Raw genomic sequence first — 72,089 nt, 5'->3', positions numbered from 1 at the left:
TTGCGGTATCTAGCCGAGGGTATTTTCGGTACAACTTATTCTCCCCTTCCCTCTTCTATTTACGAAGAGTGCAAGGGCAAAACGTCTGTGAATAAACTTCCGTATCAGGTCTAACGTCTCTGATTTTCTCATTGTGTTCATTTCGCGACATATGTAATATGCTGCTCGATTCTGCTTCTCACGTACACACTCGTAATTTCAGTTGTAAAGGTCTTCTTGAATCTGTTGAGCATCTCTAGTACTCTCACATTTATTAAATGTTCCTGTGAGAAAACGCTGCACGCTTCGATGGATCTTTTCCATGTGGTCTACTTCCCAACCTGGTAAACATTGCTGGTCAGCAATATTCAAGAATCCGTCGTACAAGTGATTTGTAAACCTCTCCCTTCATGGATGAATGATATTTCCGTAATATTCTCCAAAGATTCTCAGCCTGGCATCTGCTTTTCCTATAACCAGTGAGGGAGCACGCAGTAGCAGCTCCAGGACGTGCAAACTGACAACGTCCGCATTAGCAGTGTGCCGACTCCACCCCGTCCCATACCGCATCTAATGACGCCACTGGCAAAGGACGCTGGGGTCTTTGGACGGAGTTACTGTTTCCAATTATTTTTCATCATGGGTATAATAGAACAGTAATGAATCTCTTTTCTACACTCCTGGAAATGGAAAAAAGAACACATTGACACCGGTGTGTCAGACCCACCATACTTGCTCCGGACACTGCGAGAGGGCTGTACAAGCAATGATCACACGCACGGCACAGCGGACACACCAGGAACCGCGGTGTTGGCCGTCGAATGGCGCTAGCTGCGCAGCATTTGTGCACCGCCGCCGTCAGTGTCAGCCAGTTTGCCGTGGCATACGGAGCTCCATCGCAGTCTTTAACACTGGTAGCATGCCGCGACAGCGTGGACGTGAACCGTATGTGCAGTTGACGGACTTTGTGCGAGGGCGTATAGTGGGCATGCGGGAGGCCGGGTGGACGTACCGCCGAATTGCTCAACACGTGGGGCGTGAGGTCTCCACAGTACATCGATGTTGTCGCCAGTGGTCGGCGGAAGGTGCACGTGCCCGTCGACCTGGGACCGGACCGCAGCGACGCACGGATGCACGCCAAGACCGTAGGATCCTACGCAGTGCCGTAGGGGACCGCACCGCCACTTCCCAGCAAATTAGGGACACTTTTGCTCCTGGGGTATCGGCGAGGACCATTCCCAACCGTCTCCATGAAGCTGGGCTACGGTCCCGCACACCGTTAGCCCGTCTTCCGCTCACGCCCCAACATCGTGCAGCCCACCTCCAGTGGTGTCGCGACAGGCGTGAATGGAGGGACGAATGGAGACGTGTCGTCTTCAGCGATGAGAGTCGCTTCTGCCTTGGTGCCAATGATGGTCGTATGCGTGTTTGGCGCCGTGCAGGTGAGCGCCACAATCAGGACTGCATACGACCGAGGCACACAGGGCCAACACCCGGCATCATGGTGTGGGGAGCGACTCCTACACTGGGCGTACACCACTGGTGATCGTCGAGGGGACACTGAATAGTGCACGGTACATCCTAACCGTCATCGAACCAGCGTTCTACCATTCCTAGACCGGCAAGGGAACTTGCTGTTCCAACAGGACAATGCACGTCCGCATGTATCCCGTGCCACCCAACGTGCTCTAGAAGGTGTAAGTCAACTACCCTGGCCAGCAAGATCTCCGGATCTGTCCCCCATTGAGCATGTTTGGGACTGGATGAAGCGTCGTCTCACGCGGTCTGCACGTCCAGCACGAACGCTGGTCCAACTGAGGCGCCAGGTGGAAATGGCATGGCAAGCCGTTCCACAGGACTACATCCAGCATCTCTACGATCGTCACCATGGGAGAATAGCAGCCTGCATTGCTGCGAAAGGTGGATATACACTGTACTAGTGCCGACATTGTGCATGCTCTGTTGCCTGTGTCTATGTGCCTGTGGTTCTGTCAGTGTGATCATGTGATGTATCTGACCCCAGGAACGTGTCAATAAAGTTTCCCCTTCCTGGGACAATGAATTCACGGTGTTCTTATTTCAATTTCCAGGAGTGTACTTATAAGCAATACGTCACTTTTTTTGTATCCAGGATTAACTGGCTGTGCCTGTACTAATCGTTTGATTGCCAAAGGTGTACCTGTTTTTCGCTTCAGTCCTCAGACGTTACAAACTTACTATAGATTGCAACATCGCGCTGTAAACAGCCTCACAGAGCTTCAGAAGTCATCCACTAAATCATTTATGTATATTGTAAACAGTAACAATTAATGAATTAAAATCTGTACCCGCACTAGGATTCGAACCTTGTCTGTTGCTTCCGAGGCAGATGGAATAACCGCTGCACCACTGTGGCACTGCAGCTACCACAGCTGCATGGATTACTCTAGCATGTCTCCCTCCCCGATACAAATTCCAGTTCATGCCTTACTCCATCACTATTCCCCTCCTAAAGTCGCATCAGTTTTCCGGAGTCTCTGCAATATTGGAATAGCACCTTAGCACTGAGCGAAATGGAGCTTTCCTGCCTGTACCTCACCCAGTTGTAGATGATATGTTAATCATATACAGTTGATGTAACCACAATTCACCCATTGCTGGAGAGCATCTGTGATATTGATGCAAGTTTAGAAGAGAATAGCAATGGGCTGAGGCCTGAATTGGAATTTGTTTCACGGAGGGAGCATACTAGGGTAATCTGTCCCACCGTGGCAGCCACAGTGGCAATGTTGCCCAGCAGTTAGCATATCTGCCTAGTAAGCAAGAGAACTAGGTTCGAATCCCGAAACTAGTGTAAATTTGAATTTATTGCTTCAGCCTACATCATTATCGTAATTATCTTTATGTAATTGTTCCAGTTTAAATCGCTCCATATGTGTACTCTCAGATGTTTAATGGCTGTGACTGATTCTAGTAACTGTTCACCATCTGTTTAATCAAATACACTCCTGGAAATGGAAAAAAGAACACATTGACACCGGTGTGTCAGACCCACCATACTTGCTCCGAACACTGCGAGAGGGCTGTACAAGCAATGATCACACGCACGGCACAGCGGACACACCAGGAACCGCGGTGTTGGCCGTCGAATGGCGCTAGCTGCGCAGCATTTGTGCACCGCCGCCGTCAGTGTCAGCCAGTTTGCCGTGGCATACGGAGCTCCATCGCAGTCTTTAACACTGGTAGCATGCCGCGACAGCGTGGACGTGAACCGTATGTGCAGTTGACGGACTTTGTGCGAGGGCGTATAGTGGGCATGCGGGAGGCCGGGTGGACGTACCGCCGAATTGCTCAACACGTGGGGCGTGAGGTCTCCACAGTACATCGATGTTGTCGCCAGTGGTCGGCGGAAGGTGCACGTGCCCGTCGACCTGGGACCGGACCGCAGCGACGCACGGATGCACGCCAAGACAGTAGGATCCTACGCAGTGCCGTAGGGGACCGCACCGCCACTTCCCAGCAAATTAGGGACACTGTTGCTCCTGGGGTATCGGCGAGGACCATTCGCAACCGTCTCCATGAAGCTGGGCTACGGTCCCGCACACCGTTAGGCCGTATTCCGCTCACGCCCCAACACCGTGCAGCCCGCCTCCAGTGGCGTCGCGACAGGCGTGAATGGAGGGACGAATGGAGACGTGTCGTCTTCAGCGATGAGAGTCGCTTCTGCCTTGGTGCCAATGATGGTCGTATGCGTGTTTGGCGCCGTGCAGGTGAGCGCCACAATCAGGACTGCATACGACCGAGGCACACAGGGCCAACACCCGGCATCATGGTGTGGGGAGCGATCTCCTACACTGGCCGTACACCACTGGTGATCGTCGAGGGGACACTGAATAGTGCACGGTACATCCAAACCGTCATCGAACCCATCGTTCTACCATTCCTAGACCGGCAAGGGAACTTGCTGTTCCAACAGGACAATGCACGTCCGCATGTATCCCGTGCCACCCAACGTGCTCTAGAAGGTGTAAGTCAACTACCCTGGCCAGCAAGATCTCCGAATCTGTCCCCCATTGAGCATGTTTGGGACTGGATGAAGCGTCGTCTCACGCGGTCTGCACGTCCGGCACGAACGCTGGTCCAACTGAGGCGCCAGGTGGAAATGGCATGGCAAGCCGTTCCACAGGACTACATCCAGCATCTCTACGATCGTCTCCATGGGAGAATAGCAGCCTGCATTGCTGCGAAAGGTGGATATACACTGTACTAGTGCCGACATTGTGCATGCTCTGTTGCCTGTGTCTATGTGCCTGTGGTTCTGTCAGTGTGATCATGTGATGTATCTGATCCCAGGAATGTGTCAATAAAGTTTCCTCTTCCTGGGACAATGAATTCACGGTGTTCTTATTTCAATTTCCAGGAGTGTATGTTATACTTCTTTACGTTGAGTGTAAAATGGCAATCCTTGTAATGAATGTCAATCCTATTCTCGTCTTTGTTGAATTTCGCTAAATATTGTTATCGCTGTGACTTCTTTGTATACGACAGCACCCTCCAACATTACCGACTGGATTATTTACAAATATTGAGCGGTAATGGTCCTATATCAGTTCTTTTGTGTACACCTGTCGTTACTTTTAAATATGAAGATTTCTCTCCGTTAGGAGAACTCACTGTGTTCTAATTGATCGCAACTCCACAACCCAGTAACAAAGCTGGTGTGCTACTCCGTATGCGAGTGTTTTGTTCATTGGGTATTGAATGGCTTTTGGAAATCTGTGCTTGGGTCTTGTGGACGAAATGAGCACGCTTGAGTTTCACACGATCATTGTTTGCGCAACACATATTGATTCAAATATAGACTTCCGGTCTGGAAAACAGTCGTTATCGCGATGTTGCTGTAAAAGGGTGTACTTCAGTTCAGAAGGACTGTGCCTTAAGATCCAATCCTGCTGCCCTTATAAATCTTTACGAATTCGTCTCCAAATCATTAGAGGCCACAGCCTGATTACCTGCTGTGTCTCCCGGTGATCATCGCTATCATCAGCGAGTCGACATTCACTACTGCATAAGGCCCTGCACTAGACTTTTCCATCCATTTCCGCCTTCAGCAGTACATATCCATTTTGCTCATACTTTTTCTGATGTCGTTACCTATTACGTAGATGTTTTGGTCTTTCGTTTATCTTTTGGGATCCAGCATCTGAGAGCAAAATGAGGACGCCTTTAATTTACCGGCATCAATGTAGTCGGCTAGCTGTTTTCATCTACCTCAACCATCCATATTGGTGAATTCAGATAACTCCAGTTTATACCAGGTTGGCTATATGCATTGGAGCAGGATGTTGCTAATGATTACGGGCATTCAGTGACAAATCATTTCCCTGAACATGTTGCCATTGGGCACTGTGGTTGTTTGTCCACTGCTTACCATGGTTAGCTTGGTAACCAGAATTAAAACTATGATCTTGTCATTTCCTTTTATGAGTTCTGATGGTGGCACTGGCATTTTGTGATGTCAGTGCCTCGCCAGATGTTCATGCTTGTGGAACAACATAGTTAAAACAATATTAATTCGTTCAGTTGTGATTGTTAGTCTTGTTACCCAATGGCGCTGACTGGCTCACCAGACTGTATTCACTTTCCAGTATATTAGGACATATAGAATATAGTATAGACAAAGTCCTATAGGTTTGTCTCGGGTGAATGAATCACTTTCTCCCTAATTTCTATAGGCTAACTTTGTCTTAAGAATTCGAAGTACATCTATGTGTGATATGGGCTCATCCCAATATTGTGTCTTGTTAAGGTCTTTCTCTAAGTACCTCCGTAAACTACCTCAGTGTGTATGGAAGGGTTCGGAGTTAAAAACTTCCTACCTGATGCTTCCTTGTATCCCTGCCGACCAACACTTCGAGAGAAACACTCCTTCGAACTGCTCTTGTTACGCAGATTTTGGCAGTTTTGTCGCCCATAAGGCGGCACCACTCTGGAAAAATCCTGGAAGGCACAGTATCTTTTGCAGATCAGATCATTTTCTCGGCAATGCACCCCTAAACCAATGTGTAAACACAATGGGATTAATTCCTTTCTGTTCCTGGCGAAAAGACTTGAAACTGCGTTTGCTTGATTAAACCCTCTTACAGAAAACTGAAGGCAGATCAGGTGCCGCACCCACAACGCATCGTATGTTTTTGGGTGGCTGGTTCTTTAAGATCTGACTAGGCTGTCGTTGCCTACCAAACTGAGGTATGTTGTCGTGCATGTCATCTGATGCACGTCCGACTGACTTGGTGTCTTGAGCTACATCTGTAGCTTTGGGCAATTCTTTCCGCAGATCATTTGCCTTAGCTGCGACTGCATTATGTAAATCAACCAAATCTTTGCCTATAGTTGATTTATAGTTACCTAATTCAGTTTTTATTCGTTTATTTGAACAGTTATGTTCAGCTGACGCTTAAGTACTAATCTGTTTCAGAGCAACTTTAAACTCATAATCTAATTTTTCGTGAATTAGAATATCGTTAACACATGTCCGAGTCGGAAGTTCAGAAGCAGGTTACAGACTCTGTAGTTCAAATTGTACCGTTATTTTTGTTCGGTTTTGGGCAGCCAGTTCATGAACTCTCGTTGATAGCTGCTGAACATTTTCACTTAGCGTAGATTGTGGTGAACGTGTGTATCCTGTCTCGTCAGGAAATCTCTGTACCATTTCAGGTAGGCTCTCTTGTGCGGGCTTATGTTCCATAGTCTGAGATTTCGGGACATCCTGCTTATTTCATAGTTCTTTAGCAATAGCTTCCTTCTCATTGCCTAGTTTTTGAGCAAGTTTATTGGCAATATCTTCCTGTTTTCATGACATTTCCGTCTGTCCATTCGAAAACTTGCTTTCATATTTGAGGACGGTATGCATTGTGAGAGCCAGCACTTACACTTTTATAAATAGGTCCGTTAATGCGCCCACGTGTCGACTCGTTTGCCGTTCATTTTCATCGCCAGCAACGCGTGATTCTACTGCACTTACTGGTTGCTCAATATTTTCACTCGTTGGATCGACAAATTCGTCACCATTGGGATCCAAGCCAACATCACTATGTTCATCAGATTCCATAAATATTTGTTTCATGATCTTAACCGTATTACGGAGTGGTTGGAAGTTTCTCAAAAATCTCACTAAGTATTCACAGAAAAATTACAAAAACTCTGGTCGCAGTTATTGTAAAACGATGTTCATGCACTGAACATGGCAATATTCGTAACTAAACAACAATCTCGCGACAACTATCCATATTACAAGCATTCCGCCATTTTGTACATGATGGAGTTCGTTATTGTTGTTCTCACTAATCAGAAAATAATTGCACATGGTGGACTTTGAATCAGCCCAGCAAAGCGAAGTAGTGACACAAAAATAGACGAAGTGCAAACAACGATATCTGACCTTTATTTCTGCGCTACACTGATCCGACAGGAACTCTTTCTTTCGTAGTTGGATGTTTTGCTTAATTATATAATTTCACGTACCTCTTGGAATAATTGTATGGAACAAAAAACATAAAATATAGTAGTTACAATAGTAACGTTGTAATATACATTTTATATCTACACTTGATTAATCAAGGAATTAGAAATGTCTTGTCACGTACTGAGCCAGAAAGTACCATCGTCTCTTTAAAGCTGTATAATTAATTTTATTTAATATTGCCTAGTAATTCAAGCAGCAGAGAATTAATAGAGGGTTCAGCCATTTTCGAATATTCTGAAGTTATTGCAATCTGGCATTAGCATTTAAAGTGTTTATCAAAATCAGACGTAACTTTTTTAACTTTTCTAAAGTCATGGCCATTACGATAAGAAAGTGGAATCATTATTCCTGATCGCTATCCCATTTAGATGGCGCTTCTGATAATGAGTAAAAAAATACGGAAATTAACTATCCAGACCACAAGTACAGTCTGAATTAATATAAAGGATGGACAACGTTACCAAAAGGTGCAGGTTCGATTTTAATAATAAAGTGGTTCCCGAGAGAGCGACTGTCACTCAATCACAGAGTCATCAGATAAATCAACGAACGAATCTTATTAATACCTCAATAAACTACAAATCATTTATTATATCAAATGACTTCATGAAAGGATGCAACTTCCACAACTGAGGAAAGACCATTGAATTATTATTCAAATTACGAACAATGGTACAATAGTAATTATAGTATGACGTTCATAAGCGCTAACGAAATTTATATGCTTAATGTCAGAGCTCTCGATATGAACAGTCTGTGTAAAATCAGCATCACGCCTATTTAAAAGTGATTTGATTACAAAGAGCAAGCTACAATGAAGCTTCAGTCGTAATGTTGTCTCGGATCAGATAAACCTCATTTACCAGTCGCTTAAGTTGTAAGCTGTGCTAAATGATCAGATACATAATCAATTCGGATACTATAAAGTGCATGCCTCACTGCCGTAAGCCAGTTGCCCTGCCGCAGTGCTAACACCGGTTACCGCCAGATGACCGGGGTTAAGCGCTGTTGGGCTCGGCTAGCACGTGGATGGGTCAGGAATCGTTAGCGCTAGGATTTCACCCGGAACAAGTCCCGCCCACTCACCTCCGGTCTTCCCGGTCTGTGTTCGACGCCTGGGCATCGTTTCAGTTGACCCACGTGGTTTACCGCGTTCGGCTGCACTCGCTCGGAGTGAATGTCAAATTAATATCTTGCCAGGTCTTAAATTTCGCCAGATAGTTAAAAGACACGTTACAAAAAACGTGCACAGTTGGCCTCAGCTGTGCCAGGTACTTCCACAGCAAACATAAGAGAAAACAATTTAGCACTGAATTCTTTAAATACGAGAACTCAGTATTTAGATGAATAGCCTATGAAGAAACATACTTCTGTGTGAGAAAAAGCACCCAAAGCTGAGACAGGATAAACCTACCGTCAAATAATAATTTTCTCGGAGAAATACGAACCACGGTATACTTGACACTCGAGTTTCAGAACTCAGACAGTATACGCGAAACAGGCATCAGTGTTCACTATAATTCCAGGGGGCATCAAAATTACTTTGTTCCTGCTAGATCGATCCACGCTGTTTTCGCGTGTTATTCACTGAATAGTTTTGCTGAAAAGTTTTAGGGGTGGAAGAAGAGCTAGCACAGCATGAAGGACGTTTTACAGCCGTGAAACACTGCAGCATTTATTTCCTCCATAACTGTTCTGTGACAAACATACAAATAATCATTATTATTTTTTAAAAATGGTTTGAATGGAATTTACAAAATTAATGAATCTTTTGGTTAAAAATAGACAGGACAAAGAATAACGACAGATTATTTCCCTGAGACGTTTGCAACACCATATAGTACATTGATCACACAGAAACAGCCACAATTCTTTATAACCTCGTTTATAATGCGCAGGTATGGCATTGGAAGAATTTACAAGTTAAAATTCACCCATTACCCATGCAAATACTAACAAAATATGTCATATAAGGAAATATCGCACTGCCTTCATTAGGCATTTCTACTTTATGGCATTCTTATATTCTTTAATTTTCGTGAGTTACTATGAGGGCCTAAATAAACAAAACGACTTTCACTTATTTCTATATAACGTTGATTTTAGACAACAGAGTTAGTCGACTGCATCCGTGGCTTTACTATCTACATAACAGATTCAAGACCATTGTTTTCGCATTGTATGTTTGCTCTGCTGTTACCCTCAAATAAACGTATTATTAATAAGTGAATTAGTTAATGAAAATTTGTCCTTCTTGCCCTTAAATAACATCACGTTATTTTTTTGTTTTCTATTGCTGGCGATACTATCAATTCTCTATAAATATTTTTATTTCTTTAATAATGCAAAATCATGTTATATTACCGTTCAGAACGACTTAAATTTCTTATCATTACTGAATTTCATCACAGTGTAACGTGTGTTGGACTGTGACGATAACAACTTTGTTGTAGCTTCCAGTTTGCGGAACTGGGAACTGGCGGCTGTTTAGGGGAGGGCCTTACACTATGGGGTGGCGAGGAGAGGAGGGGGGGGGGGGAGGTGAATGGGCGGGACTTGTTCCGAGTGAAATCCTAGCGCTAAGGGCACGTGGGTGGGTCAACGTCCAGACCTGCCGAGCGCTGTTGGCAAGCTTGGTGCACTCAGCCCTTATGAGGCCAATTGAGGATCTACTTGGTTGAGAAGTAGCGGCTCTCGTCACGAAAGCTGACAACACCTTGGAGGGTGGTATGCTGACCACACGCCCCTCCACATCTGAACACACTGGCCCATATCGGGTGAAGATGACGCGGCAGTCCGCCGGTACCATTGGGCCTTCCAAGATGCCTTCATTTTAGATACGTAGCAAGTTTAGTTTTGAAACTCAATCTATTGTAGTTTACTAAAAGCTCTCCAGAATAATTTCACTCTTCTTTACGTTTCTTCTGGTGCCCAACCAGTTATTGGTTTCATCCGACCAAAATAGCAAAGAACCGTAACTGATTGTAAGACTTTATGACACTATTTTCGTCTTTTTATAGGTGATTTTCAGATCTACTTCCAAACTGGCTGAGGGACAAGCACAGTAATTTGTTCATCTCTGTGGGTACTTCGCTGGACTGTTAAATCCGCTTCTCACGTGTGTTAAACAAACCAACAAATAGGAGAGAATGTTACATGCGGAAGCCAATGTTGTACGGTGTGAGCTGCGCTGTAAATAACACTCGGCGTGGACGCGAAAGCGGCGTTCCGGCTGAGTACTTCCGCCGGAAGGCGGCGGCCGCGCCAGCATTTCGAGTTGAGCGTGCTGCAGACTGCTGGTGAGGTGCGAGAACGCACGCCGCATCGCAACGAAACGCGGATACAGGTGTGAAGCACACGCACACCTCGAGCTTGGAAAGCGGCCGTCGCGAATTCCCGTTTCCGACTCAGTCCTTGAAATACGCTTCCATTCAAACTGAGGAGAACAAATAAAAAAAGATAGTTTTTTGGGAGTTTAAACTTATATGTTCTCTGTTTACATTCCTTTTTTGATGTTTTCTTGGTGCCACTGAGTTTCTGATTCAAGCTCAATCGATTCCGTGTAAAGAACGGAGAAATTCTGAAAATTACTGAAAACAGTAACAACTTTAAAATACTTACGTGTAACGATCTATGGCAACCAAAGTTGGATTGAGTACATAAAAAAAACAAATAGTAGAAAAAGCAGATGCAGGGAATACGTATTGCATCGATGAAAGAAGTACTCTATAAATCACGTGATCAGACTATTGACCGAGCGGGGTGGCGCAGTGGTTAGACACTGGACTCACATTCGGGAGGACGACGGTTCAATCCCGCGTCCGGCCATCCTGATTTAGGTTTTCCGTGATTTCCCTAAATCACTCCAGGCAAATGCCGGGATGGTTCCTCTGAAAGGGCACGGCCGACGTCCTTCCCAATCCTTCCCTAATCCGATGAGACCGATGACCACGCTGTCTGGTCTCCTTCCCCAAACCAACCAACCAACCAGACTATTGAGTGTTGTTTATTTTATTTATATATTTATCCTGATCTGATTTTGGACCATTATTCCCTCTCCTACATCGGACGAGAGTTTCAGAAGTACAGTACCATAATTATATAAGAATTAACAATTTTAATATTACAAACGGAAAGTTAATACTGGCAGTACTTGTTCTGCTGATGCCGTTAGTAGTGATAACAGTAATAACAATAATAATAATAACAATAATAACAATAATAACAATAAAGATAGTGACAGATATACAGGTTGTTAATTTTAACTGAAAACATTGAAATGAAAACTACACATCGGATCAAAAGAAGCTATAATTCGAATTTGTTTGTTTCAGAGGGGACATCCAGTGACAACCTACTCGACCCTCACACCACCCCATGCGTAGGTGGCTAGGGGAAACTGGAATCTTCAGCGGGAATCCCCGTTTTTTATTGCAGTTAACAGATACATATTGTATTTTGTCCGAAGCATTCTCTTCGTTTCGCCACACATGGCGCTGTAATCGGAGGAATAGAAATGGGAAGACAATCGTTATTTACGATATGCTACTTAATGGTCCTTGAATATCCAATGGCGCCTTCCATTACAACCAGTGGCGTACGTCGGCCCCACATAATGCCACCCCAAAACAGCAGGGAACCTCCACCTTGCTGCACTCGCTGTACAGTGTGTCTAAGGTGTTCAGCCTGACCGGGTTGCCTTCAGACACGTCTCCTACGATTGTCTGGCTGAAGGCATATGCGACATTCATCGGTGAAGAGAACGTGATGCCAATCCTGAGCGGCCCATTTGGCATGTTGTTGGGATCATCTGCACCATGCTGCGTGGTGTCGTGGTTTGCAAAGATGACCTCGCCATAGACATTGGGAGTGAAGCTGCGCATCATGCAGCCTATTGCGCACAGTTTGCTTCGCAGGAAGCATTATACAACATGGTGGCGTTGCTGTCAGGAATCCTCTTAGCCATAATACGGGTCATCCACTGCAGTAGTAGCCCATGTGCGGCCTGAGCGAGGAATGTCATCGACAGTTCCTGTCTCTCTGTATCTCCTCCATGTCCGAACAACATCGATTTGGTTCACTCCGAGATGACTGGACACTTCCCTTGTTGAGAGGCCTTCCTGGAACAAAGTAACAATGCGGCCGAGATCAAACCGCGGTATTGACCGTCTAGCCATGCTTGAACTACAGACAACAGGAGCTGAGTACCTTCTTGCTGGTGGAATGACTGGAACTGATCGGCTGTCGGACTCCCTCCGTCTAATAGGCGCTACTCATGCATGGTTGTTTATATCTTTGGCCGGGTTTAGTGACATCTCTGAACAGTCAAAGGGACTGTGTCTGTGATGCAATATCCACAGTAAACGTCCATCTTCAGGAGTTCTGGGAACCTGGGTGATGCAAAACTTTTTTGATGTATATAAAAGTCATCACAGAGATCCTAAAATCAAATTACGTTGCAGAATTACATAGTCAACTCTCTGACGTAGGTTCATGTCTGCTCGCGGAGCATCCCTTGGCAAAATCAACGTCCAGAATAGGTCTAGCGCACAGCATCCATCAGGGTCTGAAGATAAAATAAATCAAAAACTTTCCTCGTCACGTGCTCCTGAAAAAGAGAGCACTTAGGCTAGGATCGTCAAATCAGAGCTCGTGGCATGTTGTTAACTAATGACATGAGAGGAGTCCACCATTGCAATTTCTCCTCCTAAGAGAATATACGAAATAACGACCAAGCGTCTTTACAACGTAGAAGGCGATGTTACTGGTGAATAACCAGCGAAGCGCCAGTGTCGTGACGTCCTGCTGCCCACACAATTTCAAATGTATCCGATACGTCACCCACGCAAACCTGAGGAGTGTGTCCTAAGGCCGCAGGCGCCAGCGGTGCCCACCCAGGGCACAAGAGGTGTTGTCAAACCCATACTCGTTTTACTAATAATCAGAATCGCTCATTCAGTGCCTCTACAAGGAATGCGTATAATTACTAACAGAAAACGGGATATCAGAGATTCTGACTGCTAGTCTTTTCCAGTTATGACGGACGTTCAGTAAGTAATGCAATAAATTTTTTCTGAAAGCAGTTGGTTTTGTAAGAATGAAGAGTCTCGCGGCGGTAACATTGAATAAAAGGTTCTCGGGTTTCCTAGCGCGTCAACTAATTAAAATTATACGAACTTTCGGCCAAGCGCCCATTGCCAAGTGGTAGGGTTGCTGGTATACCCATTATACATGTTATAGTGGAAGTTTCAGGAAAAGTATACCACCACTGGTGACAGTGCACCTTCATTGGCCCATTTACTGAAGGTGGGTTACTGATCCCAGTTTCGTCAAACAATACATATTGACTAGGGATAGTGCACTATCACTAGTAAATGTATACCTTCACTCTCAAGAGGTAAGGAATGTGAACCATGGCTGTAATAACAAAACAGCCACACTTCGAAAGTTGCATTTATCACTTGTAGTTTCAAAGTGTCAGGAAGTCGTTTCTGAAAGTATTTGGAATAGGATTGGGGAGAAGAGAAGTTTGTGGCACAACTTGACTAGAAGAAGGGATCGGTTGGTAGGACATGTTTTGAGGCATCAAGGGATCACAAATTTAGCATTGGAGGGCAGTGTGGAGGGTAAAAATCGTAGAGGGAGACCAGGAGATGAATACACTAAGCAGATTCAGAAGGATGTAGGTTGCAGTAGATACTGGGAGACGAAGAAGCTTGCACAGGATAGAGTAGCATGGAGAGCTGCATCAAACCAGTCACAGGACTGAAGACCACAACAACAACAGTTTCAAAACATAGTCATTGTATGTAAAATTCATTTATTGCAGCAAGGACGTGCACCATGGCACTTTGAGTTGCCCAACGCATTTTTGTTTTTGCAAAAGCATTTCAGAGTCTGACATTTTTGCTGGCAGCCCCATTTGAAGAATCCCTGGCCGCTTCTCATAGCCTGAGACGTCGCAACTGTCCTCAGGGCAACAGTTTTCTCTGCTGGAACTTACTCCTCTGAGACTATTCTTAGTGAGCAAGTACTGAACTGGGACCTGAAACAAAACGTTGCAGTTGTAGCCGCAGTAGCATATCGTATCGTCCCTTCCATAATTATTTAAAAACAAACAATTTATTACCGTGCGTATAGTCGGCTCAGCACACCATCTCTCGTCCCGATTCGGTAGAAGCCATCGGCCGTTGTCTCGATGACGACACCCAAGATCGACCTAGCATCTCCTCTTCCTCTAACGAAGACGGGAACTGGAACTCTCACAGTATAGCCTTTTCCCGCTGTTGGAAAGCAGCGATCTGAACACTGCCGCATTCTTTGCACTTGTTCTTCTAAGCACTTGTAGGCTTCAGTTCCGTGTTTTTTAATAGCACGAGTTGACTCGTCTAAATCAGTCAGGCAGTAGTCATTATTGTCAGGAATACTTTCTTTCTCTCTGTTCTCAACCTCTAATCCTGTTAGTATGTTATCCCCTTGCAATGGAGATTTACTGTGATAATTTTCCTGCCACATTTCAGTTCCTGTCTCACTGCAAACACTCACGCGATTAATTGTATTTTCAAGGTCATCCTAAGAGTGAACGTTCATCAATGCTTCAGGAGGTAAACTTGTTGAAGACAAACCATGTTTAGGAACGCAGCTAAACATCGCTTGGTACAGAGATCTTTTAATTCCAAAATGTGCAGTGCTGTTCTTTAGTAGCTGCACAAATCTTAATGCACGGCTCCACTCCACGGTGTTGTGCTCCTGCATCCATGTACTTAGCATATTTACTGTACGCTGCCTTGGCTCTCACTGTGTCTAGCTTTACTGTGGCCAATCTTAAAATTGGGCCATAGTTCAGTTAAGCTGCTCATTATTTTGTTAATGAACTCTCTACCAGTGTCAGACTGCAGTACTGAGGGAGCGCCTAACAGTGTAAAAATGTCAGTAATGCTATCGCATACTTCTTCAGCTGTTTTGGACTTCAGTGGCCTGAGAACAACGAATTTAGTGAGATGGTCCTGATAAACCATTACGAACTTGTAATCTCCATCTGGCTGTCGATGAGATCGACTTGATTTCTGGAATTTAGCTCCTTGAACAGCATTGGCTTCACCACTATTCCTTTTTTCTGACCTTTTTGCTTTTGTATACAAGGCTCACACAAACTAAGGTAAATATGGACATCTCTGTACATTATATAAGAGAACTTTGACTTCAAGCATTTCACTGTTCTGTCGCGTCCACTGTGGCCAGTCATTAGATGAGCATCATGCAGAATATCACACAGTTCTTCATCATAAAGATAGTATTTAATCTTACCTTCTTCGGTTACAGGTTGTACTAATTTGGTTCAAAAATTGTTTAAATGGTTCTAAACACTATGGGACTTAACATCTGAGGTCATCAGTCCCCTAGACTTTAAAACTACTTAAACCTAACTAACCTAAAGACATCACACACATCCATGCCCGAGGCAGGATTCGAACCTGCGAGCGTAGCAGCAGCGCGGTTCCGGACTGAAGCGCCTAGAACTGCTCGGCCACAGCGGCCGGCACTAGTTTGGTTACTCCATTCACTTCCGGCACTTCATATCTCTTCAAACACTTGTAGTCGTTGCCGTCCCTCTTTCGTCCAGATTTTAGTGATTTAGCCTTGCAGATAAGTGACTTGTACGTTTCTCTGTCCATGAAGAGAATTATAACTGAAATTTCCCAGTTCCACCCTAAGACGTTTGTAGAACTTCGTTGATTCAACCACAGCCTCACTGATGTGAATCATAACTGCACTACTGTCAACCACAGCTGCACTACTGTAAACCGTCACTGCACTACTGTCAACCGCAACTGAACTGCTGTATAACATAACAATAACGAGCTGACGACAATTACATTCATGCTGATGGGTGGTAGCATTGTTGGAGGCACTTTCCCTTGCCGAGTACAGTGATGGTTCACCTTCACTAGTGGATGTGGTTTCTTCAGTTTATGGTAAGCTCTCACTGATCATTTTAGTGATAGTGCACATCCGCTAGGGAACGTTTACCTTCCTTAATCTTCCACTTCCACTATAACATATACATATTTTTTTCTCGGCGTTCAATGCTCCCGCTTCAACCGCGCTATCCCTGGAGCATGAGATGTTTTTTCGCCGACGCTACCCCGAGAAATCAGCTTTAGCTGAGCATGCCTTTGAAAGCAGACATCAGATAAAATTTGACGAAAGATCCGTCGTGGCTCTCACAAACGGCTTCTGGGATTGGGTAATTAAAGAAGCCGTTGAAATAAAAATCGACGCTGACACCTTAAATAGAGACAGCGGTGGCCTGCAGGTCAGCACGGTGTGGGATCCAGCGATAGCGCGGTTGAAGCGGGCGCGTCGTGATGTAGCTGGCACCAGTGACGTCACAGCCCGCAGCTAGTGTACTGTTGTGTACCAGCAGCGCGCTGGCAGTCATACCACTTGACTATGGCCAAGGACTCCTTGGCTGAAAGCTCGCGTGATTTTAATCACTTGACACGGCTGAAAACCTGTGAACTTTTATTCAGGTTGGGTATATTCAGAATTCCAATGCACCCACTCTTCTGGCTACAAAATCCTATTTTTCCACGTAATATCGTTTCAGTGGGACGGCCCTACGCCACCTTCCTGGGAGGGCTTGTATGACCGCATGTTACCACCCTACCGGTCCACGACGGAGCCAATGTCGGAGGTTATTGCAGTGCCAACGTAGGTGCCGCTGCCAACCGAATGGTTCAAATGGCTCTGAGCACTATGGGACGTAACATCTGTGGTCATCAGTCCCCTAGAACTTAGAACTACTTAAACCTAACTAACCTAAGGACATCACACACACCCATGCCCGAGGCAGGATTCGAACCTGCGACCGTAGCAGCCGCGCGGTTCCGGACTGAGCGCCTGAACCGCTAGACCACCGCGGCGCTGCCAACCGACCGCGTGGTGAAGTGATGCCGGGGCTGGACTTGAGTTAAGTAGTTTTAATTCGACATGGTACCACGGCACTATAGGTTTCAATTTAATCTTGACTGTGCCTCACTGTGGCATGTTACAGTAATTTTATGCTTCTGAAGAAGGCTAGATTATTCCAGCCGAAACCTGGTTAAAGACCAGAAAATTTTCGCAACTGAGGCGGATTTTTCAATATATTAGTCTATCACCGTTGCTGACGGGGCTGCAATATGCTAAAAATTCTTATATGCATGAATTGAGTTGTACGGATGCGGGATGGAACACTATACCTGTTGCACTTGGTCGGTTGATACAGCGACGGTTAATGCTATTTGTGGATAACACTGGGGTTATCGTCCGATGATGTCCCATGAGGTTCAAATGGTTCAAATGGCTCTGAGCACTATGGGACTTAACATCTGTGGTCACCAGTCCCCTAGAACTTAGAACTACTTATACCTAACTAACATAAGGACATCACACACATCCATGCCCGAGGCAGGATTCGAACCTGCGACCGTAGCGGTCGCGCGGTTCCAGACTGAAGCGCCTAGAACCGAACGGCCACACCGGATGTCCAATATGTGCTCGACTGGACACAGATCTCGTGATCGAGCATATCAAGGCAACATGTCGACACTCTGTAGAGCATTCTTGACTAACATCAACTCACCTCGTCGAACCTGAAAGATAACTAACGCTCACAGCTTGTGTTTAAAGTAAACCTGCTTTGCATCTGCATAGTGGCGCTACTAGGCAGCTTTCAACATTTGTCCCATCTCTTTTCCTTATCGGCCTGGTAAATATTTGGTACCGCACTAGTTACAAAACTTAGCGCTAAATGAATAGGAAAATAGGGAGACAAATGTATTTCCTTTCTTTCCTTGCGACTCAGGGCCTACATAGGGGCCAAATTTCTAGTTTCCAGAACATCTGTAATGTAATATAGCCAAAATTCCTTATTACTTAGTGATCTGCTTAACAGCCTTGAGAAATGTCCTGCGAAAGTCTACAATGTTCAAAACAGTGAATAAATTTGTAATTACAGAGTTTAAATAATATGTCCCCCACCCATGAATCATGAACCTTGCCGTTGTTGGGGAGGTTTGCGTGCCTCAGCGATACAGATGGCCGTACCGTAGGTGCAACCACAACGGAGGGGTATCTGTTGAGAGGCCAGACAAACGTATGGTTCCTGAAGAGGGGCAGCAGCCGTTTCAGTAGTTGCAGGGGCAACAGTCTTGATGATTGACATACCTGGCCTTGCAACACTAACCAAAACGGCCTTGCTGTGCTGGTACGGCGAACGGCTGAAAGCAAGGGGAAACTACAGCCGTCATTTTCCCCGAGGGCATGCAGCTTTACTGTCTGATTGAATGATGATGGCGTCCTCTTGGATAAAATATTCCGGAGGTAAAATAATCCCCCATTCCGATCTCCGGGCGGGGACTGCTCAAGAAGACGTCGTTATCAGGAGAAAGAAAACTGGCGTTCTACGGATCGGAGCGTGGAATGTCAGGTCCCTTAATCGGGCAGGTAGGTTAGAAAATTTAAAAAGGGAAATGGATAGGTTAAAGTTAGATATAGTGGGAATTAGTGAAGTTCGGTGGCAGGAGGGACAAGACTTTTGGTCAGGTGAATACAGGGTTATAAATACAAAACCAAATAGGGATAATGCAGGAGTAGGTTTAATAATGAATAAAAAAATAGGAGTGCGGGTAAGCTACTACAAACAGCATAGTGAATGCACTATTTTAGCTAGGATAGACACGAAGCCCAGACCCACCACAGTGCTACAAGTTTATATGACAACTAGCTCTGCAGATGATGAAGAAATTGATGAAATGTATGATGAGATAAAAGAAATTATTCTGGTAGTGAAGGGAGATGAAAATTTAATAGTGATGGGTGACTGGAATTCGACAGTAGGAAAAGGAAGAGAAGGAAATGTAGCAGGTGAATATGGATTGGGGCTAAGAAATGTAAGAGGAAACCGCCTGGTAGAATTTTGCACAGAGCATAACTTAACCATAGCTAACACTTGGTTCAAGAATCATGAAAGAAGGTTGTATACATGGAAAAACCCTGGAGATACTAAAAGGTTTCACATAGATTATATAATGGTAAGACAGAGATTTAGGAACCAGATTTTAAATTGTAAGACATTTCCAGGGGCAGATGTGGACTCTGACCACGATCTACACTCCTGGAAATGGAAAAAAGAACACATTGACACCAGTGTGTCAGACCCACCATACTTGCTCCGGACACTGCGAGAGGGCTGTACAAGCAATGATCACACGCACGGCACAGCGGACACACCAGGAACCGCGGTGTTGGCCGTCGAATGGCGCTAGCTGCGCAGCATTTGTGCACCGCCGCCGTCAGTGTCAGCCAGTTTGCCGTGGCATACGGAGCTCCATCGCAGTCTTTAACACTGGTAGCATGCCGCGACAGCGTGGACGTGAATCGTATGTGCAGTTGACGGACTTTGAGCGAGGGCGTATAGTGGGCATGCGGGAGGCCGGGTGGACGTACCGCCGAATTGCTCAACACGTGGGGCGTGAGGTCTCCACAGTACATCGATGTTGTCGCCAGTGGTCGGCGGAAGGTGCACGTGCCCGTCGACCTAGGACCGGACCGCAGCGACGCACGGATGCACGCCAAGACCGTAGGATCCTACGCAGTGCCGTAGGGGACCGCACCGCCACTTCCCAGCAAATTAGGGACACTGTTGCTCCTAGGGTATCGGCGAGGACCATTCGCAACCGTCTCCATGAAGCTGGGCTACGGTCCCGCACACCGTTAGGCCGTCTTCCGCTCACGCCCCAACATCGTGCAGCCCGCCTCCAGTGGTGTCGCGACAGGCGTGAATGGAGGGACGAATGGAGACGTGTCGTCTTCAGCGATGAGAGTCGCTTCTGCCTTGGTGCCTATGATGGTCGTATGCGTGTTTGGCGCCGTGCAGGTGAGCGCCACAATCAGGACTGCATACGACCGAGGCACACAGGGCCAACACCCGCCATCATGGTGTGGGGAGCGATCTCCTACACTGGCCGTACACCACTGGTGATCGTCGAGGGGACACTGAATAGTGCACGGTACATCCAAACCGTCATCGAACCCATCGTTCTACCATTCCTAGACCGGCAAGGGAACTTGCTGTTCCAACAGGACAATGCACGTCCGCATGTATCCCGTGCCACCCAACGTGCTCTAGAAGGTGTAAGTCAACTACCCTGGCCAGCAAGATCTCCGGATCTGCCCCCATTGAGCTTGTTTGGGACTGGATGAAGCGTCGTCTCACGCGGTCTGCACGTCCAGCACGAACGCTGGTCCAACTGAGGCGCCAGGTGGAAATGGCATGGCAAGCCGTTCCACAGGACTACATCCAGCATCTCTACGATCGTCTCCATGGGAGAATAGCAGCCTGCATTGCTGCGAAAGGTGGATATACACTGTACTAGTGCCGACATTGTGCATGCTCTGTTGCCTGTGTCTATGTGCCTGTGGTTCTGTCAGTGTGATCATGTGATGTATCTGACCCCAGGAATGTGTCAATAAAGTTTCCCCTTCCTGGGACAATGAATTCACGGTGTTCTTATTTCAATTTCCAGGAGTGTATTGGTTATGAACTGTAGATTAAAACTGAAGAAACTGCAAAAAGGTGGGATTTTAAGGAGATGGGACCTGGTTAAACTGAAAGAATCAGAGGTTGTACAGAGTTTCAGGGATAGCATAAGGGAACGATTGACATGAATGGGGGAAAGAAATACAGTATAAGAAGAATGGATAGCTTTGAGGGAGCAAGTAGTGAAGGCAGCAGGGGATCAAGTAGGTAAAGAGACGAGGGCTAGTAGAAATCCTTAGGTAACAGAAGAGATACTGAATTTAATTGATGAAAGAACAAAATACAAAAATGCAATATATGAAGCAGGCTGAAGGGATACAAACGTCTCAAAAATGAGATCGACAGGAAGTGCAAAATGGCTAAGCAGGGATGGCTAGAGGACAAATGTAAGGATGTAGAGGCTTATCTCGCGAGGGGTAAGATAGATACTGCCTACAGGAAACTTAAAGAGACCTTTGGAGAAAAGAGTACCACTTGTATGAACATCAAGAGCTCAGATGGAAACCCAGTTCTAAGCAAAGAAGAGAAAGCAGAAAGGTGGAAGGAGTATATAGAGGGTCTATACAGGGGCGATGGTCTTGAGAACAATATTATGGAAATGGAAGAGGAGGTAGATGAAGATGAAATGGGAGATATGATACTGCGTGAAGAGTTTGACAGAGCTTTGAAAGACCTACGTCGAAACAAGGCCCCGAGAGAACTACTGACAGCCTTGGGAGAGCCAGTCCTGACAAAGCTCTACAATCTGGTGAGCAAGATGTATGAGACAGGCGAAATTCCCTCAGACTTCAAGAAGAATATAATAATTCCAATCCCAAAGAAATCAGGTGTTGACAGATGTGAAAATTACCGAACTATCAGTTTAATAAGTCACAGCTGCAAAATACTAACACGAATTCTTTACAGACGAATAAAAAAACTGGTAGAAGCCGACCTCGGGGAAGATCAGTTTGGATTCCGAAGAAATGTTGGAACACGTGAGGCAATACTGACCGTACGACTTAGCTTAGAAGAAAGATTAAGGAAAGGCAAACCTACGTTTCTAGCATTTGTAGACTTAGAGAGACCTTTTGTCAATGTTGACGGGAATACTCTCTATCAAATTCTGAAGGCGGCAGGGGTAAAATACAGAGAGCGAAAAGCTATTTACAAGTTGTACAGAAATCAGATGGCAGTTATAAGAGTCGCGGGACATGAAAGGGAAGCAGTGGTTGGGAAGGTAGTGAGACGGGGTTGCAGCCTCTCCCCGATGCTGTTCAATCTGTATATTGAGCAAGCAGTAAAGGAAACAAAAGAAAAGTTCGCAGTAGGTCTTAAAATCCATGGAGAAGAAATAAAAACTTTGAGGTTCGCCGATGACACTGTAATTCTGCCGGAGGCAGCAAAGGACATGGAAGAGCAGTTGAACGGAATGGACGGTGTCTTGAAAGGCGGGTATAAGATGAACATCAACAAAAGCATAACGAGGATAATGGAATGTAGTCGAATTACGTCGGGTGATGCTGAGGGAATTAAATTAGGAAATGACACACTTAAAGTAGTAGAGGAGTTTTGTTATTTGGGTAGCAAAATAACTGATGATGGTCGAAGTAGAGAGGATATAAAATGTAGACTGGTAATGACAAGGAAAGCGTTTCTGAAGAAGAGAAATTTGTTAACGTCGAGTATTGATTTAAGTGTCAGGAAGTCGTTTCCGAAAGTTTTTGTATGGAGTGTAGCCATGTATGGAAGTGAAACATGGTCGATAAATAGTCTAGACAAGAAGAGAATAGAAGTTTTCGAAATGTGGTGCTACAGAAGAATGCTGAAGATTAGATGGGTAGATCACATAACTAATGAGGAGGTATTGAATAGAATTGGGGAGAAGAGGAGCTTGTGGCAAAACTTGACTAGAAGAAGGGATCGGTTGGTAGGACATGTTCTGAGGCATCAAGGGGTCACCAATTTAGTACTGGAGGACTGCGTGGAGGGTAAAAATCGTAGAGGGAGACCAAGAGATGAATACACTAAGCAGATTCAGAAGGATGTAGGCTGCAGTAGGTACTGGGAGATGAAGAAGCTTGCACAGGATAGAGTAGCATGCAGAGCTGCATCAGACCAGTCTCAGGACTGAAGACCACGACAACAACAACATCAACAAATAATATGTTCTAAGCGTCGTCGCAGTCTCGAACACAATGTACAGCTTTATGTAGGCGACAAAGATTGGTGCTCCAGAACTAGTCTGTACCACACGTCCTGAGAGCGAAGTGCAAAGCTGGTAATGCCTAAGAAGAGAAGGTGTCAGGAAGCGAAAGGCGGTAGAAGTAGGACAGTCACACTCGTGCTTTTCCACCGTGTCCGGCTTCCGCCGATGAGGTTGAATTTTTGTCTCAGTTCCTGGTGTAAGTAGGCTGTTTAGGTTTTTATGTTGGAAACGCCACGTAGCTCTCTGTATGAAAATCACTGACTGTGCTGTGTGCAGTCTGTGGCTGGTTGGTATTGTTGCAATATTCGCTATTGTAGTGTTGGGCAGTTGGATGTGAACAGCGCCTAGCGTTGTGCAGTTGGAGGTGAGCTGGCAGCAGTGGTGGATGTGGGGAGGGAGATGGCAGAATGTTGAGAGCGGACGATCTGGACGTGTGTCCGAGAGAAAAAGAAAATTTGTAAGACTGGATGTCATGAACTGATATATATGTATATATATATATATATATATATATATATATATATATATATATATATATATATTATGACTTTGGAACACACATTGTTTGTTCTCTACCAAAATATTTCATTTGCTAACTACGCCTATCGTGTTTTAACAAAGGTGAGATTGTTCTGGCTCAGCACCTGGTGCCGAGCATTTCGGAAACGGCGAACTAGTTGCTAGTTCTCGTGCTACTGTCGCCAGTATCTACAGAAAGTGGTTCGGGAACGGTGAAATCACGAATAAGCGACAAGGTATTGGAATTCCACGCCTAACCTCGGAACACGAAGATCGTAGGCTCACCCATTGTGTAAAGTAAAATAGGTATAGAGATGCGTGACAGATCTGAAAACACATTAAAATGTTGGTGCTGCCACAGATGTTTCTGTCCACACCGTTTAGCATATGTTGTTGAACATCACGCTCCGTAGTAAACGACCCTTACATGTTCCGATGTTGACTTGATGACATCCAGTGGCCCCAGGGCAATTAAGACTGGACTTTGGATCATGGAAGCCTGTCATCTGCTCGCATAAATCACTTCACTACTTGACGCGCGTGTCTAGGTAGGCCGTCACCCTACTGATCGAAACATGCTCCACGCTGTGGACACCCTATCTGTATCAAAAGAATTAAGGAACCTGGTAGTGAACTCACGTTGATGTCTTGGTCACCATATTCACCTGATGTGAACCCAATGGAACGCATGTGGGACGCTATCGGTCGGCAGCTCCGTGCTCACGAACGACCGACCCTGAATTTACAGGGACTGAACGTAGGCGTCTGCTGTCACACACCTCTGGAAAACAATCAAGTCCTTATCGAATCCATGCCACGCAGAATCAGTTGCGCTTTTAATTTTCAGAGGTAGATCAACACGCTATTGAGAAAGTGCTCACAATAAATTTGCTCATTAGTATATGCCACTGTAAAAATATACAACGATACGCATGAACTGCGATGAAACGACGGGATGGGCACCAAACATGAACCAAGCAAAACTCAAAACACGATATTGCAATGTACGTATGTCCGAAGGAACAGGTACTGCGGCGACTACAGCTATTATGAAATACACTCCTGGAAATTGAAATAAGAACACCGTGAATTCATTGTCCCAGGAAGGGGAAACTTTATTGACACATTCCTGGGGTCAGATACATCACATGATCACACTGACAGAACCACAGGCACATAGACACAGGCAACAGAGCATGCACAATGTCGGCACTAGTACAGTGTATATCCACCTTTCGCAGCAATGCAGGCTGTTATTCTCCCATGGAGACGATCGTAGAGATGCTGGATGTATTCCTGTGGAACGGCTTGCCATGCTATTTCCACCTGGCGCCTCAGTTGGACCAGCGTTCGTGCTGGACGTGCAGACCGCGTGAGACGACGCTTCATCCAGTCCCAAACATGCTCAATGGGGGACAGATCCGGAGATCTTGCTGGCCAGGGTACTTGACTTACACCTTCTAGAGCACGTTGGGTGGCACGGGATACATGCGGACGTGCATTGTCCTGTTGGAACAGCAAGTTCCCTTGCCGGTCTAGGAATGGTAGAACGATGGGTTCGATGACGGTTTGGATGTACCGTGCACTATTCAGTGTCCCCTCGACGATCACCAGTGGTGTACGGCCAGTGTAGGAGATCGCTCCCCACACCATGATGCCGGGTGTTGGCCCTGTGTGCCTCGGTCATATGCAGTCCTGATTGTGGCGCTCACCTGCACGGCGCCAAACACGCATACGACCATCATTGGCACCAAGGCAGAAGCGACTCTCATCGCTGAAGACGACACGTCTCCATTCGTCCCTCCATTCACGCCTGTCGCGACACCACTGGAGGCGGGCTGCACGATGTTGGGGCGTGAGCGGAAGACGGCCTAACGGTGTGCGGGACCGTAGCCCAGCTTCATGGAGACGGTTGCGAATGGTCCTCGCCGATACCCCAGGAGCAACAGTGTCCCTAATTTGCTGGGAAGTGGCGGTGCGGTCCCCTACGGCACTGCGTAGGATCCTACGGTCTTGGCGTGCATCCGTGCGTCGCTGCGGTCCGGTCCCAGGTCGACGGGCACGTGCACCTTCCGCCGACCACTGGCGACAACATCGATGTACTGTGGAGACCTCACGCCCCACGTGTTGAGCAATTCGGCGGTACGTCCACCCGGCCTCCCGCATGCCCACTATACGCCCTCGCTCAAAGTCCGTCAACTGCACATACGATTCACGTCCACGCTGTCGCGGCATGCTACCAGTGTTAAAGACTGCGATGGAGCTCCGTATGCCACGGCAAACTGGCTGACACTGACGGCGGCGGTGCACAAATGCTGCGCAGCTAGCGCCATTCGACGGCCAACACCGCGGTTCCTGGTGTGTCCGCTGTGCCGTGAGTGTGATCATTGCTTGTACAGCCCTCTCGCAGTGTCCGGAGCAAGTATGGTGGGTCTGACACACCGGTGTCAATGTGTTCTTCTTCCCATTGCCAGGAGTGTACATGAAATGTATTTGCAGTTGCGAATATGAACCACCCTTAACTGTGTAATGGAATGATGACATTGAAAATCTGAAGCGAACTGGGACTCGAACCCCTAACCACTTCTATTCGTTTTCGCCTTTTTTCTTTACAGGAAAGAGTGGATACAGACAGTCAGCATCAGGCATCAAGCCGGGTGGAGACAAGGTCGGCAGGGGTCGGAACCCGAGGCCTGGCTACGATGCTCTCCGCCCCCCCCCCCTCCTCCCCCCCAATCCCCCGCCGCTACCTGTCACTGTGGTGGTCCCTCGCATGGACACGATAGTTGGTTGGTTTTTATTTCATTTTTTATGTTTTTTCTTTATTTTCTATGAAAATAAATTTTGTTAGGCAGAAATTTCACAATTCCGGGACTCAAATGGAAATCTTTTTTTTGTCTCTAGGGAGAAAACAATGAGAGAAGGCTTCAGTACAAGGAAAATGGGAAAAAACAAACATAGCTATCCAATAACTTGACGATGAAAGACAAGGTGCAACATACAGGGTGATTCAAAAAGAATACCACAACTTTAAAAATGTGTATTTAATGAAAGAAACATAATATAACCTTCTGTTATACATCATTACAAAGAGTATTTAAAAAGGTTTTTTTTCACTCAAAAACAAGTTCAGAGAGGTTCAATATGGCCCCCTCCAGACACTCGAGCAATATCAACCCGATACTCCAACTCGTTCCACACTCTCTGTAGCATATCAGGCGTAACAGTTTGGATAGCTGCTGTTATTTCTCGTTTCAAATCATCAATGGTGGCTGGGAGAGGTGGCCGAAACATCATATCCTTAACAACTGTCGTCGATTCACTTCTGCCGTACTCAATAACTCAAAAAGCTTTCTATTGAGCGGTCGCCATCTTAGCATCAACTGACGCTGACGCCTAGTCAACAGCGCCTCAAGCGAACAAATGTACAACTAAATTAAACTTTATAGCTCCCTTAATTCGCCGACAGATAGTGCTTAGCTCTGCCTTTTGTCGTTGCAGAGTTTTAAATTCCTAAAGTTGTGGTATTCTTTTTGAATCACCCTGTATTTACAAATAAAGCACGATAACGCTGAAGCCTGTGCCACTTCCAATGACCATTCATCATATAGTGGCGAGAAACAGGGTCGCGGGATCGTTGTCACACCCAACTGCATAGTGAGCGTAGTGTCCTGGTAGCCATAGGATCGAATTAGCATTCGTCCGAGGGAAAACGGAGAAGTCCGCACACAGAAGAAGTTAAACCAAGAAAACAGCTTCAGCTGATCGGGTAAGAAACGCCAGTTGTCGGCGAATCCGGTGCCAGTGCTGTCGTCCGCAGGAGACAAGACTGTGTGCTAATGTGTCAGGTTGATGACACGTGTCGCACAGACCAGTAGGACTAAGAACAGTGCGATGCAGGTGTCCGTTGGTCGGGATCAGACTATGAATGACCCTACACAACGATGATGCGACTTCCATCTGGAGCGTAGGAAAACTGACGTGAAACCACACTGTTTTCCAGGATATCAATTGCGCGGCCGTTTCATCTGGAGAGAGAGGTGATTGTACTCCCCAACGAGAAAGCAAAAATGTGGCGATAAAGTGCGTCATTGATAAAATGGCGACTCCGAGAAAACTTATTATGATACAAAATTCACCTATGTGCCGCAATTTAGAGCTGATCCGACCAACATCGGCAGGGGGAGTCAGACTGGACGGTCGAAGACCGCAGATAAGCGAGATGTAATAGAATGAGCAGTTAGAGTACATGTTAAAATATTACGCCGTTTAAACTTTATTGAAGGCTTCACACTGATATTGGGAAGTCCCAATCCTCCAAGGGGACCGGGCCTCGCAACCACTTGATACCGAAGACGAAAAACATGACTTTTCCAAAGGAAATAACAGGATAATTGCATCAATTTGAGCTCCATCATCGCGAGGAGAGGGAATATTCGGGCAACATAACACACTTTGCTGAGAATGTGTGAATCTAAGAACCACACTTTGTGGCGAAGACTAAGGGAACCATGTTCACGTTCGCGTATTGCGGCTTGAATTCGATTCGCCACCTCCCGCCAATTGAGTGCGACCATTTTCATCGGGCAGCGATCCACGGTAATCCCTAAAGATTTGTGGCGAGCGATCACCGTTGCTCATGGAATTACAACTTGATGTAAACGCCCCAGTGGTAACAGGGTACATTTCCGTTCATTAATGCGGGTCCCAGAGAGAGAACAAAAGGCAACCAATTTGTCCTTGAGCAAAGACATATCATCGATATGACGTAGCAGTACCATAACACCATTCGCTTGCGTTCATACCAAGAAGGGTTCCCCTAACAGCTTCAGCCACATAACTGATCAGCAATACGGCGATGCAGAGGTTCTAGGGACAAGACAAAAAGCGATCAGCGAAACAAGCGGGTACCACGACTATCTTTAAAAGTGTAAGGTGTCAGGCAAATCCAACACTTTCTATGAAAACCCTGACATGATAGCAAATCCAGCAGTATGTCACATAGCTCCGAATAACTCCTGACATTAAATTAACCAAAGTAATACGATCAACGAGTGAGCAAATGGAATACCACAGACTAACACAAGAACTCCTAAATGCATGTCTTACCTTCCCACCGTGAAACAGACGCAGTTCCGAGGGAAGAAACGAGAACAGAAGCCGAGAGCAGAGTCGTGTAGGCTAGGAGGCCCTACGATAAGGGACGGACACCCACGTTGCCAGCCGACCGCCAGGACCACCCCCCAGCCCATGTTAAAAGATAGAGCCCTCCAGAAGAATAGTATAGATCTTACGATAACACTAAAAGGACCACACCAGCTGAAAGTTTTAGCGTGAGACTATACACGTCTCTGTTTCGATGCAAACTGTAAAAACATTGCCCCACCACGAAAAGTAAAACGTTTCTCATTGGATAGACAGAATTTTTGTAGGCGGAGCTTAAGGTTAACATTGAGGCCCTGACTGGTCAGTCGAAAACACAGTCAGATCCATTTTTTTTAAATCCAACTTCGGTAAATTGTAGTAAGGAGAAGTTAGAAGGAGTTGCTTCTGAGACGGCGAGGTGCTTGGAGCTGCTCCGCCCGCCGCTCCCTGAAGCTACCTAAACACCGATGATGATGATGATGATGATGTTTGGTTTGTGGGGCGCTCAACAGCGTGGTTATCAGCGCCCGTACAATTACCCAATCTTTGCTCAGTCCAATTGCGCCACTTTCCTGGATGATGATGAAATGATGAGGACAACACAAACACCCAGTCATCTCGAGGCAGGTGAAATCCCTGACCCCGCCCCTAAACACCGACAAGGTAATGAACGCACGCGGTGCCACCATAAGGCTTCACTCAGAACTGCAGAAGTCTCATCTGTTACATCCCCTTTTTACGTAATAGTAGTGTCGATCGTCAATTAAACTTCGTGGTATTCATATTTGCTACTAGAAGTTAAAATCTGAAACGCGATGATTTTTCTGTTATATAATTATTGAGCAGCCACATCAGCCACTGTAATTTATGACAAGTTAAATAAGTAATTAAAGATAACTGAGGGTCACTGTAGACCATTTTTGATAGTTTTCTCTTTTATGAAATTTAATTTAAACCTAGATCATAGACGTGATATGGCATAAGTCATCCTTCGATCCATTGTAGAACTTGGAAACCAATTCAGGGAATATCCGTTCACATTTTTGTTGAACACAGTTGGTTTTTATCATCCTGTATTAAAATATTTCCTTTTATCAATAGTGCAATTTATAAACAATGTTTTGTGAGTAGGATAAAATTTCCAATGGTAAACTCAACTGCTTTTTTGATGTTATTTTACCAGCTAACTAAAAATAGGAAAGCCTTGAACACCTTCCACCAAATTTAGTTAGTATTAAGATTCTTTTACAGTGAGTGCAGTGGAGCTGACGCTGAAATCATTAAGTATTTGATTATATAATCGCTAGTCTCACTGAACTCTTCTGAACTCTACATGTCATGTGTGGTCTGGCGTCTCCTTACCAGCAACAGGTCCCAGGTTCAAACTAGTCAATTCCCTAAAAAAAACACGCTCAGAGCGTCATTGCGCGAAAGTGGTAGGGAGACACGACTTATAACAAACAGACACCACGCAGAATGTTAGAAAAGTTGTCCACATAAACAATCAGAAAGATAAAAGCGATTGAGCGTGCCGCTGAAAGTAGCAGTAAAGTGCGTATACCTGCAGAAGTTGGTAAACTATCCACGCATTGGGTATTTGCGAAGAGCGAACCAAACGGTCTCGTTCCTTGCTGAAATTAAAATTACATAATACAATTAAAATTTGCACCTAACAGAAGTTTCTGCGGAGTTTTCGAAATAAGTAAACTATATCCTGTTTATAAATACGTGCGCGATCTGTGGAGCGGCCACATACTGAAGGGCATGAGGAATTAAAGTAAGGTCTCAAAAAGTGCATCTCATTCCTTGGCCGCTTGCAAGAACTTTGAAATCAGTCAGTGGTGTTCCCTCTCTATAAAATAATGCAGAACCAGTAGATAGTTGACCTAACGGGCTTGCTACAGTGGTAACACCGGTTCCCGTCAGATCACCGAAGTCAAGCCCTGTCGGGCTGGGCTAGCACTTGGATGGGTGACCGTCCAGTCTGCCGAGCGCTGTTGGCAAGCAGGGTTCACTCAGCCCTTGTGAGCCAAAACTGAGGAGCTACTTAATTGAGAAGTGGCGGCTCCCGTCTCGTAAACTGACAAAACGGCCGGGAGAGCGGCGTGCTGACCACACGGTCCTCGTTATCCGCATCCAGTGACGGCTGTGGGCTAAGGATGACACCGTTGGGTCTTCATGGCCTGTTCTGGCGGAGTCAAAGGAAGTAGAAAAGCCGGCAGTAGGAAAATAGTCAAATAATACTTCTTGCAAAAATATCACGGCTGCGCTTGAAACGCAAATAAACTGTACCGTCTAAGCTCGGAACTAGTTCTGTTCACATTCAGGATTGGAAAGGTATATACGGCTGCAGTTATTAATGACCAAAATAATGCACTTGATTATTTGCAGCTGCGCGGAGTGGCCACGTGGTTTGGGGCGCCATGTCACGGATTGCGCGGCCTCTCCCACCTGAGGTTCGAGTCCTCCCTCGGGCATGGGTGTGTGTTCTTAGCTTAAGTTAGTTTAAGTAGTGTGTAAGACTAGGGACCTTAGGAATTCTCACACATTTGCTAATTTGCAAGTGACCCTTAACGTCGTTTGTCACAGTCCATGGCAGAGTAAATGGATGAATCTGAGTGTCAAATGCTCTTCCTGTTTTTTTTTCTTTTTTCGTGAGACAACTTTTTTTTTCTTTTGGTCATCAGTCTACTGATTGGTTTGATGTGGCCCGCGACGAATTCCTTTCCTGTGCTAACCTCTTCATCTCAGAGTAGCACTTGCAACCTACGTCCTCAATTATTTGTTTGACGTATTCCAATCTCTGTCTTCCTCTACAGTTTTTGCCCTCTACAGCTCCCTCTAGTACCATGGTACCATGGAAGTCATTCCCTCATGTCTTAGCAGATGTCCTATCATCCTATCCCTTCTCCTTATCAGTGTTTTCCACATATTCTTTTCCTCTCCGATTCTGCGTAGAATCTCCTCATTCCTTACCTTATCAGTCCACCTAATCTTCAACATTCGTCTATAGCACCACATGTCAAATGCTTCGATTCTCTTCTGTTCCGGTTTTCCCACAGTCCATGTTTCACTACCATACAATGCTGCACTCCAGACGTACATCCTCAGAAATTTCTTCCTCAAATTAAGGCCGGTATTTAATATTAGTAGACTTCTCTTGGCCAGAAATGTCTTTTTTGCCATAGCGAGTCTGCTTTTGATGTCCTCTTTGCTCCGTCCGTCATTGGTTATTTTACTGCCTAGGTAGCAGAATTCCTTAACTTCATTGACTTCGTGACCATCAATCCTGATGTTAAGTTTCTCGCTATTGTCATTTCTACTACTTTTCATTACCTTCGTCTTTCTCCGATTTACTCTCAAACCATACTGTGTACTCATTAGACTGTTAATTCCATTCAGCAGATCATTTAATTCGTCTTCACTTTCACTCAGGATAGCAATGCGTGAAGCGTTCAGTGAATTCTAAAGTAAAATTCTACGTACCGACTTGACAGAAAATCCTAGGAAGTTCTGGTCTTACGTTAAATCAGTAAGTGGCTCGAGCATATCCAGACACTCCGGGATGATGAAGGCATTGAAACAGAGGATGACACGCGTAAAGCTGAAATAATAAACACCTTTTTCCAAAGCTGTTTCACAGAGGAGGACCACACCGCAGTTCCTTCTCTAAATCCTCGCACAAACGAAAAAATGCCTGACATCGAAATAAGTGTCCAAGGAATGGAAAAGCAACTGGAATCACTCAACAGAGGAAAGTCCACTGGACCTGACGGGATACCAATTCGATTCTACACAGAGTACGCGAAAGAACTTGCCCCCCTTCTAACAGCCGTGTACCTCAAGTCTCTAGAGGAACGGAAGGTTCCAAATGATTGGAAAAGAGCACAGGTAGTCCCAGTCTTCAATAAGGGTCATCGAGCAGATGCGCAAAACTATAGACCTATATCTCTGACGTCGATCTGTTGTAGAATTTTAGAACATGTTTTTTGCTCGAGTATCATATCGTTTTTGGAAACCCAGAATCTACTATGTAGGAATCAACATGGAGTCCGGAAACAGCGATCGTGTGAGACCCAACTCGCTTTATTTGTTCATGAGTCCCAGAAAATATTAGATACAGGCTCCCAGGTAGATGCTATTTTTCTTGACTTCCGGAAGGCGTTCGATACAGTTCCGCACTGTCGCCTGATAAACAAAGTAAGAGCCTACAGAATATCAGACCAGCTGTGTGGCTGGATTGAAGAGTTTTTAGCAAACAGAACACGGCATGTTGTTATCAATGGAGAGACGACTACAGACGTTAAAGTAACGTCTGGCGTGCCACAGGGGAGTGTTATGGGACCATTGCTTTTCACAATATATATAAATGACCTAGTAGATAGTGTCGGAAGTTCCATGCGGCTTTTCGCGGATGATGCTGTAATATACAGAGAAGTTGCAGCATTAGAAAATTGTAGCGAAATGCAGGAAGATCTGCAGCGGATAGGCACTTGGTGCAGGGAGTGGCAACTGACCCTTAACATAGACAAATGTAATGTATTGCGAATACATAGAAAGAAGGATCCTTTATTGTATGATTATATGATAGTGGAACAAACACTGGTAGCAGTTACTTCTGTAAAATATCTGGGAGTATGCGTGCGGAACGATTTGAAGTGGAATGATCATATAAAATTAATTGTTGATAAGGCGGGTACCAGGTTGAGATTCATTGGGAGAGTCCTTAGAAAATGTAGTCCATCAACAAAGGAGGTGGCTTACAAAACACTTGTTCGACCTATACTTGAGTATTGCTCATCAGTGTGGGATCCGTACCAGATCGGGTTGGCGGAGGAGATAGAGAAGATCCAAAGAAGAGCGGCGCGTTTCGTCACAGGGTTATTTGGTAACCGTGATAGCGTTACGGAGATGTGTAACAAACTCAAGTGGCAGACTCTGCAAGAGAGGCGCTCTGCATCGCGGTGTAGCTTGCTCGCCAGGTTGAGGTATCGAATATATTGCTTCCCCCTACTTATTCGTCCCGATGAGATCACGAATGTAAAATTAGAGAGATTCGAGCGCGCACGGAGGCTTTCAGACAATCGTTTTTCCCGCGAACCATACGCGACTGGAACAGGAAAGGGAGGTAATGACAGTGGCACGTAAAGTGCCCTCCACCACACACCGTTGGGTGGCTTGCGGAGTATAAATGTAGATGTAGATGTAGAATCGTATCATTGATATCCTTTCACCTTGTATTTTAATTCCACTACTGAACCTTTCTTCTATTTCCATCATTGCTTCCTCGATGTACAGATTGAAGAGTAGGGGCGAAAGGCTACAGCCTTGTCTGCATACTCAGGTTGAAACGCGGTTTGTTGCGGCTTTGCGGAAAGGTGATTGCCGCATGATGCAACTGCGGGGGGGAGGGGGGGGGAGGGGGGGGAGGGGGGGGGCGTTCTTTAAAGTATCAGGTGCCAGGTGCAGAGGATACACCCCGCTCTTCCACATGTTGGCAGTACGGCTCTGTCAATCAACCGAAACTAAAACTGAAGATACGCCTTTTACCGTCAACACGTTTTCCATTGGCACACTTGTGCCGATCTGGTTCTAATCAGCAGCGGCCGGTGACATGCTTTCCCCATCCATGGGGAGGGGGCGGGGGGTCGAAAACGGTGGGGACAAGTTACAGGCTCAGGGATCCCTGGAAAGTCGATACAGTACGGTCCGAAACAGGTGAATCCTCATGTGATTACGAAGACGTGGTCTCGGTCTCGTGAAACACACCGGACGCTTTCGAATCTTGAACAGCAGCTGATATGTTATTATTCAGTCTGAACTCCGGTCTGGGGGAGAATGGAGGGGGGTTGAAGTGGAGGTGGTGGTAGCGCAGAACCTACAGTGGCAAAGTCCCCACGCTAGGCTAACGGCGGTAATGCGCCGGTTCATCACACAATGGCTCGTGGTGCCCCTCAGGAACTTCATTAGGTACTACGGCTGTCACTTGGAGACCCAGGTTCGCTAAAGTTAGCCATTTACGACGTTCATAAATGGATTTGAAGACCGCGACATGACGCGGCAGTTTGTGCGGAAGTGTCCGTTCTCGTTACATATAAAACTGGCCGCTTCTTATACCGTGTAAATTATATGTATGCGGTATCCACATACCTGCAAATGAGAGTTAGAGGAGATCTGACCACCATGTCCACGAAATGAACTCCACTGTGAACATGTAAACGATGTTGAGGTGACCACCGTTACCATCGTATGTTCTGTAAGTCCCCAAGCGGAAGCAGGGCAGTCTTCAGGAAAATGTCATTAACTTCGGGCAGAAGGTTAAACTCCCTAACGTTCGTATATTGCACTTCCGCGTTGCCAGAATAACCATAGTATTAGGACCATTGTAATGAATGGAAGGGAGTTACCTGTGCCGCGAAAGGAGCCTGCCAGCCAGAAATGAGTTTGGAAACTTTACATAAAACACATATGATTCAGAATCGAAGTCATAACTTGTTATAACTGGGAGCCACGGACAACATCACGGCGCAAGGCAACGCGGCGTCAAAACTGAGTCACAAACACGAGACACTGAGAGACAAACAACGATGTGACTCACACAAGCACTCTCCCGACACTGACCACAAACGAGGAAGCTCTCGCAATGCTACAGTATAGGCCGAAACAGGCAATATCCACTCCCCCGACATGTGAAGTGGTAATACGCCGCCGGCCAGGGCGGCCGAGCAGGTCTAGGCGCTACAGTCTGGAACCGCGCGGCCGCTACGGTCGCAGGTTCGAATCCTGTCTCGGGCATGGACGTGTGTGATGTCCTTAGGTTAGTTAGGTTTAAGTTCTAGGGGACTGATGACCTCAGATGTTAAGTCCCATAGTGCTCAGAGTCATTTTTCTTTTGGTAATACGCCACTTCGGCTATCTGAGCACACTTCGTGGCCAGATGCAAACATGCATATGCTCTCGACCCTGTGTCTCGTGTGTACGGGAATATACATAACGAATGTATGAGTGCAGATAGAGGACACATGGAGTTTTGGTCTGGCCACGGACTGCACTCGGATAGCAAGAAGTAGTTAAGAAGCCAGGTCGTTACAAGTGGGAAATCTGGGTTCGAGTCCAATCTTGTACAGATTTTCAATGTCTCCAATCCTAAAGGCGGTTGATACTCGCGACTGTGAATATTTCATGTAAAACTGAACACATGGCTTTCTATCAACTCAATCAGAAACTCTGCTTCTCATAACATACTCCTCCACAACAATCATTCCTATGTCTGATAAGCCTAAGCGGAGTTAATCACTTTGGATCGTACCTCACCGATACCTTCTCAGTCGCTGATCGAGCTTAATATTATTCCCTATTCCCAACGTGGCATGAAATCACAGGCAGATATATAGCTAGCCAATAGACCTCAGATAGAACGCAAGACACCTGTCACAGCACTAGACGATAAGTGGGTAATTCATAGCAAATGCAACAATTCCGGTCCACATACCTCATAAGACATACCGTATATGCGTGAAATTCCCGGTCCCCTCCGAAATGTCATCCCTCACAGAAGTTACTGGCAGCAGCTCTGGAAAACATGTAGCCTACATTGCCTTCGATGCAAAAAAACTTAGAGCGACACTTAGACCTACTGGTCCTTCAGTATCATCTCAGAGCACGATAAGAATTATTGCACTAAACTTTACAACAAATATTCTATTACATAATGATTCAATAAGGTATCATGCTGTCATGTTTCAATGTGTTTTGTGTGGAGGAAATGATGATTTGATGCTTAACTGAAAATACTGGTAATTTAAATTTACTATATCTTTGAAACAAATAAAGTTACAGAGTTGATATTTACAACGTGTCATTTTAATGATGCTCTTCTTTATGAAATGTCGATCTTTAAGATAGACCAAATCTTTCAGATTTTATCATTCAGGTCTTTGTTACAAAAATTGTTAATTTCACTTTAACAGTGAGTCCTAAACTATTATAGACATGATCAATACTCAACTTTTATTGGGATCACCACGAAACTTTATGGAGGATGGCAGATTAAAAGTACTGTGGCTTGATTCCCTGCAGTACTACAGAATACTTTTCATAAATGTTTCCCTTAATGGCCGATCTTAGGTCCGCTATATTTAACACTGCTATGTCTCCTTGGCCACAAAAGCCTTCTACTGGGTTTCCCTAACATAGGTTCTCGTCTGTCTCGCACATTACAGCGCTTAGGCCTCAATAGACAACAGACGCCTGTGAGTTTCCCCATCTGGTGGTGAATCTGCGCCCTTTGTGGCACGCTGTCCTGGACGGCAGGGTTCGTTTCACAATTCCTGTAGGCTGACTCTTTCGGCCACATACTTAAATGAGAGCGCAATGCTCGTTAACTCACACCTACTACATGAAATTTAAACTTAGGTGTTTTCGTCTGCTGTTCGATATACCACACGAGGTAGAAAGCTGAAGAAATAAATTTCTTATAGCAGACTGCATGAAATATAAACTTTAGAGTTTATATCATCATTTCACCAACTTTCTATGGTGTATGATATATGGAACACCAGACTCGTGTTGTTGACTGGGTTACAACATTCCAAAATGGTTGAAAATAAATATTTGTCGAAACAGCAGTCTCAATAAATAATATTGTAAATGTCTGAAGCGGAATGATACACTTAAAAATTGCAGTAACTGCTTTGCAATATATTATTATTCCACAGCCCAGAGAGCAATCTACACTCCTGGAAATGGAAAAAAGAACACATTGACACCGGTGTGTCAGACCCACCATACTTGCTCCGGACACTGCGAGAGGGCTGTACAAGCAATGATCACACGCACGGCACAGCGGACACTCCAGTTGGCCGTCGAATGGCGCTAGCTGCGCAGCATTTGTGCACCGCCGCCGTCAGTGTCAGCCAGTTTGCCGTGGCATACGGAGCTCCATCGCAGTCTTTAACACTGGTAGCATGCCGCGACAGCGTGGACGTGAACCGTATGTGCAGTTGATGGACTTTGAGCGAGGGCGTATAGTGGGCATGCGGGAGGCCGGGTGGACGTACCGCCGAATTGCTCAACACGTGGGGCCTGAGGTCTCCACAGTACATCGATGTCGTCGCCAGTGGTCGGCGGAAGGTGCACGTGCCCGTCGACCTGGGACCGGACCGCAGCGACGCACGGATGCACGCCAAGACCGTAGGATCCTTCGCAGTGCCATAGGGGACCGCACCGCCAGTTCCCAGCAAATTAGGGACACTGTTGCTCCTGGGGTATCGGCGAGGACCATTCGCAACCGTCTCCATGAAGCTGGGCTACGGTCCCGCACACCGTTAGGTCGTCTTCCGCTCACGCCCCAACATCGTGCAGCCCGCCTCCAGTGGTGTCGCGACAGGCGTGAATGGAGGGACGAATGGAGACGTGTCGTCTTCAGCGATGAGAGTCGCTTGTGCCTTGGTACCAATGATGGTCGTATGCGTGTTTGGTGCCGTGCAGGTGAGCGCCACAATCAGGACTGCATACGACCGAGGCACACAGGGCCAACACCCCGGCATCATGGTGTGGGGAGCGATCTCCTACACTGGCCGTACACCACTGGTATTCGTCGAGGTGACACTGAATAGTGCACGGTACGTCCAAACCGTCATCGAAACCATCGTTCTACCATTCCTAGACCGGCAAGGGAACTTGCTGTTCCAACAGGACATTGCACGTCCGCATGTATCCCGTGCCACCCAACGTGCTCTAGAAGGTGTAAGTCAACTACCCTGGCCAGCAAGATCTCCGGATCTGTCCCCCATTGAGCATGTTTGGGACTGGATGAAGCGTCGTCTCACGCGGTCTGCACGTCCAGCACGAACGCTGGTCCAACTGAGGAGCCAGGTGGAAATGGCATGGCAAGCCGTTCCACAGGACTACATCCAGAATCTCTACGATCGTCTCCATGGGAGAATAGCAGCCTGCATTGCTGCGAAAGGTGGATATACACTGTACTAGTGCCGACATTGTGCATGCTCTGTTGCCTGTGTCTATGTGGCTGTGGTTCTGTCAGTGTGATCATGTGATGTATCTGACCCCAGGAATGTGTCAATAAAGTTTCCCCTTCCTGGGACAATGAATTCACGGTGTTCTTATTTCAATTTCCAGGAGTGTATATTGTCAGGGACATTCACGAGGCACAGACGGTAACTTGTACAATCAACACCCAAATGGATATAAAAACCCGTAAATCAGCAACCTAGAGAAGTTTCCTATATGCAAAGGTAATCATTTTACTCAATACAATATGCCCGTTAAGCTGACTGAATACACAGCGCCGAAATGTTGAGACTCAGGACATGTGGTGGGATTGTGACCAAAAAAACACACAATGTCAATTAAATTAAAAACTATGAAAATTACATAACATCCAATATACGTGAAGGTATTCAATCAATGCCACGTTTAATGATCTACATTTTCAACAGTGTGGTTTGGCTCTGCTATCGGAAGACACATGGTAGCCTGAAAGCCAATCTTACCATAACTGCAGAAAAATTCAAAAAGAGGAAACTAATGGGAATTTCTGCCTCCTTGGGTATTTCTCTTGCTCTAAACGTTATAATCTTCCTTTTGAAAAACAAAAAACCGACATCTGAACAGCTGTCCAAGTGGGACCATGGTGAATACAAACACAACACGTGTAGATATTCGAAAATTATGGTTTCCAAATTAATACACAGAATAACTGGCAGTAGGATTGCATAATCAGCTAATGCACTGCGGATATTTCAACATTCTATGGCAAAAACGAACACGTACGACAGGGCTCCTACTCAAACGAAGTGTCTCATCCGAAGCTTGCACAATCACGTGAAATGATGCAAAAATTATAATTAAGAATGGTAAATGAAAACGAAATCGTATAACATCTCCCTAAACATTACGCCTAAAAGAAAAATATTAATGATAATCTAAAATCACCTTAAATGACACCAATATCTTTGTCCATCTACCAGTGGCTTGCTAGATATCAGCCACCATTGCTTACAATCCAGACACCAGCGACAGAGTGCTGCTGATGGACGAGCTCTGAGCATCCACCCAGTGACCAGCGGAGGGAGAAATTTCCGTTAACTCGGGGTAAGAGTACCAACTACTTTCTAGGGGGTGGCACTGGACTAGCCCTCAATCTGTCACCGATTGATAAACACTCTACATTCTACGACTTTCTTTCCTGCTGTCAGATTAAGTTGGCAAAGCAGACGTTCACTTCTAGAAATTCTAGCCATGTGGAGGCAACTTCGAAACGTCCCTGCACATTTGTTGATTCACACACACACACACACACACACACACACACACACACACACACACACACACAGAGGGAGAAACAGGAATGACATGGGCTATGTAGCTGTGTGATCCAACAGCCTTGCCGCAGTGGTAATACCCGTTCCTGACACATCACTGAAGTTAAGCACTGTTGGGCTGGGTTAGCACTTGGATGGGTCACCATCTGTTCTACTGAGCGCTGCTGGCAAGCGGTGTGCACTCAGCTCTTGTGAGGTAAACTGAGAGCTACTTGACTGAGAAGTATCGGCTCCAGTCTCATAAACTGACATACGGCTGGGAGAACGGTATGCTGACCACGTGCCCCTCCATATCCACATCCAGTGACGCCTTTGGGTGAGAATGACGCGGCGGCCGGTCGGTACCATTGGGCCTTCGTGCCCTGTGCGGATGGAGTTTTCTGGTTGGCTGTGTATGGGCAACTAAACAAAGAGACACCGTGTCATTGCGGAAGAGTGAATGACAGGACGGTAAATACCACTCGCATGTTAAGAGGCCTGAAGTGCTGTTAATGCTTATGAAATGGTTACACTGGCCCGTTTAGAGCTTTATCTGTCGCTGTGTGCAATGAATTTCGAGAGGTACCCGGCTTCAGATGTTCATTGCATGCAGTTCCCTCCGCAGTTTTCGCTTGGAAGTAGCAATTACAGTTGGTTTTAAAACAGACTGTTGTTGACTAGGTCCGACAGTTCTGGTTTCAAGCGATGGGCTTGTTGAATGCCCGCCAGAAATGGACTACAAGGAACCCTTGAGTGTGAGGTCGCTGGTTCAGTCTTTAGTAAGACTCATTTGAAGGTGTTGTGTTAACAATTATCACAGGAAAAATATTATCTGCTAGTGACCCTGTGCATCAGGAGGGTGAGAGAAAATGAGTGTATGGGAGGTGCAATCAGCCTACTATGAGATATATGTTTTACGTTTCACAAAATGGACATCGTCGACATTCAAGTAATGTTCAAAACAAACTATTAACTTGCACTGCAGACATTATAAGAAAAAGGCTGGCCGCAGTGATCACAAAGGCTCACACCACCAAAATGTAAGGCGAACTCCTTGGGGCTCACAAACTGTGCAGTACATTCAACTAGGTATCTACTCTTAAACAATACATATAGAATCATACTGGTGTTATGACAAGAACTGGTGGAATGCAAAACAGTCTGCAATGAAACATATTCTGGAATGGGCTATACTTTAAGGCACAGTTGCAGATAGCATGATTACTTGTTTCATAGGTACAGAAGAAACAAACACCTGAATTTGTCAAGTGGTTCCTGGTGGTATGATGAGAGATTGCAGGGCACTTCTGATATGATGTTAAGCTGCGTAATGTTCTTAGGGAAGAAGATCTTTATTACTTGGTTGCTATACTGGATACTATCTGACTTCATTCATATGCTGAAATACACTCCTGGAAATGGAAAAAAGAACACATTGACACCGGTGTGTCAGACCCACCATACTTGCTCCGGACACTGCGAGAGGGCTGTACAAGCAATGATCACACGCACGGCACAGCGGACACACCAGGAACCGCGGTGTTGGCCGTCGAATGGCGCTAGCTGCGCAGCATTTGTGCACCGCCGCCGTCAGTGTCAGCCAGTTTGCCGTGGCATACGGAGCTCCATCGCAGTCTTTAACACTGATAGCATGCCGCGACAGCGTGGACGTGAACCGTATGTGCAGTTGACGGACTTTGAGCGAGGGCGTATAGTGGGCATGCGGGAGGCCGGGTGGACGTACCGCCGAATTGCTCAACACGTGGGGCGTGAGGTCTCCACAGTACATCGATGTTGTCGCCAGTGGTCGGCGGAAGGTGCACGTGCCCGTCGACCTGGGACCGGACCGCAGCGACGCACGGATGCACGCCAAGACCGTAGGATCCTACGCAGTGCCGTAGGGGACCGCACCGCCACTTCCCAGCAAATTAGGGACACTGTTGCTCCTGGGGTATCGGCGAGGACCATTCGCAACCGTCTCCATGAAGCTGGGCTACGGTCCCGTACACCGTTAGGCCGTCTTCCGCTCACGCCCCAACATCGTGCAGCCCGCCTCCAGTGGTGTCGCGACAGGCGTGAATGGAGGGACGAATGGAGACGTGTCGTCTTCAGCGATGAGAGTCGCTTCTGCCTTTGTGCCAATGATGGTCGTATGCGTGTTTGGCGCCGTGCAGGTGAGCGTCACAATCAGGACTGCATACGACCGAGGCACACAGGGCCAACACCCGGCATCATGGTGTGGGGAGCGATCTCCTACACTGGCCGTACACCACTGGTGATCGTCGAGGGGACACTGAATAGTGCACGGTACATCCAAACCGTCATCGAACCCATCGTTTTACCATTCCTAGACCGGCAAGGGAACGTGCTGTTCCAACAGGACATTGCACGTCCGCATGTATCCCGTGCCACCCAACGTGCTCTAGAAGGTGTAAGTCAACTACCCTGGCCAGCAAGATCTCCGGATCTGTCCCCCATTGAGCATGTTTGGGCCTGGATGAAGCGTCGTCTCACGCGGTCTGCACGTCCAGCACGAACGCTGGTCCAACTGAGGCGCCAGGTGGAAATGGCATGGCAAGCCGTTCCACAGGACTACATCCAGCATCTCTACGATCGTCTCCATGGGAGAATAGCAGCCTGCATTGCTGCGAAAGGTGGATATACACTGTACTAGTGCCGACATTGTGCATGCTCTGTTGCCTGTGTCTATGTGCCTGTGGTTCTGTCAGCGTGATCATGTGATGTATCTGACCCCAGGAATGTGTCAATAAAGTTTCCCCTTCCTGGGACAATGAATTCACGGTGTTCTTATTTCAATTTCCAGGAGTGTAGTTGGCAGTAGTTAACGCTCTTGCTTGTGTGCTCTTGTGAAGTAATAGCGGTAAGCTTTACCTGTGTTCATTGGTAGAGGGTGCCGATTTAAACGACTGCAGTAAAAGCATACGGCAGCTGAGGGCTGAGGGGAGCGTTTTTTTCTGCGGAACCTGGGTGCAAACATTTGTGGACTGCCCAGTTCCTTGGTCTCATAGTGCAGACACGTTTCGATGGCACTGGTCGGTGGGCGGTTGCGCCCAGGTAGGCTGACTAGAGCTGAGGAGTCGCTGCTGCTATGGGAAAAGCATTGATGACTGGCAATAAAGCAGAGGATGGACCCTTGTTAGGCAGGAAGCCAATGAGAAGATTGTGTGTTTCTGCGAATTTCCGTGGGACAGGTCAGTGGCGCCCAGATGTCCAAACTCTGCTACAAAACATTTGTGAAGGCACGAGGCTTTTAGCGAGTTTATGGCCGTTCTTTGCAAAGTTCGAAATGGACGCAACAGGAGAGAAACGATCTTTTTATGGAGGGCTGTGGTTCCATCCAAGTCATAGTTTTAGCAAAGACACGGCGTAAAAACGTGGGAAAGAGGGCGCGAAGCTGAATCTTTTTTCCTTTTCTCCCAATTAATTTTTAAAGTCGCTGGTTGGTCAAATCTGTGTATGCAGAGCAAGGGGTGGTCTCGAATGCGGTGCTCCAGCTCGTGATTGGCTTGTGCTGAAGTGGGAGTAGTCTAAGGTGTATATGTGCTATGCCCCCGAGCTGGCGACGAAAGCTGAGAGAAAGGGAAGAAGACACTCTTGTACTGGCTCTTCACTAGTAGAGAACTGCAGGTCTTTACCTAAACGGTGAGACTGGTGTCCTTTGCTAGTGCACCACGTAGAGCCTGTGCCAGTCACCATCTGAACCGTCAGAGGTACTCCTAGCGTCGCGCACACGACGAGTGATGCGTGGGTGTACTTATTTGTCGCGAGTCGGCCGTCTAAACATTTGACATATTGCGCCACGCATAGTCGTGACACGGAGTCAGATTGGTTTGGCAGATCAGCAAATGGGTCCACCTGCACACTGGAATTCACCAGATTTCAGAGTCTCTTAGGGAAGTACACGCATTCCGAATTAGCCAAATGTGAGACCACATACTTGGATTTTTCGGGGGCGCGCTATTAATAGCAGATTGCTGCCATCTATGACTCCAGTCACAGGGCGCATCGTGGGGTGCTGCCCTGACCTGAAGAAGGGTAACGTATTCGCTGCTATGGCGCACATCTCCAAGATATGCTTCTTAGCACCCTTTATGGATTGCTTGATAGTAGTGTAGTTTTTGGGCCATACGACAGATTCACATGTATGAAGTCAGGTAAAGTGATTATTTCTGGTTAGTGTTGTATATTGATTCTCGGCTGATCACTTTGTTCACCATAGCATGCATATAATTGAAAGCTTTTGTCCAATAAAAAAAATTTGTTTACCGTTTGTTTAGCTGTATTTGTTCTTGGCTTGCGATGTTAATAATGAATAAATCTATTGTTATTTAGACCACAACTCCTCCCAGTGTTCTGATTAACATTACCTTTGTCATTTTCATGAAAGTCTTGATTGCTATTGAAAGTAGGAAGCTTTCAACGAATTACAATGTCTCACACACCTTTCAGGAGGGATAATGTGCTCTAAAGGAGTATGATTTTTCTAGACAGACCAGGAATAAAGCAAAAGCAAGTTATTTTCACCAGCTACTGGCCAAAAGCAGCACTCATACCATAGTTGTAATTCCCTTAAACTCATTTTTCCTCTCTTGGTTGCTGTGACACAAATCTTCCCTACTACCCTTCCCTACTGCCCCACACGAGAAAGAATCGTAGGGGGCAGAGCACCTACAACTTCTCGCAGCACAATAAATAATTTTACAGCCAATTTACCATCCAAATTAACGGTAGGGATAATTGTATACGAATGCGTTAAGGCACTGGTGTTAGTTGAACTTGATACAACTCTGTTGTTACCTCTAGTTTCCAGGGTTCCTCTTCAAATTCCGACAGGTCGGCGTTGAAAAAAATTTTCTTACTGAACAATGGGATAGGTTTGTCTACCTCATCTACAAATTTTCGGACCCATTCCGCAGTTTGATGTACATTGTCAAGTTGACGGTTTGTTTGGAATTTCGTTATCTTTCGTCTTCCAAGTCTGTAGCATTGTTTGAAGCTATACAGCCATCCACTGCTTCCCTTTAAATCACTGTAATCTATGTTGTGTGCAATTTGATATGCATCACGTAGTAGGTCACTACCAAGTACATCCTGTAAATTGTATCGCGCATCCTTGAAACGCGCAAACACCAGTTTTTGTAAGAATTGCGCCTTGTCCTCCCTTGAATATCCGGTTTGTCTTGCGCACTACACGCTCTTTTTGCTCCGGATTTAACAGAAATCTGTTCATAATTGTTTTTCTGCTAAGCTGCGGATGATTTTCCATGTACATAATTGTTTAGTACCCGCTCGTTGGACGACGATTGTCCTTTACTACCTTCCACTGGAGACGGGACTGGTGGCTCCCTGTCCGTCAAGGATGATGAACTACATGGCTCGCAGTTCAGCATTTCTTTCACTTGTCAAGCATGTATCGTCATCATTGTACTCCTCATGTAGATTGCTTGCACAGTTGAGCGTATATGACACCACACATTCCACTGGCTCATCTTGCAGAAACGCTAATATTTTTTATGCCACTTCTTCCTCACTCTGCGAAACTCCTTGGGTTTATTTGTGACGAAATGTCAAATTTGGCAACTGTTGTTGTAGATATAATGCAATGTTTGCTTTGTTTGTCGTCGCCATTGCTCTGCTTTGTATCAACACCACTAGCATTGTAGCACTGGTGTGAGATACTCGTCGACTAAGCAGTTCAGCTATGCTCCGTAGCCTCGTTCTGTGCTGACCATTGTATACCTTCAGTCCTGCCCCCTGTTGCCATTAGAAGCGAATACTGTGGTTTGACGGTAGACAAATGTGCGGCGTCAAACGCCGTAAACATCATTGGCCTTTTACGACTTCGCACTCAAAGGGTTCCTTGTCGAATTGCCGTTAGGAGTCACTGCAGCTGGATAGCTCTGTGCTCGCACGGCGAGAGAGCGACTGCCGCACGCGGCGTGGCCTGCAGCTCGTGGTCTAGTGACTAGCGTTGCTGCCTCTGGATCACGGGGTCCCGGGTTCGATTCCCGGCCGCGTTGTGGAGTTTCTCTGCCCGGGGACTGGGTCTTTGTGTTCCCCTCATCATCATCATTCGTGACAGTGGCTAGAAGGGACTGCGTACAAAAACTGGGCAGTGTAAAAATTAGGATGTACGGGCGCTGATGACGGCGCAGTTAAGCGCACCACTAACCAAATATCATCATCATCATCATCATCATCATCATCATCATCACGAGACGTGAGTACGGTGACCAGTTTCACGCGGCCAGTTTGTCAGCTCAATGCTCGCGCTTGATACTTTCCGATCTATCTTCGCTGTCTTAGGATTACTTGATAACTCCCCAGCTAACTCTGTTTGGTCGCGTCTTGGATTTTTCTCGCCGCTGCTCTGGCCGTGGTTGTCAACGTTGTGGCGAAGGCTTCGGTTACCGCCGCCTTGTCGTCTAGGTTGTTCTCCTGGTCTGTTGTCTTGTCTGTAGTCTGCCACGTTTCGCTCGCCTCTCGTTACAGTTATTGTTCTGCAGACTGCTCTCCCGCCTGGTGGATTCCTCCGCTTCTCCATTTCTTCCGGAGCTCCGACATGTCAACCGATTAGCCGAGCGGTCTAAGGCGCTGCAGTCATGGACTGTGCGGCTGATCCAGGCGGAGGTTCGAGTCCTCCCTCGGGCATGGGTGTGTACGTTTGTCCTTAGGATAGTTTAGGTTAAGTAGTGTGTAAGCTTACGGACTGATGACATTAGCAGTTAAGTCCCATAAGATTTCACACACATTTGAATATTTTTGTGTGAACCGATGTCTGGCTGCCAGCGGATATAGCAACAGTCTTCTCTTAGCCCTGTTGTTGGTTAGGACGTTTTCACACCTCTGTTCTTATACTGTGATGTTTGCTTGCGAGGGGTAGACTATTCCTCGTAGGCACATCGCACTGTCCGCGTTGATGCTTCAAAAAAATTGGGCAACTTCCTTCACTGTGTGAGCATGGGCACGTCCAAATACGACACTCTTTCCAGTCTTCCTCCCACGTCTCTTCTGCGACTAGCCTTACTGTACTGATTACATACACTGAGGTGACATTGAAAGGGTACAGTACCGCCCGACATTGAAAATAGGTACAACATACTTCATTATTTTTGTCAGAACAACACATTTTTTTTGTAAAATAACTCAATTTCAATTAATACAGCGAAGCCGGATACCAGTGTGGGGAAGAATGACAATTTATTTATTTAATTGATCACATGTGCACTCCCACAAAATAAATCCCTACGTCCAGTTTGGTGAGATCTTTTGAAATGAATGAATGTATGGTCGTGTGCTAACCGCAGATAGTGAATGTGAATATATGATCATCTTTGAGACGATCCTTTGGCCACCTTTGGTGGGACCAAAGAGATGAAATTTACCTGAGCTTTGAGCGCCTGAAACGTGGCTGACCAATACGGTAGCATGGTCTTCCCCCACCTCGAGATAGGTGCGAAAGGACCTGGAGAACGGCCATGTTTCAGCACTCTGCCGCTGGATCTTGTGCTGTTAACACCTGTTTTAGTTATGCTCCGTAATGACGAAAGAGTGGAGACATGGTATGTATGTGGAATATTTAAGAGTAGTTTGAAATAATAATTTCTCTATTTCAGGAACTTTTGTGGGGAGAATTAAATGTCAGGCAGGTAATATTAATGGGATTGTAGTAATCTTCGGAAGTGACCAACGGTCACAATGAAACCACATGTAGCAATAAGTTGAAATACTTCCGTGTGCTTAAGATAAGCTGAATTACTAGCGTGTGTACAATAAGTTGAAATATTTAAGAAATAGCGTGTGTACCATAAATTGAAATATTTAAGAAATAGCGTGTGCAGGACTTGAAATTAGAGACGAGTACTTCCACGTGGTGAGTACTGTGTGAGTCTGAAACTGTGTATGAGAGAAAAGATAAAGAGAAGTACTCGTCCATGGTATCAGTGTGTGATGAATACGTTCTTAATATTACTTTGCGTGATATGATTCCGTGTGCCGCTAGATTCAAACTCTGAGAGAGAAGCAAGGTGAGTCGGCCGTCTATCCAGCAACGCCACTTGGCTTGCATTGCACAGGAAGACGTGCAAATATCTCCAGAGTTCATAGTAGGAAAGTAGAATTACAAAGTGGGGCAGTGTCGTGTGCAACTGGGATAAATACTAATTGGAGTGGGAAAGCTGAAAGTGATAGTGTTGTGACTATTTAGTGTTTGTATTCCATGTCGTAGTGTGGTGTATGTCTTGTAATTTGGGTATGTGTGGTTTGCATGGGAGAGTAGCAAGGTAGTTTCAAAAGATTTGTGGGTTATGCTTGTTCCTTCCGTACTGCTCGGTCTGGAGGATAGTTTCGTGATGATGACTGTGAGCGTCGAAGTATGAGATATAGCAAAAGATCCACCATCCTATCCAGAAAGTGCACTGTAGCGTTAAAGAATTACGAGACCATAATATAGAGATTCACCAATGTAAAGCCATGCCCACTGGGCGGAATTTTTCACGTGTTATTGTTGTAGGTTATAGAATTTGTGTGTTTAGGTTATAGAACTTATCGGAATAAATAAGATAGTGAAAAGAAAAAGATTGGTGGACTTTTCCTTCGAATTGTATGTTGTCATGATGTCCCGAATTTATAATGTGTGCGCCATTCATATTCAGTGCGGTGGCCACGTGTTGATAAAAGCCGTTAAATAAAAGACATAAAGAAAATGTGGTATTGCCAGTGCGTAGTGAACAGTCTGAGTTCTGTAAATCACTGATAGTCAGATGTGCGTTTCCGTTGCGTATTATTCATACAGGAGGATAATTTGTAACTTAATTGTGAGTACGAGAGTTCATGTTACTCGATAAACAAAAATGAATCCACTCGCTTGGCAGACCACTCATCTTGCAGGCCTGACTGCTTGATGCCACAGTATGAGCAAGGCATGTGGGTGCCTCTCAACATAAATCATGGGATAGCTATAAGTACATATGCACATGGCGGTAGTACCTCGTACACAAGGTATAAAACGCGGAACTGTCATTTGTACTCAGGTGGTTCATGTGAAACGTTTTCCAAAGAGATAGTGGCCGCACGACAGGAATTAACAAACTCTAAATGCGCAATGGTAATTGCGGCTAGGCCCATGGGACATTCCATTTCGAAAATCGGTAGGGTATTCAATATTCCGAGATCCACAGAGTCCAGAGTGTGCCGAGAATAACACAATTTCAGGCATAGCCTCTCGCCACGGATAACGCAGTGGCCGACGGCCTTCAGTTAACGACCCAGGTCAGTAATGTTTGCGTAGAATGTTCAAATGTGTGTGAATTCCTAAGGGACCAAACTGCTGAGGACATCGGTCCCTAGACTTACACACTACTTAAACTAACTTATGCTAAGAACAACACACACACACACACACACACACACACACACACTCACTCGAGGGAGGACTCGAACCTCCAGCCGGAGTGGCCGCTCAATCCGTGCATGGTGCCTCATACGACGCGGCCACTCCGCACGGCGATGTTTGCGTACAGATGTCAGTGCTAACAGACAAGCGACACAGCGTGAAATAACAGCAGAAGTCAATGCGGTACCTACTACTAAGGTATCCGTTAAGACAGTGCGGCAAAAATTGTCGTTAATGGAACTTGGCAGCAGACGACAGACGGGAGTGCTTTGCTAACAGCACAACATCGCCTGCACCGCTTGTCCTGGGTTCGCGACCATATCCGTTCGACCCTAGACTCCTGGGAAACCGTGGGCTTGTCCGGTTAGTCCCGAGCTGATGCTAGGTTTCGACTGTGGTGCAGAACTAGCGAAGCCGTGGACGAAATTTGTCAACAAGGCACTGTGCAAGCTGGTGGTGGCTCCACAATGGTGTGGGCTGTGTTTACATGGAGTGCAGTGGGTCCTCTGGTCCAACTGAACCGATCATTTGTAAGTAGGCTGTTTATGTTTTCTTTATGTAAGTAGGCTGTTTATGTTTTCTTATTGGCAACGTTACGTAGCGCTCTATATGAAAATCACTGGCTGTGCTGTGTGCAGTCTGTGGCTAGTTTGCATTGTTGTCTGCCATTGTAGTGTTGGGCAGCGGCAGCTGGATGTGAACAGCGCGTAGCCTTGCGCAGTTGGAGGTGAGCTGCCAGCAGTGGTGGATGTGGGGAGAGAGATGGCGGAGTTTTGTAATTTGTCATGAACTGCTATATATATTATGACTATTAAGGTAAATACATTGTTTGTTCTCTATTAAAATCTTTCATTTGCTAACTATGCCTATCAGTAGTTAGTGCCTTCCGTAGTTTGAATCTGTTATTTAGCTGGCAGTAGTGGCGCTCGCTGTATTGCAGTAGTTCGAGTAACGAAGATTTTTGGTGAGGTAAGTGATTTGTGAAAGGTATAGTTTAATGTTTGTCTGGGCCATTCTTTTGTAGGGATTTTTGATAGTCAGATTGCGTTGCGCTAAATAATATTGTGTGTCAGGTTAAGCACAGTCGTGTATAAATTGTTCTAAGGGGACGTTTCATATGTAACGTCCCCTTAAAACAATTTATACACGACTGTGCTTAAACTGACACACAATAATTTTAGCGCAACGCAATCTGACTATCAAAAATCCCTACAAAAGAATGGCCCAGACAAACATTAAACTATACCTTTCACAAATCACTTACCTCACAACAATCTTCGTTACTCGAACTACTGCAATACAGCGAGCGCCACTACTGCCAGCTAAATAAAAGATTCAAACTACGGAAGGCACTAACCACTGATAGGGATAGTTAGCACATGAAAGATATTAATAGAGAACAAACAATGTATTTACCTTAATAGTCATAATACACTCCTGGAAATTGAAATAAGAACACCGTGAATTCATTGTCCCAGGAAGGGGGAACTTTATTGACACATTCCTGGGGTCAGATACATCACATGATCACACTGACAGAACCACAGGCACATAGACACAGGCAACAGAGCATGCACAATGTCGGCACTAGTACAGTGTATATCCACCTTTCGCAGCAATGCAGGCTGCTATTCTCCCATGGAGACGATCGTAGAGATGCTGGATGTAGTCCTGTGGAACGGCTTGCCATGCCATTTCCACCTGGCGCCTCAGTTGGACCAGCGTTCGTGCTGGACGTGCAGACCGCGTGAGACGACGCTTCATCCAGTCCCAAACATGCTCAATGGGGAACAGATCCGGAGATCTTGCTGGCCAGGGTAGTTGACTTACACCTTCTAGAGCACGTTGGGTGGCACGGGATACATGCGGACGTGCATTGTCCTGTTGGAACAGCAAGTTCCCTTGCCGGTCTAGGAATGGTAGAACGATGGGTTCGATGACGGTTTGGATGTACCGTGCACTATTCAGTGTCCCCTCGACGATCACCAGTGGTGTACGGCCGGTGTAGGAGATCGCTCCGCACACTATGATGCCGGGTGTTGGCCCTGTGTGCCTCGGTCGTATGCAGTCCTGATTGTGGCGCTCACCTGCACGGCGCCAAACACGCATACGACCATCATTGGCACCAAGGCAGACGCGACTCTCATCGCTGAAGACGACACGTCTCCATTCGTCCCTCCATTCACGCCTGTCGCGACACCACTGGAGGCGGGCTGCACGATGTTGGGGCGTGAGCGGAAGACGGCCTAACGGTGTGCGGGACCGTTGCCCAGCTTCATGGAGACGGTTGCGAATGGTCCTCGCCGATACCCCAGGATCAACAGTGTCCCTAATTTGCTGGGAAGTGGCGGTGCGGTCCCCTACGGCACTGCGTAGGATCCTACGGTCTTGGCGTGCATCCGTGCGTCGCTGCGGTCCGGTCCCAGGTCGACGGGCACGTGCACCTTCCGCCGACCACTGGCGACAACATCGATGTACTGTGGAGACCTCACGCCCCACGTGTTGAGCAATTCGGCGGTACGTCCACCCGGCCTCCCGCATGCCCACTATACGCCCTCGCTCAAAGTCCGTCAACTGCACATACGGTTCACGTCCACGCTGTCGCGGCATGCTAGCAGTGTTAAAGACTGCGATGGAGCTCCGTATGCCACGGCAAACTGGCTGACACTGACGGCGGCGGTGCACAAATGCTGCGCAGCTAGCGCCATTCGACGGCCAACACCGTGGTTCCTGGTGTGTCCGCTGTGCCGTGCGTGTGATCATTGCTTGTACAGTCCTCTCGCAGTGTCCGGAGCAAGTATGGTGGGTCTGACACACCGGTGTCAATGTGTTCTTTTTTCCATTTCCAGGAGTGTATATATAGCAGTTCATAATATCCAGTATAACAAATTTCAAAACTCGCCATCTCTCTCCCCACATCCACCACTGCTGGCGGCTCACCTCCAACTGCGCAAGGCTACGCGCTGTTCACATCCAGCTGCCGCTGCCCAACACTACAATGGCAGACAACAATGCAAACTAGCCACAGACTGCACACAGCACAGCCAGTGATTTTTATATAGAGCGCTACGTAACGTTGCCAATAAGAAAACATAAACAGCCTATTTACATAAAGAAAACAAACAGTCTACTTACACATTGACTAGAAATGGTTATGTCGGCTACTTGTAGACCATTTGCACCCATTCATGGACTTCATGTTTCCAAACATCGATATCACGTTGCTGAGCCACAAATGTTCGCAATTGGTTTGAAGAACGTTTTGGACAGTTCGAGTGAATGATTTGGCCATCCAGATCGCGAATCCCATCGAACATTTGTGTGACGCAATCGAGAAGTCAGTTCGTGCACAATATCCAGCACCGGCAACACTTTCGCAATTATGGACGGCTATAGAGCAAGAGAGGCTCAACATTTCTGGATGGGATTTCCAACGACTTGTTGAGTCCATGCCACGCAGAGTTGCCATATTACGCGGGGCAAAAGGAGGTCCGACACGATATTAGGTGTCCCATGACTTTTGTCACCTCCTTTTTAAAAGAAGTTATTAATACAGGGCTATTACAAATGATTGAAGCGATTTCATAAATTCACTGTAGCTCCATTCATTGACATATGGTCACGACACACTACAGATACGTAGAAAAACTCATAAAGTTTTGTTCGGCTGAAGCCGCACTTCAGGTTTCTGCCGTCAGAGCGCTCGAGAGCGTAGTGAGACAAAATGGCGACAGGAGCCGAGAAAGCGTATGTCGTGCTTGAAATGCACTCACATCAGTCAGTCATAACAGTGCAACGACACTTCAGGACGAAGTTCAACAAAGATCCACCAACTGCTAACTCCATTCGGCGATGGTATGCGCAGTTTAAAGCTTCTGGATGCCTCTGTAAGGGGAAATCAACGGGTCGGCCTGCAGTGAGCGAAGAAACGGTTGAACGCGTGCGGGCAAGTTTCACGCGTAGCCCGTGGAAAATTGGCTCATGCCACAACTGGAGACCGACAGCGCCGACTTCATCTTTCAACAGGATGGTGCTCCACTGCACTGCCATCATGATGTTCGGCATTTCTTAAACAGGAGATTGGAAAACCGATGGATCGGTCGTGGTGGAGATCATGATCAGCAATTCATGTCATGGCCTCCACGCTCTCCCGACTTAACCCCATGCGATTTCTTTCTGTGGGGTTATGTGAAAGATTCAGTGTTTAAACCTCCTCTACCAAGAAACGTGCCAGAACTGCGAGCTCGCATCAACGATGCTTTCGAACTCATTGATGGGGACATGCTGCGCCGAGTGTGGGAGGAACTTGATTATCGGCTTGATGTCTGCCGAATCACTAAAGGGGCACATATCGAACATTTGTGAATGCCTAAAAATTTTTTTTGAGTTTTTGTATGTGTGTGCAAAGCATTTTGAAAGAATCTCAAATAATAAAGTTATTGTAGAGCTGTGAAATCGCTTCAATCATTTGTAATAACCCTGTATACGTAGACTGACGTCCTTGTTGGTTTGATGTTTGTTCTGTCTGCCGGTGAAGTTTCGAGCCGTTCTGGCAGATGGCAGAGCCGTAGACTCATGTTACAAGCAGCGTGCTGTTATTGAATTGTTGTGTACAGAAAAAGAAACCGTGGTGAACATCCGTAAACGTTTGTGTGCTGTGTATGGCGATGCTGCATTTGACAGGAGTAAAATTGGGCGATGGGTAAGGAAAATAACAGCCCCAGGAAATGTAGAAACAGAGCTCCATGGTCAGCCACGCTCGGGACGTGCTGTCGCAGCCACTGCTTCAGACATGCTGAATCGTGCGGATGCCATTATTCGTGCCGACCGGCGCATCAGAACTCGACAATTGCTTCAACAGTTGTCGGTCAACATTGGGTGTGCGTCTGCAATGATCGAGGCTCTCGGATATTCAAAGAGGTGCTCCCGATGGGTTCCACGAATGCTCACAGCGGACCACAAGTTTCAAAGAAAGGCCATTTCATCTGAATTGTTGGAGCGTTTTGAGCCTGACAGAGAGGCCTTTCTGCCACGGACCGTTACGGTGGACGAAAGCTGGGTGCACGACTTGGGACCGGAAACAAAAAGGCAGTCCATGAAGTGGCATCATCCTTATTCACCACAACAGAAGAAATTCTGGACAACACGCTCTGCCGGAAAGGTCATGGTGACAGTCTTCTGGGATTGTGATGGCGTTATCCTCGTGGATGTGATGCCAAGAGGGTCAACCATCCATTCAGAGGTATACGGCAAGACTCTGAATAAACTCAAGAACCGTTTCCGACGTGTTCGATCGGACAAGAGTCCAGCGAAAATCTAACTGCAACATAATAATGCATGCCCACACACAGGTTTGAGAACCCGGGAACACGTGCCAAATTTGGGTTCGACATCATTACCTCATCCACCCTACAGTGCAGACCTGGCACGCTCGGACTTCCATCTCTTTGGGCCGCTTAAAGATTCTCTACGGGGAACACACTTTGAAGATGACGAGAGTATCAGTCATGCAGTGAAAACGTGGCTACACCTACAGGACAAGAGCTTTTAGCAGCAGGGAATACATGATCTTCCACAACGTTGGCGTACGTCCTTAGAACGCGACGGGGCTACGTAGAAAAATAGGACATGGATAAGACATGTTGTTGTATATAGTCACTAAATTCTGACTCTTAACAATAAATATGTTCTGAGAATAACAATGCGGGGCTTAACTTATTGAACGATCCTCGTATAAGAAACCAGACTGGCATCTGCGTAGACAAGTGTCAGAAGCCGACATCTTGTACTATTCCTCCTTACGTTGTGTGTGTTATTTACTGTCCTGATATGTAGAACCAGATGTAATACCTGCGTGTATTTTATATTTTCTGAATTGGTTTACAAAACATACTGTCATGCAAAGCCAACTGTAATATTCTTATACTATACTGTTAATAATAAGCAATGTAACAGACAGAAATACAGTTACCTATCCGGACAATAAAACCACAAAAACAAGTGTAATAGCCGTGTGTGTTAGCCTAAGGAATAAGCATCAGACTTTAACTCGTTTCTTGAAACAAGTCATTAGTTCAGAGGTATGGCAAATAACAGGAGTTAGACTACTATTCTGCATCGATAACAATATATGTGGTTGGTGGTACACTATTATTCGCCAGTCTAATTAGGCACACGTAATGAAGCTGAGTAGGACAGCAGAAAAGATTGCAACTCCCTACTTACCTAACAGACTTCACTTTAGATTTAAATAAAAGATGGTTCAGCAATACAAGAAAAGTTTAGCCGCTCGAAACAAATCTACAGTACCCAATTGCTTAAGCAAACAGACTGATTTCATGAAAGCAAAAGTAAATTTGGACAGGGGGGGGGGGTTTCTACATCAACATATTTCGTACTCAACATTTCATTGATTCACTATAAACTGTTTTACGTTACTATTTATCACCATTAATCATCAACTTAGTATTTCCTTTCATTAATACGTAATGTGAAAGCAGCAAACAATTTATCTAATGTGGTCTCTGAATCTGGTATAACCTTACGTAATCATTTTGACACAGAAAATAATAGCAATGTTAATTATGAAATTCTCAGTTATTCTTTCCATCAATTATTTCACTGATTTGCCTACAATATATCAAAGATTTCACAGTCTTGGCTGAATACAGGTCACTCGGAATTTCCATGTACCAGGTTAGGATCCTTCTTGGTTTATGAGCGGAATAAATTACCAGGTGGACACAATTGTTAATTTGGATGATGGTTATTATTCTTAAAGCACATTTCAACTTCCTGGCTCACACTATAATACATAGCTAAAATGTTGTACCCTGTAAGCTGTGATCAGCGACGGTGGCGTTGGTGGCTACAACCGCATTAATATCAGAATGGCCAAGAACAGTTATCTATGTCGGACTTATTTCCTCTTCACAGAGATGATCTTATAATCAACAGCCCGTTTTCCTCCCCATACCAGGTCGTGATAAACTGCAGTTTCCAACCGAGGCAAGATGCAACAGTATAGCGCACTGCACACTATGCTGGCGCTGTACGTGCTGCCTCTAAGATCACTGGCCACCGACTGACTTTGTTCGCGCCCGCCAAAGCGCGCCAAACGTTGCCGCTCCCATCTTTTCCTACGCTTACACAGCTTTCCGTTCCTGACAGAACTACTCCATCTTTTATACTACACATATTTCATACAGCCCTAAGTGAGTGCCAGTAACTATCACATACATAATTACATTATAGCACCTTTTTACATTTAATAATTATAATAAATAGCTATCTTTACAATATTTCTTTCTTAATATGTACATTCATTTTAATCTTATCAAAGAGTTTCAGTATCGATTTCGCTTCAAACAAGATGTTTCTACTTCTGCTTTAACAGTTTCAATAAAATATTTACAAAAAAAATTTTAAAAATATGAACAATAATTTCAAAATCTTTTCCAATATTTTTTTTTATTTTTAAACTGCTTTTGCCAGAAGATAGGTGCATGTTCCGCCACCACTCGTCTGTGAAGGCGAAAAATCGAAATTATAAAAGAAATAAAAGAAGCTGATATGAAATTGGTGGCGCGCTAGTTGCCACTGCTTTTACACGTGTTGGGTACACTTCCTGCCAGTAGCTCTTTGCCACCTTGAAACACGTATGTATGCAGAGTATTCATTACCAGCGATGGCGAGCCATGAGAGAATCTTTGACCAGAGAGTTATTTATCGTTGCTACTCTGCGCTTGACCGCGCGAGAGTTCAGTTGCATGTAGGGAGTCGGTAGTTGCAGTTGCGAGGCAGTGGTTGTACGTAGCGAGTCGCGAGAGCATGTATTTCAGTCAGTGCTGGTAGCGCGCGAGAGACAGTCGGAGTCGTGTGTGAGGAGTCGGCGGGCGTCGACGTGGGACTCTGGTCAAGATTCGGAACGAGTTATATTGTTAAATAAGGCAATGAAGCAGCATTGCGCTCAGTAATAATGTATTGTAATTGTAATTAATTTGTTCAAGAAATGCCCCAATAATAATTCTGTTTTCAAACCAAGCATTTTAACAAAACAAACATTTTATTGAAAGAAAATTTCCCATGCATTTCCTTAAAGAAAAAAATTTACTTAAGTTGAAAGAATTTTTGCGATGCATTTCCTCCAATCTAATGCAAAAAAAAAAAAAAAAAGAGCAGATGCAATTTTACTGAGGTAAGAACAGGGCCTAAGATCGACAAAAAAAAAAAAAAAAAAAAAAATGGTTCAAATGGCTCTGAGCACTATGGGACTCAACATCTTAGGTCATAAGTCCCGTAGAACTTAGAACTACTTAAACCTAACTAACCTAAAGACATCAACACACCCATGCCCGAGGCAGGATTCGAACCTGCGACCGTAGCAGTCCCGCGGTTCCGAACTGCAGCGCCAGAACCGCTAGACCACCGCGGCCGGCTAAGATCGAAATTTCGGTCTATTTGCGTTTTCATTGTCACTGAGATTTCATTTTTTTTATTGAATTGACTTACATTTTGTGGGGAGCTTACACATGGCTCAGATTGCTAGTTCTAACATTTAAATATTGTCTTTCAAAATTCTCCGGGGAGGTTACAACCTACGTGCGGTATCTGCAGCGACACGGACGCGCAGGTGCGAGCGCTTGCCGGCCACCTGCTGGCGTATCGGAGGCATCGCGTCGCCCCGGCAGCGCAAAGTGTTTCCCGGTGTGAGTCTGCCTGTTGGCTGAGCCATTGCGGACCGCTAGGCTGCGGCGCTGATGCTGACCGCAGATAGCCCAGCGACCACGCCTACCGTCACTGTGGCCTGCTGCTGCAGCAGTGCTGAAGTCGCCGGCACATGCGGCAGCCGTGCACACTGTCTTACCTCGAGCGGTCCTCATACGGGGCGAGAGAGCCTACGTGGAGGCGGTCGAGTTTTGTGACACCGCTATGTGGTGTTCCACGTCGCAGAGCATTCATAAGCGTGGAAAACAGAATCGGAAGAATCACTTTTTTTTTCTTTCTGGAAGGGAATGTGCACAATGAGATGAAGATCTCTTTCTGTAGTTTGTTTATGAGTTTTCAGAATGGCGCGGAGAGCGGTGGTTGCATACTCTACACGTCGAAACCCAACACATAGACAGTTCTGGAGAAAATAGAGGTGTGGGGGAACGAGCTGTGCTTTGCTCACGCAGAGCCGTAGACGAGTCGGGAGGTTCGTTAGACCTTTCAAGAGGTCCGAGTTTTATTAAGTTTGAGTATATTATATAGTGTGTACCGTAGAATACAAGTTTTTGATCTCGGAAACCCTGCGCTAACTTCGGGGGAGCCGAAAATTCAGGAAATTCTGCCAAGTTTTTTTTTCAATTTTTTCTGTATATTTATTTGCTTTTGCATCCTAACGGAAAACGCACTAAGAAATTCCTTACAGTGAGTAAAATTTTCCACAGTTTTGGCTGGTTAAACATAGATTTTTTAATCACATGCTTACCAAGATCACAGCTTCAGAGGACAGGCAGAATTCCCAAAAAAAAGAAGAAAAAGGCAGTAAGAGGAGAAAAGAATATAACTTCTTAAAGCGATAATGATAGGTGCTATTGTCAACACTCAACATAAAGCTGCAAGAAACGTAGGTTCTTCCGTAATAAATCTGTCAATGTTTAACAACTCCAAGAACGTGCCATCCCTTCCTAACTCAATGGGACCTGAATAAATATTGAGAGGGTACTGCTCTCCCTGTGTACCTTGCAGTCGGGCACACTAGATACGGTGAGCAATTAAACTCCAAATTCTTAATGGTCATTGTGGACAAGTATCGTACTGTGTCCTTTTAACCATGACGTCATTGATAACAAATCACATCGATAGTTACGCCCTAGCGTCTGACCTAATAACTGTAATATGACTTATATTGTTTTAAATAAAGGCAATTGTATTTTCTATCTGACACACTATCAGTTTTACACAGGTAATTAATATTACCTCTGCGCCTCGCTGCCCTATCCAAATCACAGTGCAATTTACTCAGGTTGAAGCGTCCCCTTTGATAAATTATGAATGACTGTGTTTGAATAACACTTTCATTATTTGATTTTCAAACAGCTGAGCAAAACTCAACATACTCAAACAATTTTCTCTTTCTTTATTCTGATCATCACTAAACTGACACACAATATTTTTAGCGCAACGCAGTCTGACTTTCAAAAATCCCTACAAAAGAATGGCCCTGACTAACAATAACCTATATCTTTCATGAAACACTTACCTCACAAAAATCCTCGTTACTCTAACTACTGCAATACAGCGAGTGCCAATACAGCCAGCTGAATAAAAGATTCTAACTACTGAAGGCACTAACTACTGATAAGCATAGTTAGCAAATGAAAGATTTTGATAGAGAACAATGTATTTACCTTAATAGCGCTCAAAAGTCATATATATATATATATATATATATATATATATATAATTTTGTGACATCCAATTAAACAAATTTCCTTTTTTTGACGGATACACGTCCAGATCGTCCGCTCAAAACTCTGGCATCTCTCTCCCTACATCCACCACTGCTGGCGGTTCGCCTCCAACTGCCCAACGCTATGCGCCGTTCACATCCAACTGCCCAACACTACAATAGCGAATATTCCATAATGTCAACCAGCCATAGACTGCACACAGCACAGTCAGTGATTTTCATACAGAGTTCTACGTGGCGTTACCAACATAAAATCGTGAACAGTCTACTTACAAGGTACTATGTCGTAATATTATCCTTTATCTATTGCAGACCATTGGGATTCTGAGAGGACAAGGAACACGTGACAGATTATTAGGAGAAAATGACTGCCGTCTACTAATTAACTATGACCATCATCATGTGTAACTGATTCAAATTTACTCTCAGAGTTTCGGTTGAACAAAAAAACGCCTTACAATTTATAGCTTCACCCAGTGGGTATGATACTTCGTTAACATTATAAAATTCCTATGGTCTCGTAAAACTCTACTCTACCGTGCGCGATTGTGGATAGGATCAGGGTGTCGACTACTAAATTCTTACACCTTCGCTCACCCATATTACTCAATCACAGAATCACTGAAATATTGGTCAACTGTCCAACATGAAATCGTTTTCGTTTAATACCTGATTTGAAAACCCACTGAGAACTCACATACCAGTAGCTGACAATAAATCTGAAAAAATACGTATCTCTTTCACGTTAACGAAATACACCAAAATTACTCATTTAACTATCAGTCCTGTTTTCCCACAAATAAAATTTTAATCCAGTTGGAGACGTCAGCTGCCTACTTTTGTAATAATTGTGCAACAACTTTTGTGCACCATTTTTTCCCCTGATGCTAATATTATCCATCATAATACCCCATGACCACGTCAGTTTCACACACTACTAAGATTATTTTTCATATTTTACAAACGCAACTTTTCCTATCTAATACATCTTAAACTCTCGAGAACTCAAGATCATTTCCCAGTGCAGTACAGCTCACATTGAACCGCTGGGAAGTGGCTAATGGACTCACTATTATCCTCTTTAGGAGTACCAAAGAAAGATCTTCACACAAAATATTGCTAAATTAAATTCCCCATTTTACTGACCATTTTAACAAGAACGCATAACTAGCCAAAATGATTCACACAACAAATTATTATTGATTCACATTTAGTCAAGCTCTTCTGATCTTTGCCTGTACAGCACGCTCAAAGAAATGCTGTAAAATAACTCACCAGATGGAAGATTAATCCAAAACTGCACTTGGACTACTTAAATATTCTCAGCTTAAAATTAGCATATGCTGTAGTTCACCTTAGAAATTAGTACACTCCGTATCATCATGACCGAAGACCTGTAACAATGAAACTTAACGTTCCCAAGGCTTACCTTCCTAAATATACACTGAAGCGCCAAAGAAACTAGTATAGGCATGCGTACTCAAATACTGACATATGTAGACAGACAGAATACGGCGCTGCGGTCGGCAACGTCTATATAACACAAGTGTCTGGCGCATTTGTTAGATCGGTTACTGCTGTTATAATGGTAGGTTATTGTTATAACCAGGAATAACACAATAACCTCTTCAGTCTGGTTTATTAAATCACAAATCACTTTCTAACAATTATGTTAGCCAAGCGTCTACCCAGGCTCACACTCAGAAGTAATGCAGAATTAAAGTTTGGTTATACCAATGTCCGAATGTGCATGGTGGGGTGCACGTTCAGTAATTATTCCCAAGTCCAGTGAAGTTCAGTCTCTCCAAGTGAAGTCGCAAGATTTTCCGCCGAGCAGCCAGGTAACCTCGAGTGGTGCGGCGAGTCATCCACAAGCAGCTGGAACACGGCGTACTGCACTTGCCGATGAGAACTGTCGTTTACGGCGGCGGCCCGGTTTATATAAGGCTTGCTAGTTAATGGAGCCGTCGGTTGGGGTCGCTGTTTTCCAGGGAAAACCAATCGCAATGTTTCCTGGCGTAGCCAATTGCTGTGTGCTGACAAACGCGCGCGCGCGAAGGCGGCCAGCGATGGTATCCGCGAGCCGCCCCGGGGAAGTGCGGCCAGCGATGTTTTTCTCGGCCACGTAAGGGAGCGTGCGTGTGAAAACGGCCAGCGATGGTAGCCGCGAGACGCCCGGAGAAGTGCGGCCAGCGATGTATTTCTCGGCCACGTAAGGGAGCGTGCGTGTGAAAACGGCCAGCGATGGAAGCAGCGGGCCGCCCAGAGAAGTGCGGCCAGCGATGTATTTGGCGGCCTCGTACTGGAGCGCGTTGTTCGGTGTTTGTTAGAAGTGGTGTATACCACACCCCTTCCCCCGTGGGGAAGTGTGGAAACATTGGCTGCGAATGAACGCCACGTCCATGGCGTCCTCCTCCTCCGAAACCTCGGCGTCGGCGGTGAGACGGGGCACAGGAGCATACGGGCGAAAACGCCCCGGCCGGGGGCGAAGGTTATAGCGTGCGGACCGCGGCAGCAGAGAAGGGACAGTGCAGGAGGAACCAGTGGCATGTCTTCATCGGCATCCGGAGTGACCTGGGGGTGGCGATCGGGGGAGACCTCGGAGTCCCCAGCTGGCTGTGGCTGGGTCTGGTCCACGTCCAGGGAAAGAAGCTCTGGCTGGGAAGCGTCGTCCGTGAGCCAACCGGGGGCCAACTGCGAGGACCACCCTGGCGTGTCCTCCTCTGGTTGGCGTGGGGAATCAGGGGAAGCAGGGGACGAGAGGAGAATATGCCGAGGGGGGGGGGGGGAGGAGAAAAACGATTGGGAAGGCAGGCGAGGGCGAAGCTGATTGGCATGTCGAAGAACCTCCCGGTCGGGAAGTTGAACCCGGAAGACTTTCCTGCCCCTGCCCTGGATGATGGTGGCCAGAATCCAGGGTGGTTGTCGGCCGAAGCCCTTCGCCCACACCAGAGTACCTGGAGGGAAACGAGAAGCAGACAGCGACGGAGCCAACCGAGGCGTCGGCAGAAGCAGATTCAAGAGGGTCCGGGGCTGCCGTTCGTGAAGTTCCGCCGGGCTTTTATCTCCGATGGGCGTGGACCTGTAACTGCTCAAGAAAAAAGTAAGAGATGCGTCGGGAGAGTGATCCTGGAGGTACTTCTTCATCTGCGTTTTGAAGGTGCGGACCATCCTCTCTGCCTCGCCATTAGATTGAGGATGGAAGGGGGGCGTCGGAATGTGGCGAATGCCATGCCGGGCACAGAAAACCCGAAAATCCTCACTGCGGAACTGCGGACCGTTATCCGAGACGAGAACCTCCGGCAGACCTTCAATGGCAAATATTTTTTCTAAGGCTGCAATAGTGGTGGAGGTGGAAACGGAGTTGCAGCGGACAATATATGGAAACCTGGAATGTGCGTCGACGACAATAAAAAACATGGCATTAAACACCGGCCCAGCAAAATCAACGTGCACTCGTTCCCAAGGGCGAGCACATGGTGGCCAAGAGGCAAAGGAGTGTCGTGGAGCTGCCTGCTGGCGTTGGCAGGAGGGACACGTCTGCGTGAGGCGTTCAATCTCCTGAGTCATAGCGGGCCAGTATGTGAACCGGCGAGCCAAAAGCTTTGTCCGGGATATCCCCCAATGACCTTGGTGTAACAGGTGCACAACGTGCTGACGTAAAGACTGCGGAATGACGACCCGTGGATGTCCGTCGTCCGAAAGAAGTAGAAGGACCCCGTCAACCAACTGAAGCTGATGGCGGACAGTAAAGAACTGACGAAACGCCGCAGAAGCCGTGGGAGGCGGTCGTTCGGGCCATCCATTACGCACGTGACGACAGACTTGTCGGAGCACCTCGTCGTTACTGGTTGCGTCCGCTACCCGAGAGCTGGTAATGGGAAACGCCTCTACTGCGGCCTGTGCTTCTTCGTCTACGTGAAAATACAGAATTTCCTCTTTGTCGATATCCAAATCCGGTCCCCATGGAAGGCGGGAGAGGGCATTAGCGTTGGCATGCTCGGCTGTGTTGCGAAAGTGGATTTCACACTGGTATCGTGCCAAAAACAAAGCCCAGCGCTGAAGACGGTGAGCAGTCCGGTCAGGGATCTTTGCTGCAGGACTGAATAACGATATGAGGGGTTTATGATCCGTAATGAGGTGAAACTTCGTACCATACACAAAAACATGGAACTTCTTTAAGGCGAAGATGATGGCCAGTGCCTCTTTTTCAATTTGGGAATACCGGCGTTACGTATCAGTTAATGTTTTCGATGCATAGGCCACAGGGTGCTCCGACCCATCTGCCTCCCTGTGAGCCAGGACCGCCCCGATGCCTGTATCCGAGGCATCCGTTGCAATGACGATTTTCTTAGTAGGGTCAAAACGTGCGAGGCACGGGGCCTGCAGTAATTGGGATTTCAAACTGTGGAAGGCGCGGTCGCATGCCGGCGTCCACTCGAAAGGAACCCCTTTTTGGCATAACTGAGACAAGGGGGCAGTTGCCGTCGCAGCCGCGGGTAAGAATTTTCGGTAATATGAAATCTTCCCCAGAAAGGAACGAACTTTTGTCAGCGTTGTAGGTCGTGGCAGCTTGATGATGGCTTCTATATGTTTCTCTAACGGACGAACACCCGAACAGGAGATGACGTGGCCCAGGTACTCAATTTCAGGTTGGAAAAAACCACATTTTTCTTTCCTACATTTTAGGCCAGCCTCCCGTAAGACATGGAATAAAGATTGCAGGTTGTGAAGGTGTTCCTCCGTCGTACGACCCGTCACCACGATGTCGTCCAAATAGTTAATGCATCCATCCACTTTAAGGACTAATTGTTCCAAAAACCGCTGGAAAATAGCAGGGGCACTGGCTATCCCAAACATAAGGCGTTTCAGACGATATAACCCGTGCGGTGTGTTGAGGGTCAGGAACTGCTGAGATGCGGCATCAAGTGGGAGTTGTAGGTATGCTTGAGCGAGGTCTATTTTCGAGAAGAATTTTCCACCCTTCAATTTGGACAGCAACTCCTCCGGCTTTGGAACAGGATATGTCTCGATCTCTGATTGGGCGTTAACTGTTACTTTAAAGTCGCCGCAGAGACGGAGCTGCCCTGACGGCTTCCGAACAACGACGAGGGGAGTAGCCCACTGGCTAGAAGGAATAGGCTCAAGAACGCCACTTGCCGTGAGGCGGTCCAACTCCTTCTTCACTTGATCTCTGAGAGATAAAGGAACGGCACGGGCACGAAAATACCGAGGCCGCGCATTCCGTTTCAGTGTGATGTGTGCCTCAAAATTGTTTGCGGAACCGAGGCCGGGGTGAACAGGTCTGCATAATCCTGGCAAAGCCTGTCCAGAGCCGAGTACGGAACCTCGACCGAAACCAAATTCACAGAATCGTCGATTGAAAAACCAAATTTCCCAAATGCGTCTAGCCCAAATAAATTCTCAGAGGAATCCCTGTTAACGTCTAAGAAGGTGACCTGGCGGGTGACATTCCGGTATGTCGTCGGCAAGTCGACTTGACCGCGGACTGGAACGGAATGTTTACCATACGCCATGAGGCGCCGCTGCGTGTCGTGCAAGAGAGGAGCGCCAATTCTCAAATATGTGGCGTAATTTAGAATGCTCACGGCTGCGCCAATGTCGACCTGTAATTGAATCGGTTTTTTCGCAATCAGGACTTCAATAAAAAGCCTATTGGTGGTCTCCTGATAATCAATAGCGGCGATCATCTTAACATCCATCGGAAGATCCGAAGGTTGCTGCGGCCGGCGGGACTTTCGACACACAGAAGCTAAATGACCCTCGGAAGAACATTTGTAGCAAAAGGCCCATCGATCAGGACAGTCATCTCGTTGATGTCCGCCCCAGTAGCTGAGTGGTCAGCGTGACGGATTGCCGTCCTCCGGGCCCGGGTTCGATTCCCGGCTGGGTCGGAGATTTTCTCCGCTCAGGGACTGGGTGTTGTGTTGTGTTCATCATCATTTCATCCCCATCCGGCGTGCAGGTCGCCCAATGTGGCGCCGAATGTAATAAGACCTGCGCCGAGGCGGCCGGACCTGCCCCGCGAGGGGCCTCCCGGCCAATGACGCCAAACGCTCATTTCCATCTCGTTGATGTTTTTTAAAACAATCAGGACATGATGGCAAACGTTTTGGCAGCCACGACCTGTTTGAGCGGTTGGAGCGAGGTGGCGGACGGGTCTGCTGAGTGGACCGGCGGCCTGCCCGCACTGTCGCTACTTCGCAATCATCACTCGGGCGGGCCTTAGCCGCCGGCTCTGATGTGTTGACATTGACTGCTGGAATGTCGACCCATGATTCTAGTTTCTTGCCTGCTGCACGGGTCACCTCGAAGCTTTGTGCCAAGTCCAAGACTTTATCCAATTAGGGGTCGACGAGCTGAAGGGCCTCATGTTGGAACTCCCTGTCTGGCGTACCCCTGATTATCATGTCCCGGATCATTTCGTCGGCGTAGGAGTCCTTATTTTTAGAGGTAACAAAGTGACATCGTCGCCCCAAGTCTTGCAATTCCGCTGCCCACTCTCTATGCGTCTGATTCGGCTGTTTCTTGCATTGGTAAAAGGCGACTCGAGATGAAATAACATGGGTATGGCGCTGGTAATATTTAGTGAGCAACGAGCAAATCTCGGCAAAAGTTAGCTCCGAAGGTTTTGATAAAAGGGCCAGTTTGCACAAGAGCCGATAAATCTCAGGTTTAGACCAAGACAAAAACAAAGATTTCATGAGGCCAACTTCAGTTACCTTGAAAGCATGGAAATGTTCCAGCAATCGGGATTCGTAGGCTTCCCAGTCCTCTAACGTTTCTTCAAAGGACGGAAACGGCGGTACATGCAGCGTGGCCTGAGTCTGCATGAACCCTTGTGTAAGTGGCTGGAGGGTGTTGGGTAGCAGCCTGTGGTTCTCGCCCTGCTGCTGGAGAAGTTTCTTGAGGAGATCTTCCAACGTCTCCTGGTGCGTGCTCGTCGCCATTTTATTGTGTTATAACCAGGAATAAGACAATAACCTCTTCAGTCTGGTTTATTAAATCACAAATCACTTCTTAACAATTATGTTAGCCAAGCGTCTACCCAGGCTCACACTCAGAAGTAATGCAGAATTAAAGTTTGGTTGTACCAATGTCCGAATGTGCATGTTGGGGTGCACGTTCCGTAATTATTCCCAAGTCCAGTGAAGTTCAGTCTCTCCATGTGAAGTCGCAAGATTTTCCGCCGAGCAGCCAGGTAACCTCGAGTTGTGCGGCGAGTCATCCACAAGCACCTGGAACACGACGTACTGCACTTCCCGATGAGAACTGTCGTTTGTAGCGGCGGCCGGGTTTATATAAGGCTTGCTAGTTAATGGAGCCGTCGGCTGGGGTCGCTGTTTTCCAGGGAAAACCAATCGCAATGTTTCCTGGCGTAGCCAATTGCTGTGTGCTGACAATCGCGCGCGCGCGAAGGCGGCCAGCGATGGTAGCCGCGAGCCGCCCGGAGAAGTGCGGCCAGCGATGTATTTCTCGGCCACGGAGCGTGCGTGTGAAAACGGCCAGCGATGGAAGCAGCGGGCCGCCCAGAGAAGTGAGGCCAGCGATGTATTTGGCGGCCGCGTACTGGAGCGCGTTGTTCGGTGTTTGTTAGAAGAGGTGTATACCACAGTTATCAAGATTTAAGTGAATTTAAACGTGATGTTATAGTCGGCGCACGAGCGATGGGACACAACATCTCCGAGGTAGCGATGAAGTGGGGATTTTACCATACGACCATTTCACGAGCGTACCGCGAATATCAGAAATCAGACATCAAATCTCCGACATCGCTGTGGCCGGAAGAAGATCCTGTAAGAACAGGGCTAACGACGACTGAAGAGAATCGTCCAACGGGACAGAAGTGCAACCCTTCCGCAAACCGCTGCAGATTTCAATGCTGGACCATTGACAAGTGTCAGCGTGCGAACCATTCAACGAAACGTCATCGATATGGGTTTTCAGAGCCGAAAGCCCACTCGTGTGCCCTTGATGGCTGCACAACACAAAGCTTTAGGCCTTGCCTGGTCCCGTCAACACCGACATTGGCCTGTTGATGACTGGAAACATGTTGCCTGGTCGGACGAGTCTCGTTCTCGTTCCATGAACACTCCGCTGGCCACAAGGCTCCCCAGACATGAACATCATTGAGCATATCTGGGATGCCTTGCAACGTGCTGTGCAGAAGGGATCTCCACCCCTCGTACTCCTAAGGATTCATGGACAGCCCCGCAGGTTCATGGTGTCAGTTCCCTCCAGCAATACCTCAGTCATTAGTCGAGTCCAGGCAACGTTGTGTTGCGGCACTTCTGCGTGCTCGCGGAGCCCTACACGATATTATGCAGGTGTGCCACTTTCTTTGCCTCTTCAGTGTATCTTAAATTTTCCTCATGCGCTATTCATTGTTGACGTTCCAAAAAGGGAACTCATTATTTCTAACTATTGCCTTCAAGATTTCGCAGTCGCACCCTTCTTGAGATGAAGTTACGGAGCTCACATGTTAGACTGTTCAGTACAGGAACCAGCGCCAGAGAGTCGGAACACGGCTTCCCGAAAAGTATCCTCCACGTCCTCAGCGGTGGGGGACCGCCCTGTTACCACACACCTGGCAGTATGTGGCAGCACAATGCACCTAATATGAAAAACGTATATTTGTGGGGGTGCCCGGATACTTTTGATCTCATAGTGTATTAATTACGCAATACTGTACTGGTTACTATGTTTATTTGTGTATTCGTTTACGAAATAATAATCGATAGTAATAACGTAACAGAAACTAGCAGAAATTCATTTGTTACGAAAAATTGTAATCGGACGTATTTTTGTATTTTGTGCGAACAATGTAATTTCGACTTTGTTAATGTGGTAAATCAAAAGACTATGGTATACTAAAATGTGAGAAAATAGATTTACGTAAAAACAAAAATTCTGCAACAACAATCTTCAAGTTTATTTAGGTCAGTCCAACCGCGAGGACCTAAAACGTGACATTATGAGCGTCAGGAATCAGACCAACTCAGCACGACAACCTAAGTAATCTGGAAAGTTTATTGTAATCTTCGCTTCTCTCAGATCTTCATAAAAGACATTGTGTAATATGGACTAGAGACGAAATTAGGAAGGAGGGGGGAAATTACAAAGTCCATTCTGGATGAGACATTGTGCGTCCAACACAGCAGCCATGATTTAAGTCTTCTGTAGTTTCTCTATAGCTCCTCATCCGATTTGCTTCCCCCATTCTCTTCGATAATAATTATATGAGTTACATATTCCACTACTGGATTTTAGTTATAGCTGTACAGAAATCGAAACTTCAGCGTATAATGACTGCACAGCACGTTATTTCTATCTACGATAGAGAAGCAAGGGAGCTAACACATTATTCCAGCCACAGCAGTGTGTTATTATACGACATTAAGTATCCCCAAGAGACGAAGTAGTTGCCACATATGAAAGCCATAGGAAGTTGCGATCGCTAGAATTAAGCGTTTCGTTAATGCGAGTCGTAGCAATTGTGAGTTTCCATCGAGTCAGTTGTGGAATAAAAATAGTACTACCACTACTACTACTACTGCTGCTAATAATAATAATAATAATAATACTGTCTTACGGCTAAATTCATACTTTGGTCTATCCCAGTGGCGGGTATGAGGAAAATTAGAAGATGGGAGGCAAGAGAAAAGGACACGAGAATAAAAGTAATGAGCGAAGAAAGGAACCTGTGAAGACAGGACACGGCCGCTGTGATCGAGTGGTTATAGACGCTTCAGTCCGGAACCGTGCGACTGCTACGGCCGCAGGTTCGAGTCCTGCCTCGGGCATGGATGTGTGTGATGTCCTTAGGTTAGTTAGGTTTAAGTAGTTCGAAGTTCTAGGGGTCTGATGACCTCAGATGTTAAGTCCCATAGTGCTCAGAGCCATTTGAACCATTTTGAAGATAGGATAAATAACGCGACAAGACTTTACCATGGCATGCAGATTTCAATATGCATTCAAAACCAAGTAATGTTGAGTCTGCGCTTAAATTTACAGTGAATGCAAAGAAATTTCATATTTTGTGAATAAATTCCTCTAGCTGGCTTAACATATTTCTTTATTGATAACGTCGTCTTCTCTGCTGGAATCACAAAACTCGAAGCTTCTAAAAGAACGTTCAGCGTAAATTTGAAGTTATCTCAAGTCGACTGACCCAAGACTTGTTTATGGCTGTGGGGGAGAAACGCTGTTTTCTTCTATTCTGCTCCCTGATGAATGCACTACACAATGAGAAAATGTACTACATTATCGTGACCGAGAATGCATATGAATAGTACAAAGAGTCGCTGTAAAATAGCAATAATCTCCCTGTTCAGCTCAGAACGCAATTTAATTTTACATTCGAGATAAACAGCCCGCAGGACACGTAAGTGGGTCGAAAAAATCCAGAGACACGCAGTTCCCGCACAAGTTACTCGCGCCATGTACTGCTCGCGCACGGCGTCTGAATTCACAGGACAAAAGACGCTTGCAAATACCGCCAGGTCGGCCGGGGCTGGTTCAAAATGGTTCAAATGGCTCTGAGAACTATGGGACGGAACATGTGAGATGATTAGTCCCTTAGAACTACTTAAACCTAACTAACCTAACGACATCACACACATCCATGCCCGAGGCAGGATTCGAACCTACGACCGTGGCAGTCGCGCGGTTCAGGACTGAAGCGCCTACAACCGCTCGGCCACCACGACCGGCGCGGCCGGGGCTGGACACGAACTGCATGCAGGAAAGAACACACGGCGAGTTACAAAATACACTGCTGGGAGAAAGTGCAACATCGAGAAGGAGTTATGGTACATAAACTAAAGACGCAGACGTGTTTGTGCGTCTGAAAGATGATGTCTGTTCAACTTTCGCTCCAATCGCAATGGAGTGCCGCTAGTAGCGCCAGTACGGAGATGAAAATCGTATTTTCTTTAAGTAAACGCCGTAGCGCTTGTGAGCGTCAGTTCAGTTACCTTTCAGACTGGACTTGGTGAGTTGATGTTAGTCAAGAATGTCGACATAGATGCCATTATCAACACCTCACTGAGATTATGGTCGTATAATGGGGCTACGAGAAGCTCGACGTTCGTTGGCGATACTGCAGAAACACTTAGCAGGAATGTGTTCACTGTACATGCCTGCTGGCAGCGGTGGTCACGAGAACGTACGGTCATAAGAAGACTGGTCTCCGGACGTCCACGTGGTACCAATGACAGGGAAGACCATCGTGCTCGGCGTGTGGCTGTGGTGCGTCGTACAGCAGCAATCTGAGCTCTGTCTCGACCCCAGCGATGACCGTGTGGCCATCCAGGACCTGCACCCGACCTACAGGGTGTTTCAAAAATGACCGGTATATTTGAAACGGCAATAAAAACTAAACGAGCAGCGGTAGAAATACACCGTTTGTTGCAATATGCTTGGGACAACAGTACATTTTCAGGCGGACAAACTTTCGAAATTACAGTAGTTACAATTTTCAACAACAGATGGCGCTGCAAGTGATGTGAAAGATATACAAGACAACGCAGTCTGTGGGTGCGCCATTCTGTACGTCGTCTTTCTGCTGTAAGCGTGTGCTGTTCACAACGTGCAAGTGTGCTGTAGACAACATGGTTTATTCCTTAGAACGGAGGATTTTTCTGGTGTTTGAATTCCACCGCCTAGAACACAGTGTTGTTGCAACAAGACGAAGTTTTCAACGGAGGTTTAATGTAACCAAAGGACCGAAAAGCGATACAATAAAGGATCTGTTTGAAAAATTTCAACGGACTGGGAACGTGACGGATGAAAGTGCTGGAAAGGTAGGGCGACCGCGTACGGCAACCACAGAGGGCAACGCGCAGCTAGTGCAGCAGGTGATCCGACAGCGGCCTCGGGTTTTCGTTCGCCGTGTTGCAGCTGCGGTCCAAATGACGCCAACGTCCACGTATCGTCTCATGCGCCAGAGTTT

Source organism: Schistocerca cancellata, chromosome 6 (assembly GCF_023864275.1).
Source record: "Schistocerca cancellata isolate TAMUIC-IGC-003103 chromosome 6, iqSchCanc2.1, whole genome shotgun sequence".
NCBI lineage: Eukaryota > Metazoa > Arthropoda > Insecta > Orthoptera > Acrididae > Schistocerca > Schistocerca cancellata.
The sequence above is the reverse complement of the archived record's forward strand: the minus strand, read 5'-3'. Positions refer to the sequence as shown.